The sequence below is a fragment of the Hyperolius riggenbachi genome, chromosome 5 (genome assembly GCF_040937935.1).
Source record: "Hyperolius riggenbachi isolate aHypRig1 chromosome 5, aHypRig1.pri, whole genome shotgun sequence".
Classification (NCBI taxonomy): domain Eukaryota; kingdom Metazoa; phylum Chordata; class Amphibia; order Anura; family Hyperoliidae; genus Hyperolius; species Hyperolius riggenbachi.
The window spans coordinates 286,778,235-286,850,323 of record NC_090650.1 but is presented as its reverse complement, the minus strand read 5'-3'; the positions used below and the strand labels follow the sequence as shown (position 1 = coordinate 286,850,323).

The following is a 72,089-nucleotide window of genomic DNA, read 5'->3' as shown; positions in this document are numbered from 1 at the left end:
CAGGATTAATGAACAGGTATGCAGTGGCAGGATCACTGAACAGGTATGCAGTGGCAGGATCAATGAACAGGTATGCAGTGGCAGGATCAATGAACAGGTATGCAGTGGCAGGATCAATGAACAGGTATGCAGTGGCAGGATCAATGAACAGGTATGCAGCCAGGGACAAGCTAAGGCTAACTAATCTTTCCCTATGAGAGACTGCAGTAGCTCGCCCTACTCTAACTAATGCAGGCACACGAGTGGCCACGGCCGCCGCTGCCTGCCTATATAAGGGGGGGTGGGGCTCCAGGGGCTAGTGTAGCCTAATTGGCTACACTGGGCCTGCTGACTGTGATGTAGAGGGTCAAAGTTGACCCTCAGTGCATTATGGGGCGAACCGCAATGGGGCGAACTTTTCCGCAATAAAGTTCGCGTGCGGTACCCGCACGCGAACCACCTAGGTTCGCGCGAACCAGGTTCGCCGGCGAACCGTTCGGCCCAACTCTACTGTCAACATCTGGAGTAGCTGTGTAACACACATGGTGCTTTAGCAGCCATTATAGAATTGCTTGATGAAAATCGGATTTGCAGAGTGAATCATCATTTTTTAGCTCACATGCCAAACATGCATTTTAGTATCCTTCTCTCATAACTGAGCCTACAGCCTCCATTGCAAGTAAGGTTGCACAATATTTTCCCACAGTCCAAATGCCTAATTTCCAACAGTAACAAAGAGGTATTGTGGAAAAGGTGTTTGATTCTAGGGTTTGGAGTTGGGCAAATCCAGCCTGTGCTCATCATGGTATCAGGGAACCTGTTGACTTTGGGACTGGTAATTCTAGGGTGAATTGACCACTACCCTGGGGGTCAACAGATTTTCAAACAGATTTTCAGCTAGTGATTACCACATTATGGCCCCCCACCAGAGAAAAAGTCAACATATGTTGAACATATAGAGGTCAGTACTACTGGCATACAAGGCAGAGTTGTTGAACAGGCAGAGATTGATACTGTTGGCAGACAAGACAGAGTCATTGACCAGGCAGGTTTCAGATAAGGATAAATCATTAAACAGGATGGAAACAAGGACATGATAGCAACCAATGCCAGGGCAAGCTGGCTCAGAACAAAGGGAAACACCATGGTGTGTCCAGACAGAAAGTTTTTCACTCTTATGTACATACACCAATGTACACACCAACTCCCATATCTGGATGTTCAAGTCTGCATGTTCTACAACATGTTCATGTGTGTGTGTGAACCTGCCCAAGGCCACAGAACTTCATGTAGTGATATGTGCATGTGTTAAAAGTGGATGGGACAAAGATGCCCTCAGACACTTTAGGTAATGTTACATCATGGACTCGCACACAATCCTGCATCAATATACTGTAAATACACTTATAGTGCCCAGCCACTATAGCAAGCAGAACTATCAAGAACACTTTTTGTAATGGAAGTGCTTTCTTCCACTTGTGGTGGCATCATAAGACAGATGTATTTGCCATTGACATCTCCAAAGCAACTGAGAAAAGTACATTTCCCAAAACACATCAGAAATGTATTTCCACTTCTTTTACTCAGGGACTTGGGTCCCATTTTCTACCCCAGTACCTTAAATGAGTTATTCACTGTCCCTGGAGCTGTTGATTTCAAGATGGAAGTCAAAATGTATAGATATATAGGAAGAACCATTACATTATTACATCTACTGCCCTCCCAGCAATGGCTCAAACTTTCTCAAGGAGATTGCTGATCTTCTATCCTGAATAGCATTGGAACACCCTAGATGGATAATCCAGGGAGACTTCAACACATGAGTGAACACCCACTCCTCCTAGCTGGGCTTCTCTCAATCCATTTACATCCCTACACACAAGAAAGGCCATATGCAGTGATGGATATTACAATGTGCACCTGTCACACACAGACAGGTACCGGACAGGCACGGTGACACTGCGTGCCCTCACATAGGTAGGTGGGTGCACTGAACACAACAGATAAGTATATGCAGTGATGGGTATTACAATGTGCACCTGTCACACACACACAGGTACCGGACAGGCACACTGCGTGCGCTCACATAGGTAGGTGGGTGCACTGAAGGAAACAAGTAGATATATGCAGTGATGGGTATTACAATGTGCACCTGTCACAGTAGTAATTATGCCACCAAGGGGCCAAAGGCCTGCTGCGACTGACTGACAGGGCTGTATATAATGCAAGTGGTCCACACAAAAAAAAAAAAAAATTGATCACAAGAACAACATTAGCTCTCAAAAGAGCTGTTGAGGGGTGCTTTTTTATCAATAAGAATCAGCAAGCAGCAAGCTAACAAGCCTACAAGAGCCTAACTAAGCTTTCTCTATGTGAGTCTGCAGCAGCTCTCCCTTCTCTAATTACTGCAGGCACACGAGTGAGTGAAAAGCCTGACGCTGCCGGCCTTTTATAAGGGGGGGGGGGGATCCAGGAGGGAGTGTAGCCTGATTGGCTACAATGTGCCTGCTTACTGTGATGTAGAGGGTCAAAGTTGACCCTCATGATCCACTATGGGGGCGAATCGAACTTCCGGAAAAGTTCACGTTTCTCCACGATCACGAACCCCGGAGGTTCGCTGGCAAACAGTTCAGGCCATCTCTAGTTCTAAGTAGGATTGGGACTGTATACACACATACTTATTATTATTGATTTATAAATCGACAACATATTCCATGGCACTGTACAAAGTGAGAAACAAACATGGGGTAAACATTAACACAGACAATGTATAAACACGTCTGAGTCCCACGCCATTCTCCCATTCAGCCGCGATCAGCCCTGGTAACTGGTTTAGTCAGGTCCAGTTGCATGCACATTAGATCCGGACTGAGCCAGTTACCAGGGCTGATTGTGGCTGAATGGCAGACCACGGGAGGATGGCGTGGGATTCAGATGTGTCTATGGGGCGGGAGGAAGCCCTAGGTAAGTATAAAATCTTTACTTTACCAGGTCCCTGGTTTACTTTAAAAATAAATAAGAATGTTTACCTTTTTCAGTACTGAGGAGCAATTAGCTGTATGAAGAGGAGGAATGGGCTAGAAGTAATGCTCTGTGGCACTGTGACAAAGAAGGAACCTCAATTGTACAAGACTGGCAAGGAGAAGGGGGATACTACATTAAAAAGTCAAAACAAAAAATGTATGGGGGAGGGGAGAAACCAGTGCTCAGCATTATGGATATGGTGAGGGAAACTAAAAGTACAGAACAACATAATTCCCAACTCAAAATCCCCTTTATTCTGCTGCATCATATTGAAAAGGCCCAAAAGAAAGGCTCCCCACTGTGCATCTCAAACCATGGAAGCTGATTCTTGATTCTTCCCAGAAAAAATAAAAGACCACACATTGCACCATAAACTTTTTTTGTATTTTCCAGATACAGTATTGCTGTGTAATCAGAGAATGGTAGGATTTCAAGGTTTGGAAGTTCCACAAGCTGTAATCTTCTTTAACTTGTACCTCTGCTGTGCATGCGGACTTTCAGTACTTGCACCACTAAAGTAGCATGAGTTGTGTAACTCTTGCACTATGTGCTGTGATCATTGTGCAATGTGTGCTATTGTTGGCATAGGTCGGTGGCTTACCTAGGGAGTTTGTCACCTGGCGCAGATTATTTAAAGACACCCCCCCCCCCCAACAACCAATTTTTTTGATAGGAGGGTTGACTGGTTGAGGCACCGAGAGTGTCGCTGCTTGGGAGAGAGAGTTGGCTGCTGGGACCTGTATCACTGGCCTATGCAACAGCACACTGCAATACATTGTTGATTAAGTACTCTGATAAGGATACATAATCAATAGTCTAGGACACTCTGGTATTATAGCAGCAAGTGCACATGGCTACTAATGACAGGCAACTTCTGAAGCACTAAACACATCCTGCCACCTCTCCCTGCTAATGTCGAAGCTGCAGCACAGCAATCTTTCTCTCTACTTACCCTGCTGCTCTGCACATTCGCTCACTGCAGGCTGTGCGTAGAGAGCAAGGAGACACATTGCCCACGGGACAGGAAGGGGGATGGGTGCTACATCTAGAGCAAGAAAGTAATACAGTCCCCTGCATTGCCTGCTGCTATTTTCCTGAATGCTGCCCAAACTATGAAAAAAGGTCCCAGGTGGAAGAACACTCACTGAGCACCACAGCAGCATGCTACATCCAGTGATGTGAGCACCTGCAGCCTTATGGTGAGAACACCACTGGCATAGGTACCAGGGAAAGTGCCTGTGTGCTGTCTGTGCACAGTAGTTTTTCCATAGGTTAGTGAACTGACCACTATGTAACTAAGAATGCAGATGAGAGAAGTCAAAGTAAAATCACAACATCTGACCTTTTTGGCATGTTTCCTAGCCAGAAAGTCAGCCCTACAACTAGGGAACTGGGATTTTTTAGGGAAGGGTCAAGATTCTATAACTCTTGAAAGCAAGTTTTCCTTAAATAGCTTCACCACAAGTGATTTAACCATCCTATCACCTAATGAATTTATTTTACTTCACTCCTGGATCATCTTAAAGTCACTTTAGAATAAATAATGCAACTTTTTGATGTCTTAAAACGAATCTTTTCTGCTATGATGGCAAATCAATGTAAAAGCTAATATTATGTTAGTCATTTAAATGGGAAATAAAAAACAGATGCAGTTAATTATAATGCAGTATAGTAATTAGTAAATTAAGCCATCTATAAAAATAAATATAAATTAATCATACAGATGATGTATAATTCCCTTTGGGGATTTATCCACGAAGACAAGATTAGCATCTGTAATTTACAATATACAATTCATATCAGTCAAAACACCATTATACAGATGCACGAGACAAAGAGAAAACACAATATTTGAAAAGCATAATAGCTAAAAATTGTACCATATATGTGACCCTTTTTAAACCTTTTAAAACCTTTTTTTTTCTTGAATAGATTACAGTATTAATAAAAATGGTAATGTAGGTGTTAAAAGGTCCTTCCATTTAAAGGGAACCTGAAGTAAGAGAAATATGGAGGTTAATATCTTCATTTAATTTTAAACAATTCCAGTTGCCTAGCTGTCCGACTGATCCTCTTTCTTTAAGCAATTTAAAACTTAAAGTACACCTGAACTGAGATGGGATATGGAGGCTGCCATATTTAGTTCTATTTAAACAATACCAGTTTCCTGGCAGTCTCTACTGTAATACTTTTAGCCATAGACCCCGAACAAGCAAGCAGATCAGATGGTTGTGACTAAAGCCTGATATTGTTAGCTGCATGTTTGTATCAGGTGTTACTGATAGCCTAGCAAGCCAGGGCAGTTTCTAGGCTAAAATGCACCCAGGGCCCCTAGGTGTAAAAATTGCCCCCTCCCCCCTCTGTGGAGCCAGGTATAGGTGCCAAAAGTATAGGTTAGCCAGGTCTAGTTGCACTTAGTATAGGTAGTCTGCTATAGGTCCCCCAGTATAGGTAGCCAGGCATAGGTGCCCCAGTATAGGTAGCCAGCTATAGGTCCCCCCAGTATAGGTAGCCAGGCATAGGTTCCCCAGTATAATTGCCCCAGTATAGGTTACCCAGGTAGGTGCCTCCAGTATAGATAGCCAGTATAGATGCCCCCAGTATAGGTTAGATAGGCAGGTGCCCCCAGTATAGGTTAGCTAGGTGGGTGCCTCCAATAAAGGTAGTCAGAATAGTTGCCCGCAACATAGGTTAGATAGGTAGGTGGCGCCCACAGTATAGGTTAGTTAGGTAGGTGCCCGCAGTATAGGATAGATAGGTCTGTGCCCCCAGTATAGGTTAGATAAGTAGGTTCCCACAGTATAGGTTAGATAGGTAGGTGCCCTGAGTACAGGTTAGATAAGTAGGTGTCCCCAGTATAGGTTAGATAGGTAGGTGCCTCCAGTATACACTGGATAGGTAGGTTCCACCAGTATAGGCTAGATAGGTAGGTGCCCCAGTACAGGTTAGATAGGTAGGTGCCCCCAGTATAAGTTGGATAGGTAGGTGCCCTCAGTATAGGCTAGATTGGTAGGAGCCCCTACTACAGGTTAGATAGGTAGGTGTCCCCAGTATAGGTTAGATAGGTAGCTTCCCCCAGTATAGGTTAGATAGGTAGGTGCCCCCAGTATAAGTTGGATAGGTAGGTGCTCTTAGTATAGGCTACATAGGTAGGAGCCCCAGTACAATTAGATGGGTAGCTGCCCCCAGTATAGATTAGATAGGTAGGTAGGGACCCGTAATATAGGTTAGATAGGTAGCTGCCCCCAATATAGGTTAGATAGGTAGGTACCCACAACATAGGTTAGATAGATAGGTAGGTACCCCCATTATGGAGGGGGGAGGGAGTCAGCCGCGGGGGGGTAGCTGGACTTCGCCCTGGGGCCACCCTCTGTGCTCCCCCCTCCACTGCAGAGTGAGTGCAGCAGGAAGCGCTGTATACAGCAACTCACCTCCCCGTGTTCCAATCGCCGATCCCTTGGTGCTGGTCTCCTCCTCTGCATAGGCGCTTATACACACTCTACTTCCTGTTTAGCAGAAAGTAGAGTGTGTATAGGCATCTATGCAGAGGAGACCAGTGGCAAGGGATCAACGATTGAAATGCAGGGAGGTGAGTCGCTGTATGCAGCACTTCCTGCTGTGCTCACTCTGTAGCGGAGGGGGTAGCACAGAGGGTGGCCCAGGAGAGGAAGGGAGGGAGAGGTCGGACCGCCCTCCCCACAGCTATGGCTCCCCATCCATCACGGTGCTTCCCCCCCCAGCTCTCAGGGCAGCTGCAAGGGCTGCACGGCCCTAGAAACGGGCCTGCAGCAAGGTCATGATAAACCAGAACTCCTAGGAGTGTGTAGTAGGGAGCTAAAAAAAAAGACCAAACAGCCCTCTTACTTGCTATATAAAACATAATTTTGCCTTCTTAAAGTGGACCTGAACTCTTGCACATGACTGAAGGAAAACAGAGAAATGCATCCTGTATGTATTTAGAGACTTAAGCCTGTCTAATACTCCCTCATTTGTGTCTAATCACAAGTTGTACTTGGATCTCTCCCCTGTGTCACGACTGCCACAGCAGAGATGGCAGATAAGCTCATGTGAAAGCACAGGCTGTTAACAATATGTCTGTTTCCATGAATCAGGAAGTAGGAACAGTGCAGATTTATTTCAGGATTTGTATCAGCTGTAACAAAGAAATTTTTTCTCTAAACGCTATTATGCTGTTACATATCTTTTAGAGCAAAGAGGAAGTTCTGAGTTCAGGACTGCTTTAAAGAGAGCCCAAGCTGAGCTTGGGTTCAAAAAGAGATATTTACCTCAACAGAGGGAAGCCTCAGGTTTCTATTAAGGCTTCCCTCCATGCTCTGATGTCCACCCTTAGTCAGTGCGGGCCCCCTCTACATTGGGCTGCGCTCCTCTCCTGTTACAGGGAGCTGCATGAGCATGGCCATGCAGTAGTGTGTACAAGCATCACCGGCTTACTGCGCATCGGCGGGTGCTTGTGAGGTAACTGTGCAGCTGCGCTGATGGAAGAGGAAGTGCCTTGTTGCCAATGTTCCCGGGGGCACCCAATCAGCGAGGGGGGACATTAGAGCACTGATGGGAGGGGAGCCTCAATAGGATCCTGAGGCTCTCCTCTCTTTAGGTAAATATCTCATTTTGTACCAGAGCTTCGGCTTGGGTACACTTTAATTAGAAGGAATTTTATTATTCAGGTTAGAGTACACATATGAGGTGTTCCACAATGCATTAATGCTGAATATGCAAACCATCCCTTTGTTATTCATGAAAGCTAAACACACCCCCAGAAACTCTGGAATGCAGTGATCCCCACTATTCCAACTTGCATACAGAACCGGCACCACCGATTATTCCCAGCAAGCGTTTTGCTGCACAATCGGTGTGCATTTTAACGCATGCTTTTTAAAAAAATACGGTAGCCAATGATTTTGATAGGAAACATATTAGTTGTGTGGAAAAGTAGTGCAGGTTGTAACTTTTTTTTTTGCTATAATCGCAGATGTCTCCTAAAAACGCAAAGACCCCATAGATTATTATTGCATGCATTTTCATATATGTTTTCTCAATGCGGCAAAACGCTGCAGATTTTACATGTGTGTTCCCTTCCTTGGAGCAAGAAATTAACTGGTAGACATGCCAGATGCATGTTTGTCATTTTTAGAAGGCAAAATGGCAGTCCCATGATGACACAGAGACAACACATTCTGCAGCTCTGGACAGCTAGGTTAGATGGCAAAGTACATGTAAATTAGTGAAACAATGTTATTTAGGTTTGCAGAATGTGGCAGAAATGAGATCAAGTGAGGAAAGTTTGGTTCAGATTTGCTTTAAAGATGCTTGCATGTGCTTAAGTGCAATGGCTTTCTCGAACAAAAAAAAAGGAAACAAAAAATTGAACTTTTAGGCATTTTGGCCAATGATTCGTCATTGCTGCCTTCATTTTTGTGTATTAAATACTAATTACTTATTTTATTGTTTGAAGAGATGAAACGTTAATAGGAGGAACTAAATAAACAGAACGCCTTTCTGCACAAAGTATATAAGCTGGTAATTAATTTGTGGCCTCCTCTGAGCTAATTAACTCATATAAAGAAATGAAGTTAATGAACCATAATTCTAGTCATACAAGTGTAGATACAAGCAGTTTGACTTAATGAATTAATAGGATATTTGGGCTCTTATAGACTTTTCAATTGAATTCTTAGTCCGTAGGCATCATGATGTTGATATCCCATTTAGATATTTCATAAATGTTCTGGTTGTCCAGTCATGTATGCAAATATGATGTAGTTTAACTAAGTAAGAAGTTAAGTGGGATGTTTAGCAAATTCTGTAATCTTACGATACAGAGCTTAGTGGTAAACTGTATCTTAGCACAGTACATATTCTAATCAAAAAAGAAAACCTCTGAGATTTGAAAAAGATTCACTTTATTTTCAAAAGAAAATGCCGGCAACTTTGTCAAATTAGATGCAGTAGATGTCTGTTCTGTGGGCAATAATCAGTAAACCCCGGTAAAATTGCAGTGCACAGGCAATGCACAGCAATTTTACCATTACTTTTGCAAACCACATAGAATATGTTGCGCAATTAGCACAATTGATATTACCCAAGCAATGTAGTTTGTGCTAATTGCGCAACAAACGCCACAAAGTTTACAGGCTCACTGTGCACTGCCGATCCCTGCACATGGCAACTTTACTGGAGTTTACTAAATATGGCCCAGCAAACCCTTTGACCTTATTATTGTCATCATTATTTCGTAGTAGTAGGTGAATGCAGATTATCACTTCTATCACACAAAAAAAGCTTTGCATTGATACCTTCCTTCAAAATGGAGGTGATGTCAGCCGTGTCAAAAAAAACATTGCTTTTTAATGCCATTTGACCCACTATACAAATTTGATGATTACTCGGTATCAACTTTATTACTGAAATTGTTACTTGACACAGTGATATAGGGCCATCTCTTTACAGTGCTCTTCACAGGTGTGAATCTCAGCCAGGACACTAAAACTATCTGCATGTAGTTTGTATGTCCTGCATGTGTGTGCCTGGTGTTTCTCCTGGGCATTCTGGTTTCCTCCTATATCCTAATAATATAATGATAAAATATTTATTAAAATATTTATTTCCCCCATACACACCTGACTTAAGTCAGCTGAGGCAGCTGATAAAGACCACCTCAGCCGATAATGAGGCATAAGCACGACAGCCAGCGACCCCCAAGCCACGAGCAATCCAGCAGGAGGATCTACTCATCCCCAGCAATGTAGATTCCAGTCTTTGCGCCGCTCCCCCGCCCGCTGTTTGAAGTCACACACACCCCGCTCATCGTCCCTCCATTTCCCACCAGTTAGCAACACAGTACAATGTTAGCTACACAGCTGACACGTGTTTGTGCAGCCTGGCCCAGTGATGTCATCCAAGGGATCAGGACCTGTGTACACACCTTGTAACCGACCTTAAAACCGTAACCAAGAATTAAACTTCATCCCAATCAGTAGCTGATACCCCCTTTCCCATGAGAAATCTTTTCCTTTTCTCAAACGGATCATCAGGGGGCTCTGTATGGCTGATTTTGTGGTGAAACCCCTCCCACAGTGTGATGTCAGCGCCCTACAGCTCTGAGGTCCTGACAACACACTGCAGGAGCCTTGTTGCATTGTGGGAGATAACAGCTGTTTCCATTTGCCAAAAAAGCAATAAGCCTCTCCTTCCAGTGACATCACCTGCCAGCAGTAAAAATGTCACCATTTGATAAATGTCTGAATGTAAATCAGGGAGAGAAAAGATTTTACAACGAGCAAACACTGACTAAATCATTTATACATAATTATTGTAAAAATTAAGAACTTTTTTTATTACATTATTTTCACTGCGGTTCCTCTTTAAGCTAATTGCACATGCTAGAGGACATTAGGCCAGTAAGAATGATCTTGGTTGAAAATCTAACATGTGTACAGGAATCACCCAACCTCGCCCAAAGATACATCATGCTGGATCTTCAGTGACGATGCCTGCTCAACCCCGAGCACATTGTTCTCTTTCTAAACCAGCCCACGGGAAGCTGCTTTGTCATGCTCCATGCATTGGCCCTTCTCCCCCATCATAGCAACTGATGAACTGTTAACCTCTAAGCTTGTGACACATGTCTTTATAACTCTCTGCACCAAACTGTCACCTGAGTGATTGAGTCCTAATCCCTGTAAGTGACAGTGATTGTGAGACTGTACAAGGATTTACACTATGATAGGTACATTATGCTGTTACTATGTTAGTAATGATAAAGTGACTTCTGTTGGGGGACAGTTAGTGGCATGATTACGTATACTGGAAAGCACTTCTAAAGATGTCAGTGCTATATAAATACATAATAATACATAAAAAATTGCTAAATGCAAACATTGCTAAATGCAAACAGTTAATAAAAAAAATGTGTAATTACATTCCTGAATAGGTAAAATAAATGACACTACAAGAATATAATGGGGGTTTACCAGACCAGTTAAATAAATAATTGAATTCCTCAACTCTGTTGGTTTAAATCAACAGACTAAGAAACCATCAGTGGTGTACTAAGAGGGGTGCAGAGGTTTCAACTGTGACACAGAGCCCATGAAATTGCAGGGCCCACATGAGGCCCTTCTCTAGTGACTTATATTGGTGCTGTAATTGTAATAAACACTTCTATATCATGTGATTTGAATAGTGGTAATAATTCATAAACTATTTATTTTCATCTGCTTAATCCTCTCTCAGACAGTGGCTGTATTCTGTGATTATTATACATACAGTGCTGGGTAGGGTAATTTAAAATTCACACTGGGACTCATGACTCTGTAGCTACACAACTGGATCTGAGCATGCAGCAAAGAAACATGAATACATGCCTTTAATGGCATTCTTTACATTTGAAACTAGATTAAGGTTGTTAGAAAAAGAAATAAACAAAAAAAATAAAACAGCACACAAAAATTCCACAGGTAGACAACCAAACAACAGGGGAAGGTTGAGACGTTTAAAATAAGAAAAAAGAAAGGGGCAAGACAAGTGATTTTGGCTCCGAGTCGTGCAGCAACTGCATTGGGCACCACCATAGACTGTAATGTTATTACGGTATATAGCAGCACAGGGGAGGATTTCTCCTGAAATCTCTGTAATTTGGGTGCCAGCAATACGCTACCAGAGGACAAGCTAGGATATTAGTAAGGGAATATTTTGTTATATACTCCTACTTGCCTAGTATGGGGAGAGCCATATCTTGTTTTCTCCCTGCACCCAGAACAATGCCGCTGGGAACATACGGTGACCTGGGGAGTGGGGGGGGGGGGGGGTGAGACAGTATGTGTATGGTGGTCATTTTATCTGACTCCAAAGACAACTTCCAACAGTGACTCCATATGTTGGCCGTAAATATTGTGCTCTGTGTCTCTTCTCTTTGTAGCATGAGCCTCTGCTGCATCAATTTTTGCTTCTAAAAATCTTATTTCAACATTAGCAGTTAGCCACAAAGTTGTTTTCTTAATAGTAATAAGAAGAATAAAAAGGTCCATAGAAGGATCTTGCGAACACAAAATGTAGCCAGTCTCTGAGAAGACGCAGAAGGCCAGAAGACCTTAATACTGAGCAAGGGCTAAGCAAAGAGCAAGGGCATAACTATAGGGGAGCAGCCCCTGTGAATCCAGGGGTGTCCAGAGATGTGGGGGGGGGCCCAACTACTAACCTTCCCCTGATACATGGGGCTATAATTCAGATCAGGTGTTTTGGGGGCTATACTTGTTATGTGTGTGAAGATCATGTTGGTCTCACTTTGTTTTATGACCCTCGTGAGATGGATGGGGACGAGGGGGGGGGGGTGCATAGGGTGGGCATGAAAGTTTTACTGGGAGGCTCTATGAATTTACAGCAGCCAGGGTGGTGGCTGGATAGTGTACTGGTTAAGGCCTCTGCCTTTGACATGGGAGACCAAGGTTCCAATCCTGGCTAGGTCAAGTACCTATTCAGTAAGGAGTTCTTAAAAATTTTTGTCTGAAGAAGAAGGGGCGGCTTTATCCCTTTCGAAACGCGTTACAATAAACAGATCTTTACATTACACGGCTTCCCCGTGTATTGTTGTTTGCACAGATTTGCACCTCACCCCTGCCAACTCCATTATACACTACCAGCTAACAAGCGCCCGCAGAGTGCAGGTAACGCTTGTGCTGGAAGGTGGAAGACAGCTTGCACACCGATCCCTCTACAAAAGGGAATATACTCATACAATTGGCGCCCGCCATGGCCACTGAGCACCTGCATTGTGCAGAACGCTGGTGACTGCAAGGCGAGTGTTGCTATCCACAGCCGTGAGTGGAGAGGAACAAAGGAATCCCGGTTGCCAGGAGCCTGGTCCCTGGCTCAAAGGGACAAAGCCTGCAAGCTGGGACACCCATATGGGCTAACCAGCACTACACTGAGGTGAGATCATTCTACGGTCGGCTGGCCACTTTTCATAATCCACACACTGAGTGCGCTTTCTCCCACTTTGTCTCCATATATCCTAGCCGTCCTGCACAGAAATTGAGAGCTGCACCAACTATACACAGAACAACTCTGATCGCTCCTCCGGAACCTCCGGAAGTTCAATCTACTTTACCACAAGCCAGGACATCACTCTCGCCGTTCCACAGGTGAGGCTGCATATACCTGACTACAAGGGGCACTGGGCGCTTAGTCACCTGTGCCGCATGACTATCCATTCCCTCCTCTTCACCTCTCTGCTTCATTACTCCGCATATTCCACCACCACCTATCCCCAAACCGGGAGGACTACAAGTACCAGCCAGCTTGGAGACCACACTTGGAAGTACCAAGGCGGAGTTATCCTGCGATCAAAAGGAGACAGCAGGCGATCGGCAACACTGTATCCAGAGCCTATGTCCCTGGCCTACAAAGGGACAAAAGCGCTAACGCTGACCAACCCATACGGGTGAGTCAGCAACTTATAGAGGTGAGAATATTCCACGGAGAGGCTTGTCATCTATATTGTTTTGAAATTGAGTGCGCTCTTCTCCTTTTGTCTTGTCCCTACCCCATCCCTGTCTACACAGATATTCTACTAACCACAGTAAATGGTCATCATAGAGCCACACCACGCCACCATCATACAATAGTTGTCTCTACAAATTCACACCACCTATCCAGATCACTCCTCCTGTGCACATAGGAGTAAATATATACCACTCAGTATATAGGATCATCCACCTTAAAACACAATGAAGCAACGACCTTATTATCTTTGATGTGCCCCCCCCCCCCCCCTCGCGGGACACTCATATAGCCGGCGGTCATTGCTTCATTGTGATACGTAGGCCCCTTCACCGTGGCAAGGTAATGATCTTGAAGGAGAATTGGCACATTTTTGTTGTTGTTGCAGCTGCAGTGCAGCCAGAAAAATTAGGCAGGCATGTACACGCACCAGAAAAATTATTATAGCAGAGTCCTGGACCCTGTTTGTGGTGGAGGAGAAGGCAGTCAAGCGGCCTGCGGGCAGAGGTGCTGTGTGGGGAGCGACTTAGTCTTGGCCGGGGCAGGCAGTCACATGGCATGCAGGCAGAGATGCTGTGTGTGGAGACTGACTTAGTCTTGGGGCGGGCAGTAGCCCTACTATTTTGATAAAGGTCAGGTACTGAACACTTTTGTGACTTAGGCGACTTCTCTTCTCAGTGACAATGCCTCCAGCTGCGCTGAAGGTCCTTTCTGACAAGACGCTTGAGGCAGGGCAAAACAGAAGTTGGATGGAAAATTGTGACAGCTCTGGCCACAGGGGGGTGGGGCTCCAGGAGGGAGTGTAGCCTGATTGGCTACAATGTGCCTGCTGACTGTGATGTAGAGGGTCAAAGTTGACCCTAATGATGTAGCATAGGGGCGGACAAACTTCCGAAAAAGTTTACAGTTCTCCGCGATAGCGCACCACAGAAGTTCACCGGTCCTTGTTCTAGTCAAGAGATGGGTGCTTGGCAACCCTGCTGTGGATGCCTGTTTGTGCTTGTGTATATATAAGATGGTGGCAGAAGGGCCTTGAAGGAGAATGGAAGTTCTTCCTCTGAAGCATTGGTTGGAAGTAGAAGCAAGAGATTTTAAGGTCTCAAAAGAATGATTATCTTAAATGTGTATATAAAATGCATTGTAAGGCATCCACCTCCTCTCCATCCAAAGTCCACGTCTTTCAACATTTCAAGCTGCACCGTGTTACACTTTATAGGTCCATGCAATGTGTATGGAAGCTATAGCTTGCCACAATAAAGAAGTTACTGGATCCTGCTTGTGCATGCCTCTTTCACGCTTTCTGTGTATGCTTTGATGCATACTAATTTCTGGTTCGGGAAGGAGCACAGTCCAGAATACAGTGATGCACACACACTACAGGACGTGAGATCTACTTCAACTTTAAGTGCCACAAAGCTGATGCTTCTTGTGTTATAGAATCATTTTTTTATTTTTATTAAAATGAACTTTTTTAATTGAAATATATTAAAATGATGTGACAAAAATGTTAAAAACAATTCAAAAATATATTTTCAAACTGGCTAGCTTTCTCCAACTATTCTTAGTTCTCCTGGACTGCTGTTAATGGTCCACATAAGAAGAGTAATATTAGCTCTTTATTAGTATACCTGAGGGACAAGCAAATAGACTACCACTGACCAAGTGGGCAGAGTGTGTGCTCTTAATACTGTAAATATTCTTGCCCATTAGAGACAAGAGGGCATACTGCAGTGCAGACTCATAGCGCAATATAAAAAATTACTCAGGTTACATATTTTACATTAATTATATGGGTTTCAACATATAATCAATATAATATTGTTGTACAGTATATTGGTATGCAACCCTGCCCTTCCAGAAGAACTGACATTATTGCTCACTACACAGGTGGACAAAATCCCACAGTGATTCACCTTGCAGTAAATATGCTGGCCTCACTGATATATCTAAGAATGTAAATCAGGGTAAGGTAAGATTTTACAATTGACTAAATAATTAATAAATAAATATTGTAAAATATTTACACATGTACTCATTAAGTTACTGTATATTCAGTAAAATTGCTATTTAAATGTTGGAATCTGCAATGGTGTAGTGTAGAATTATATTTTTACTAGCGGACCCGTGGCGTAGCATACGCCGCATAAGAGGGTAGCTGGCAGGAATGGGGTATTGGGCACAGCAGTGGGGAGGGGGGTCGGACCCCCCCTCACCAGGGTCCCCCATCTGCGCTATCCCTCCAGCTAAAGTTCATAAGAGGGTAGCATGCAGGAAGGGGGTATTGGGCACAGTGACGGGGAGGGGGGTCGGATCCCCCCTCCCTCACCTGGGTCCCCCATCTGCGCTCCCCCCCCAGCTTAAGTTCAGCAGCAGCCGCCGCCGCTATTAGTAAGAGGCAGCAGGCGGGGATGACTCACCTTTTCTGTGTTCCAGTGTGCGTTCCACTGTCGTCACTTCCTGCAATGCCGCCCACTGTATAGTAAGTGAACAGCATTGCAGGAAGTGACGACAGTAGAAGGCATGCTGGAACGCGGAAGCGGTGAGTCATCCCCGCCCACCGCCTCTTACTAATAGTGGCGGCTGCTGCTGAACTTAAGCTAGAGTTGGAGCACAGATGGGGGACTCAGGTGAGGGAGGGGGGGGTCCAACCAATACCCCCTTCCTGCCCGCTACCCACTCCAGCTCGGCGGCAAGTGTTGGACCTCCCCTGGGGCAGGGCGCTACTTCTTCTTCTTGCTTGGACCGGCCCCTTCTTCTTGCTTGAACCGGCCCTGGGGACAGGGCGCTTCTTCTTCTTTCTTGCTTGAAGGTTGAGGCACTTAGGCTATTATGTATAGATGTGTTTTTTTTTCTTTTTACAAACAAAAAAAGAAAATACATTGCAGGGATGTTTTATAGATATTTTACCTGGCAAAATTTTTGTCATGGAAAATGTTTAAAACACATTTCTGCATATGGTTAATGCATCAACACATCAGCCTTGCCTGCCATTCAGCAGACAAGCACTGCCACATTGTCAGTAACTATGATTCAGTTAGTGAATTCCAACATGAGCTCACAGGACATGCACTGTGTATGCGTGTGTCCAGTTTTAGGTTTTTAAATATGTGAATGCCTGTTTTTAGCATTTAAAACTGTAATTAGCAAGTCATCCGATTTGTGTTTTTACACTACAAATACACTGTAAACTTGACATAAACAACATTTCTAAAGTTCTCAAGCATTTATGCTTTTAAAATCGTCTTAATTCATAATAATTTGATATAACTCAACTCTGTCTCATATATATATATATATATATATATATATATACATATATATATATATATAATATATATATATATATATATATATATATATATACACACACACACACACATATATATATATATATATATATATATATATATATATATATATATATATATATATGTATTTTTTTTTTTAATTAGTATTCCCACACACACACAAACGGGTCATTTAATATCATTACAGTTCTAAGTAAGAATTGTGGTGACTGCACTGAAATTTTTTAAATGTTTTTTATTTTATTGTTTATAGTTTTTGATAAAAGCTGCACTTCTTAAACACTGGGTGCTTCTAAAGCTGCTTGGTTGAATAAAGAAAGTTCTTGACTTCTGGTGATTTGCCATAAATCCACAAGCCAACGAGTGAATGGAAATTGAGCGCTATATCGGACTATGTGCAAATAGCCATTAATTTGAAATCTCTCTTACTCTCCACCGCGAGAGACTGCACAAGTGTTAACAGCTGTGTTTAAGTGCAAAGAAGCATGTGATGCTGCCATTATTACCGAGAGGATTTTTGCTGAAGAGCTAGTTCAAGCATGTCTATGGCAACAATCATGCAACATATGTTCATCAGCAAGGGAATCATTAACTATTTATCATAAATACACTAATTATCATATCACTATTTATTGCATATACATATGCCCTTTAGCTGTAGGAACACCAAATCCCCTAGTTTCAAATTTATAGCTCTTGATCCTGTTTTTAACATACTCTCAGCAAATATATAAAGCAAAGTATTTAAATAAAAACGCGTAAACTGAACAGAAGATTGCATGGTACACATGTTTACTATTAATAAAGCGATTACTTTTATATATTTAAGTCACTTAATCCATTTCTTGGGAACACAATCAAGATTTTTTATGCCCAAGAAAAAATGCATTTTTAAAAGAAATAGAGATGGTTGTCCCTAAAAACAGTTCTTGCTTAGACCAGGCTTTAATTCTTAATCCCAAAAGTGATAGCAAGAAATGGCAAATATAGTTAAGTATGTCTAAAATAACAATAACCATCAAGTGCTGCCATGATTCATAAATAGAGGCTAGAGTTTGTAAGATTCTTCTAGAAAAAATGATGTTACTGTACCTGTAAACAGAGATTTTCCAACTTGCTATAACATTCTGGAGTGAAAAGGTTAGTTATTGCACTTTATCTGTTCATCACTAGACTTGCACATTGAATGGCAGATTCTAAACAGTTAAATATTGGGCAGGTTTTTCTCGATTATATTTGGGTATATGTTTGTCTATGCTCATCCACTTAAAATAAACCTGCGATCGCAGGATAAAAAGTTTTAAACTCACCTGGGGCTTCCTGAAGCCCATGAGCACGGATGCATCCCTTGTCGTCCTCCCGGGTGCCTCCGATCAACCACAATCTCCCCCAGTAATCCTGCGCGTAGGGGCTGCGCATGCCTAGAAGAGCTGACTAGCGTGACTGAGCCAGATTACCGGGACTAATTGCGGCTGTACAGAGGCACCTGGGAGGATGAAGAGGTATGCATCCATGCTCATGGGGCTGGAGGAAGCCCCAGTTGAGTATAAAATATTTTTATCCCACGATCTCAGGTACACTTTAATGAAGTATCCATTAGGGGAATTACTTTGTCCATTAGGATGAAGGTTTATATTTTTCAGATGTCAAACAGTTTGAAAATATCTTATTGTGACACTGCTTAGGTGTACTTATCTTGGTCTTAATAATGTTTGTTTTTTTGTTTTTTAATGTATCTTCAGCCAACACTGAAAAAGTGAGTACAATGAAAAAGTCAAATATATTTATTGTCCTTCCAGAAACCTCACAGTCTAATGTCCCTACTATAGTCAATGACCAATTTAAGGGGAAATCAGCTCACATATCAGTCTGTTTTGGGTTTATGTTAGGAAAACTGTAAAGCACAAAGAAAACCCTTTCAAACACAAGGAGATCATACAACATCTTAGCACAGTGGTGAAGGACCAAGGGCTTGCAGAGGTCACAATCAGTGGGGTTATTTTTCAATTACTGATTATTGATTGCACAGTACTAATGATTATGACACATTGACCCACACAGTCAGATGTCCCTCCTCCTGTAGCTTCAGGGCAGTTTTCTGCTTCAGTTTTCTGCTTCACATAAATGCTTAAGTGCTTACATGATCAAATAATTCCTAACCCGAACGTCATGGAAGAGGAACATTCTGATACATGTGTGAGCAGGCAAGTGGGTATTGTTTTTATTTATAACTAGCTGATGGCCCGGCATTGCCCGGGTATGTATTTGGCTGGTGTTGGCTCTGCCCATGTTTTCTAACCCACAATTACTCAATTACATAGTTTGTGAGCTTTTTGGTCTTTGACATCAATAATTTGCATTGAAATGAAACAAATCTGATTGGCTGTGTCACTCTCCACCCCTTTTTATGAATTTGAACTCAAGTCACCCAATGACCAACTGTACCAGTTTTGAGGCTTGTGCCATTAACAGTGCAAGAATGGCAGCAATTTAATATTCCCCTTGAAAATCAATAGGTGAATTTTGATTGGCTTTTGTAGGCCCCACCTACTTTTCTGAATATTGATCCCAGTCACCCAGTGACCAACTGTGCAAAGTTTGAGAATCCTTCCATTAACAGTGTAAGAATGGCTGCAATTTACATTTTCCCAGTGAAATTTGAGTTTGTCTCCACCCACTTTTTGATTATGGGGATAAATAGTATCCTAAAAAGTATCCAGGTAATGTACTATGTGTGTGCCAAATTTCAAATCAGTTCAGCCATTTTTGCGTGATTGGGTAACAAACATCCACACTTTCGAATTTATAATATTACACAACACAACATAGGGAAAATACTTGTGGAATAAGAAGCACAGCACTTCAGAGAGTATTTGACAATTCTGGAGGGGAAGTACTTCGGAGGGGGATGATACTTGAAGTCAGCAATCAGAGAAAGAGCAGTAGTAGGGGTGTGGCTATAATAAACATGAAAGGATGAGATGGCACGGTGCTGAGGTAGCTTGTTGTTTTGTTTAATCCATTGGGGCAAAGAGCACTTGCTGGTTTCTGGTGGGTCCACAAAAGCAGGGGACAGGCAGCAGATGCCCCGTCTGTCAGCTATCCACGTACAAGAGGTATACATGATATAAAAGAGTTTTGCAAATTAGAAGAAAGGAACCAAATTAAACTTTCCCCCAAAAAAGTCAAACTATACTACTATATAAATATGAAGTTATCTACTGGAATTAATATGTCTACTTACTGTGCTCTAAGAGCAAGTGCTCTTTTAATTTTTTTACATGCATTGAACCAGATTCAGGCAGTTTGATTGACGGGTCGAATTAATAATTTCCATCATATCCAATCTGCTTCCAATTGATAACAAGAGTGATCTGATCACTACTGAACAAAATTGATCCTGTAATTGATCCCGTAATTGACCCGTAATTGATCGGACATGTCAGAAATCATGAATTCGACCTGTTAATCTGCTAGAAAGTGCATTGTGTGTACCTAGCATTAGAGCAAGGCAGGATGAAGATAAAAGGCATGAGCTTCTCCAGAGCTAGCTCTCTTAAGGTCCGTAAACACCTGACATCTGATGTCACCCATCAGGGATCATGACCTGGTCCTCTTGTGTGCCATTGTCTGGCTGGCCTGTACAGATACATGTCAGCTGTGTAGCTGACAATGCTTTATTTTGCTAGGGGGGGTGGAAGGATGACTGAGCGGCACGTGTGTGATGTCATGCAGTGGGCAGGGGAGTAGCACTTTCAAAGAAGTTGGTCGCCACTTGGCCAAGTTAATCCGCTGGGCAGATCTCTTGCCGAGCAGCTGATGCTAGCCTCTGTACTCACGCTTAACTATCATCTGAGGTGGTCATTTTGCGAACCGCAATAGACATCAATGGGGAGGCGAACTTTGAAAACTAAAAACACTTATGCTGGCCAGAAAAGTGATGGAAAAGATGTTTCAAGGGGTCTAACATCTGAGTTTTTGCATGGATGAGTGGAATAGACACCAACAGTCCTGGGGAAAAATCTGGATTTGACGTAAAGCAGCGTTTTAAGGGCAGAAATCACATTGAGTGCTAAATTGCAGGCCTAAAGTGCTTTAAAACATCTTGCATGTGTATACATCAATCAGGGAGTGTAATTAGAGTACTGCTTCACACTTGACACACCAAACTCACTGTATAACTCAACGCAAACAGCTGTTTGTGTTGTGACGGCCGTGCTGGACTGGTGCGCACCATGGTGAGATTGCTCTTCCTCAGTGATATCAGGTAATGTCTGACTGCCTTATCAACTTTCGATGGTTCTTTCTCTACCATTGTTAAAGCTTACATCTATTTTTTAAATTACATTTTCTGCTTGCTGTTCAGTACCTTCAACGAGAATCTATTATGGAGTGCAAGTCTGCCATTGTGACCATTGTTAATGGCCGAGGAATAAGGGTTCTATTCCGGTCCGGAGTGGGAGCCTGAGAACCGGCTTTCACCACCACACATCCAAGTAAATAAGGACCCATTTGCTGTATAAGTAATGTACCTGCCCTGACCGTGCTTTGCAGACCAGGAATCTGTGGTAAGATGGACCCTTGACCCAGCGCAAGACGAACCAAATTTGCCAAGAATGTATTATGGAGGGCAAGTCTGCCATTCATTCAACTGTGTGAAACTTTCAATGGTACTTTCTCAATACCATGGTGACCATGGGTAATGGCCGGGGAATCCTGGTTCGATTCTGGTGGGAGTGGGAGCCTAAGAAACGGCTACCACCACCACACATCCAAGGAAGGCAGCAGGCACGCTGTGGGCAAAGGAGCAGGAACGGCTACCACCACACATCCAAGGAAGGCAGCAGGCACGCTGTGGGCAAAGGAGCAGGAACGGCTACCACACATCCAAGGAAGGCAGCAGGCATGACATGCATGTCCCAAGGTAGTGACCAAAAATAACAATACAGGAGGACTTTCAAGGCCCTGCTATATATGAGATGAATCAACTTTAAATTCTTTAACCAGAATCTGTTATGGAGGGCAAGTCTGCCATCCATTCAAGTGAAAGGTATGCACTGACTGCCAGGTATAATACAATGTGCAGTCAAAGATGCAGTGAAAGGTATGCAATGACTACAAACAGCTGTTTGTGTAGTGATGGCCATGCTGGACTGGTGCGCACCATGACAAGAGTGCAGGTGATGGCGGCTTTCCAGCCCATATGGTCGCCGGGCTGAGGTAGCTGAATGACAGAACAGTGACTGTCCAGCTGATCAAACTTGGTCTGTCCACTAGAGATGGCCCGAATGGTTCACCAGCAAACGGTTCCCAGTGAACTTCCGGTGGTTCGCGTTCGCGGAGAACCGGGAACTTTTCCGGAAGTTCGGTTCGCCCCCATAATGCACCATTAGGGTCAACTTTGACCCTTTATATCACAGTCAGCAGGCACATTGTAGAAAATCAGGCTACACTCCCTCTTGGAGCCACTACCCCCCTTATAAAAGGCAGGCACCGCAGGCCATTTTACTCACTTGTGGCCATTTTACTCACTTGTGTGCCTGCAGTAAATAGAGAAGGGACAGCTGCTGCTGCTGCAGACTCTCATAGGGGAAGATTAGTAAGGCTCATGTAGGCTTGTTAGCTTGCTCCTTGCTGATTCTTATTGCTAAAATAGCACCCCACAACAGCTCTTTTGAGAGCTAATCTTGTTCTTGTGATCTATTTTTTTTTCTGTGCGTCCCACTGACCCTTGTGTTGCATAGACAGTGTTGATAATTCATACTGTGTGTGTGTGTGCCACTGCCAGGCCCAGCACATTCAGTGACTACCTGTGTGTGTGACAGATGCACATTGTAATACCCAATACTGCATATACCTACCTACCTGTTGTTCACAGTGCATCCACCTACCTACATGAGTTGAGCGCATGCAGTGTCACTGTGCCTGTCCGCTACCTGTCTGTGTGTGACAGGTGCACTGTGAGGAAACGCGGAAAAGCCGCCGCAAGGGCTCAGAGTGAGGCGGCTGTTTCCGCGTCTAACATGGCGGCACAACGCGAAGAAACCGCCACATGCCGCATGGGCAGAGCGGTGGAGTCCGCGTTGGAGGCGGCGGATTGCACGCATGACAAAGCAGCTGACATTGCGACTGGACGCGGAAAAACCGCCGCTCACTTGGAGAGCGGGACGGCGGTCCCCGCGCCTGAATCAGTGGTTGCATTACAAGACATGTCTGATGTGGCTGGGACTGCTAGTCCACACAGGTTCAGAAGGACGCACGCGCACGCTGAGAGGCAGAGCTTATATGACAGCCAGAAAAGGGTCAGCTGACCAGGCGGGTCAGCTGACAATTTCACCACCTGCCATTGGTCCAGCACTTAGGGGAGGCGCTGGAGAGCGCTTTTATATATACTGGGTGCTGGTCATTCTCTGGTTGTCTGCCGTTGCGATCACTACGTGGTAGCACTCAGACCTTGTCTGTATCTGTGTTCTAGCATAGTTTCCAAAGGTGTTGACATCAAGGCGTTCACACCTTAGCATTAGGAACATTGAATTGTATTATTTGTTATGACCTTCTGCCTGCCTGACTATTCCTCTGAACTCTGATCTTGTACCTTGCTATTTCTGATATCCTGTTGCCAAACTCTGCTCGTTCCTGGACTCTGTATTTGCCTCCTGATTCTGTACTGTGCTTATCTGATACTCCATTGCAAAACCCTGTCTGTTTATTGGATTCCGTATCTGCCTCCTGAATCTGTACCTTATCTGTCTGTGTGTTAACGACCTGGCTTGCCGACCTCGAGAACTGGCCTTACTGTTAGAGGCAGTTCCCAGACCTGTTAGTGACACCCTCCCTTTCGGGTGTCACTCACGCTCTGTTCTTCCTACCCTCAGCCTAGCTCCTCCCCCCTGGAGAGTCTAGGCCATAGGAAGGAACATACTTCTGGAGAAGTACTCAAAGTATACTGTTGCATCAAACACTCACTTGTTCTTTCTGGTGTCCAGAGGTTAGTAGATATATCTGATTATCGGTGATACTGCAGATCACCAATAATCGGGTATATTCTGTATTCCTGGTGAGACTGCAGTTCACCGGTAATCAGATCCTCTCTGTGTTACACCGTTCGTTACATGCACATTGTAATACCCATTACTGCATATACCTACCTACCTGTTGTTCACAGTGCACCCACCTACCTACGTGAGTTGAGCGCACGCAGTGTCACTGTACCTGTCTGCTACCTGTCTGTGTGTAACAGGGGCACATTGTAATACCCATGACTGCATATACCTACCTACCTGTTGTTCACAGTGCACCTACCAACCTACCTACGTGAGTTGAGCGCACGCAGTGTCACTGTGCCTGTCCGTTACCTGTCTTTGTGTGACAGGTGCACATTGTAATACCCATCACTACATATACCTAGCTGTTGTGTTCAGTGCACCCACCTACCTTCGTGAGTGCACGCAGTGTGATATACCACACCATGCATACCTGTTAACTGACTGCACCTGTGTGACTGCACATTGTATTAATCAAGTCAGTGCATACCTTTCACTTCATCCCCCCCCCCCCGACATGGACACAACGGACAAAACAGGCAGAGGTAGCGGCAGACCCAGAGGAAGGCCACCCGACAGGTCTGTGCGAGGTCATGTTGATGTGATTTCGTGCGGCCCTGGCCCAAAGTACAGTGATCAGAAGAAGGCACATCCCATCAACTCCCAAGTGTAACGATTGTGGAATTATCTCCGCGGTCAGCGCACAAGGTGGGAAATCCTCCACAAGCGTATAAAATGACAGAACCCAGCTTGGTGCAATGCACTTGTAGAGGGAAATTCCAACCGGCAGATGGAGCTGTGGAGTGCAGAGGAACAACCCCTCTGCACTGCCACAGATGCCAGATGGGAATTGTACGAATTGCAACAATGCAGGGCAAGATAGCCCTTAAGAGAGAGAGTGAGCACAGCGACAGAATGTATGTGTGTCCACCAATCCACCAATCTAGTCGCCCCGAGGCGACGGTGAACACACAACAATGGAAATCAAGTGGGAACGCGAACCCCAAGAGTGGCGATTGCCAACAGTAACACAAGACCGAATAAAGACAGAGCACAAGTGTAGCAAGAAAGACACAGCAAATAACAATGATCAGAACGCCAAGGAAAATAACAAACGCACTCGCTAAGCGCGATCGCCACACAAAAAGCGCAACAGCGACAAAGCACGCTAATGGCGTGGTCTCCACGGGAAAAGCGCAACAGAGACAAAGCACGCCAACCCTAACTAACCAATGTAACACGAAAACGAATAGAGAACGCGAACGTTTGCTAAACGGTTACCTCACCGAGCCTACAGCAAGCGTCCGTTCCAGACAAGACAGACAGAAGGAGTAGCCAGTAGCAACCGCAGCTCTGGCCTACACTCCCAGACAGAGTACAGAAGGAACCACCGCCACTACCGCTAGGGCGGATGTGATCCAGACAGACAGACAGATGGAGCAACCAGTGGCAACCGCTGCTCTGGCTTTCACACCTAAGACAGAGTACAGAAGGAATCACCGCCACTACCGCTAGGGCGAATGCGATCCCAACAGACAGAACGATTTCCTGTCGACTGCCGCTGGTGACAAGACAATCGCAACAGATAGACAGTACAAGGCAAAACAGAAAATACAACCTGACTACGATAGAAGGAATGCTAGTGCACTCCCAAGGAATAACTCTAAGATATCTTAGCAAACAATTAGCAAAGGCTGAGACTCCAGGTAAGTTAGCAGGAACAAACCATCATGACCAGCCAGGAATTCTGGGAAGAAATGTTTTTTATACTGCAAGCCATCAGAGGAAGCAGCTAAGCAATTTGCATGACAAGTGGATGCAAATTCCTCCCCAGAACAGCAACTCTGCAGCTTGCAGAGTGGAGACAGGTCTCTTTTCCAGGGACCTGCAGCACTCAGACCTAACAAATGGTCAAACAGCTGTCTGCCTGTGCAGACAGCAGCGCAGATCATTACACCAAGATTGTCAGGAAGTGGTTGACTATTTAACACAGAACTAGGGATCCTCATCCGGATTCTGGATATCCGGGTAACCCGGATATCTGAACGTTTTTCCGCTATCCGATTCGGATTCGGATTCCAGTTTTTTCAAAAAAATCTGGCTAGCTATCTGCGGATATTTGGGCGCATAACGCGGATATTGCGGATATCTGGATCCAAAATACTGTAACTAAGGAGATGATGTCCTGGAGCTAATAAGATGGCTCCCAGCAGAAGCCCTAGCAACCAATCACAGAAAGGAACACTGACCAGCCCCCCTGTATAATAAGGAGGGCTGTATGATGAGACATATCATCTTAGCTTGCTGAATGCTCACTGAGAGACATGCTCCAGTGCTAGTGGCCTAGCAAGGGCTGTACACAGTTATAAACCTAAAGCTGTTCAGTGATTAACCCCTTCACTACTATCACTACACTATTGTAAATCGTTAATTAGCTTGATTGATGTCATAGTGTGACAGTCAGAGTGTGTGCTCCAGTGCTGCTGGGCCTAGTAGCAAGAGCTGTACACAGCGATAAGCTGTTCAGTGATTAACCCCTTCATTACTATCACTACACTATTGTTACATCATTAATTAGCTTGATTGATGTCATTGTGTGACAGTCAGACTGCTGGCCTAGCAGTAGTGATAAACCAAAAGCTGTTAAGTGGTTAACCCCTTCACTATTTTAAATCATTAATTAGCTTGATGTCATTTGTGTGACAGTCAGAGTGTGTGCTGCAGGCAGCTGCTATGTGTCTGTGTGTGTACTGTGCACAGAACAGACCAGCTGCTGTCTGCTGGCCAGTGATTAGCCTTAGGTATAGGTTAGGGATTAGGGGATAGGATTACTGTGTTATTGTGTAGTTAGTACTGTATTACTGCAGTCAGTGCTAGTAGTTGTTAGAGTAGTGGTTCTACTGTGTTAGCTTTGTACAGAACTGCTGTGCTGTGAGCAGTGCCAGTGTGACAGTTAGTGTGCACTGGTGTCTTCTCCTCTGCTGTCTGACTGTCACTCGGCACTTGGCACGTGGCATTTGGCACGTGTCACGTGGCACTTGCCACGTGTCACGTGGCACTTGCCAAGTGTCATGTGGCACTTGCCACGTGTCACGTGTCACTTGTCACTTGTCATGTGGCACTTGCCACGTGTCACGTGGCACTTGTCACTTGTCACGTGGCACTTGCCTCTTGCCACGTGTCATGTGGAACTTGCCACGTGTCATGTGGCACTTGGCACGTCTCACTTGGCACTTGCCAAGTGCCACGTGACATGTGGCAAGTGCCAAGTGACACGTGGCACATGACATGTGGCAAGTGCCAAGTGACACGTGGCAAGTGCCACATGACACGTGGCAAGTGACAAGTGCCACGTGACACATGCCAAGTGCCACGTGACACTTGCTAAGTGACAATTGCCACGTGCCACATCCGGCATGCTCCTGGCACACATTACACCTGCTGCTGCATTGCCCTGCTCCTGCTGCCTGTGCAGCTCCCACCGCCAGGCAAGGGTGCCACAGGCCACTGATACCACCTATATTTAACCCAAAACACATTTGCTGCATATTTTTTTGGAGGTGTCTTGGCTGAAAACGGTCATGTCCCAGTTGTGCGGTTGGATTTGACACTTCACAGTTAATTGGTGGGGATTTAACTGGTTCACAGCCATTATTGTTACAACCAGATGAAGGCGCTAAGCAAGTTACACCACCTCATATGTCTGAGTTAGGCGGCGACACTATGGACGTAATGTGTGAGTTTTGGTGGTGTCTGAGGCAAGCAAAGCTGGGGAGGATGATTATGATGATTATGATGATACGGATCCCACATGGGTTCCTAATAGACAAGATGACCAAGGGTACAGTTCAGAGGGGGAGTCAGAGAGGAGTAGGAGGAGACAAGTTCCTGAAAGAAGCAGGGGGAGCTCGTCATCAGAAACCGCTGGTGGCAGTGTCCAGCGCCATGTATCACCACTTATGGACAGCCAGCCAACATGCCCTTCAACGTCAGCTGCTGATGCCACCATAGTGCTATCACCCCAGGGGGGCTCAGCGGTTCGGAAATGTTTTAATGTGTCTGCCTCAGATCAGAGCAATGCCATCTGTTCTCTCTGCCTCCAAAAATTGAGCCGTGGAAAGGCCAACACTCACGTCGGGGCAACTGCCTTACGAAGGCACATGGAGAAAAGGCACAAACTGCAATGGGAAGAGCACCTGAGCAAAAGCAGCACACAAAAGAAAAGCCACAGTCCTTCTTCTCTTCCTCCTTCAGGTGCAGCATCTTCAGCCGCTTTCTCCCTTGCACCTTCACAGCCACCCTCCTCCACTCCGCCTCTGCCCTTGAGCGGTTCCTACTCCTCTGCCCACAGCAGCCAGGTGTCCATGAAGGAAATCTTTGAGTGGAAGAAGCCAATTTCTGTCAGTCACCCCCTTGCCTGACGTCTGACAGCTGGTGTGGCGGAACTGTTAGCTCACCAGCTGTTACCGTACAAGCTGGTGGACTCTGAGGCCTTCCGTAAATTTGTGGCCATTGGGACACCACAGTGGAAGATACCAGGCTGCAATTATTTTTCTAAAAAGGTGATACCCAAACTGTACCGTGAAGTTGAGAGGCAAGTGGTGTCATCTCCGGCACACAGCGTTGGGTCAAGGGTCCACCTGACCACGGATGCCTGGTCGGCCATGCACAGTCAGGGCTGCTACATAACTTACACAGCCCATTGGGTCAACCTAGTGACCGATGGCAAGAAGGGAGTACGTGGCTGGGCAGCCAACCAACTTGTGACACCTCCACGGCTTGCAGGCAGGCCTCTTGCCACCTCCCCTCCTCCTGCTACATCCTCTTCGCTGTCGTCCTCCTCCTCCTCCTTGGCTGAGTGGCACTTCTACTCTACTGGTGTTGCAATCTCCTCTCCAGCTACACAGCCCCATCTCCCCAGGGCCTATGCTGCATGCCAGGTATGACAGTGTCACGCCATATTAGACATGTCTTGCCTCAAAGCGGAGAGTCACACTGGACCAGCTCTCCTGGCTGCTCTTAACAAACAGGTGGATCAGTGGCTGACCCCGTACCAGCTGGAGATCGGCAACGTGGTGTGTGACAATGGCAGCAATCTCATTTCCGCTTTGAGTTTGGGAAAGCTGAAACATGTACCCTGCATGGCACATGTGCTGAATCTAGTCATTCAAGATTTGTGTCAAAGTATTCAGGCTTAGAGGACATACTGAAGCAGACCAGGAAGTTTTGTGTGAAAAAAGAAAAAGGAGGAGGCGCTCTGAGTCCTTTGCGCAACTGTGATGTATACCAATAGGACAGGTCTCACCTGTTTGTGATGCGGCTGGCACAGCGTACACAGCCCGGATACGCCTTGTCCCTCTTAGCCAAGCCGGGGACTGAGCTCTGACGCGGGGCGGAAGTGACGCCACTCGCTCCAGGAAATGGTAGATCTGTTGCCGGGTTACGCTAGAATGCTCTGTACGGAGCTACTAGCCCAGCGCAACATAAAACAACTGTACAAAAAGCCTCTCAATGGAGATAGAGAGTAGGCATGTAGGTTATAAAGCTATAAAAGTTTATTAAAACAACAAGTTTCGCGGAACAACAGTCTCCGCTTTATCAAGTTAACAAAAAATCTCATGGGTATAAATACCCTCCCCCCCCCCTTACAAAGAATCCAGATTTACCAATCTGCATTGCATTGGGTGGGGTACAAGGAATCATAGTGCTTCTAGTAAAGGGAAAAGTTACCATATAACACCTAATATAGGGAAAACATTATATATATATGCACACAAGCACACAAAAATGTGTGAAGAATGGATAAATGGTAGCCTGGATGTAATAGAGGACTCCACATGCATGCAGTGCCCACTGATCTCACAAAAAAGTGTATGAATAATAGCAAGTGAAAACATTTTCGCATATATATCATTGGACAATGGGTTGGAGATGGCTCATCTCCTCCAGACATTTATTTAGTCCCCCCGGTTCAAGTGTACCCAGTTTCAAGATCCAAAAGGATTCTCGCTTACACAAGGTGTGATGTCTCTCATATTTATTGGGATGGAATATCTGTTCAATTATAGTTGCCCTAAGTAGTTCAAAATTCTTATCATGGGTAAGGTAGAAATGTTTGGGGACCACATGTTTAAGCTCCCTTTTATTTATATTAGACCTGTGTTTGTTCAATCTGGTCTGGAATTTCTGTGTGGTGCGTCCCACATAAAAAAGTTTACAGGGGCAGCTGAGCAAATAGACCACGTATTTGCTCTGGCACGTAACGTGACTTTTTATGGAGTATATAGTAGGTGAACTGGTTTGGAATGTATATACGCCTCCCTTTAGGGTCTTACAAGAAAGACATCTTTTAGACCCACATGGGAAACACCCCAGTTTCCCACTGGTAGCTCTCTGACTCAGAGATGCCATTTAACATCCCGCTGTAGACAATCTGCTGGGTGCAATATGCCCCCTTCTCGGGGGTAGAGACTGCTTTAAAATGGGATCACTAAGTAGGACAGGCCAGTATTTAAAGAAAATATCTCTACATTCCTCAGCCTGTCCAGAAAAATTTAAAACAATAGGTGTCTGCTTGGCAAAAGGTTTCTCTTTCTTAGAAAGAACTCCATTGGGCAATAGACATTCCTGTTGGGACAAGAGAGCAGCTCGATCTCGTGCTGCTTCAACTAGGGGGACAGGATAGTGTTTCTCTATGAATCTAGACATAAGTATTTGCGATTGTCTTGTATAGTCTACTGTGCTAGTGCAATTACGACGTAATCTCTTAAATTGGCCGAATGGGACATTGCGTAACCAGGGCCTGTAGTGGGCACTGTAGTAATCTAGGTAGCCATTCCTATCTGTTGGCTTGAAATAATTAGTAGTTTTAATGGAAGCATTGAGGGGATCTACCTCTATATCTAGATCTAAAGGGCCTGATTCACAAAGCGGTGCAAACTTTTTCGCGGACTTTTGCGCGCGCAAAGTGCTGCGATTCGCGCGATCGCGGACTTTTGCACGCGCAATTTGCCAATAACGCGCGCAAAAGTCCGCGATCGCGCAAATAGCGGCACTTTGCGCGCGCAAAAGTCCGCGAAAACCTTGCACCGCTTTGTGAATCAGACCCAAAAAGTGTGTCTTAAATAGAGCTGTCTCCATAGTGAATGCCAGACCCAGTTTGTTCCCATTTAGGTAGCTCACATACCCCTGCAACTCCTCCACGGGCCCCTTCCACACGCATAATATGTCGTCAATAAAGCGGCGATGAAGGACGAGGTTCACCCGATAGGGGTTGATGAAGGACGAGGTTCGCCCGATAGGGTCTATCAATTGGGAGCCTGTGAGACAGAGGATCCAGTTGGCCCCCAAATGGATAGAATAGAGGGAATAGATCTGGCTAATACTGAGAGCCACTCTATTCAGGCATCCAGCCCGGAGGTACTTGAGACACCGACAGCAGGGAATGGTGAGTCCTACCCTCTGAAGGTAAATCCCTCCCGGAAGGTTTTTTTAGGGGTGGGCAACACTTCCATCCCACGACGAGCCTCGAGAAACACCCTGCCCTGCCAGTGTACCCCCAAATAACAGAATTTTTCAAAAAATAGGGTCTGTCCAGCCTGTTGAGGGACCCCTGTATAAAAAAACTCAGGGGGAATGAGCTGTACTGGGTGGCCACGCTACTAGACCCTTGGTATAGGCACAAAGTACCGGACATGTTACCAACTTACCAGAAGGCATAAAGGATGTACCACATGCAGAACAAGCTGGCAACTATGCTCTACAATGCGTTTAAGGGTGATGTCACAGCACAACGCAATAAAGGTACCACTGCCAGTAATCCTTCTCCCATGTCCACGCAGGCAAGGACAGGACGCTCCAGCGATTTCATGGTAATGTTGGACATGCGGACATTGTTTAGTCCTACGCCTCGCCTTAGCGCTTCCAGATCCACCCTCCACCAACGCCTCGACCGGCAGGTAGCCGACTACCTGGCCTTAAAGGGGTTCTTTCGCGAAAAAAGTAGGCAGTTAAAAAAATGTGACAGATGACAGGTTTTGGGCCAGTCCATCTTTTTAAGGGGGATTCTCAGGGCTTTCTTTGTTTTCAACAGCATTTCCTGAACAGCAGTTTAACTGCCAAAATAGCAAGATACCAGCCGGCCTCCCTAATCACTTGCACACTATTATGTCAGTTAGATTTTGCAACTGTTGTTCAGGAAATGCTGTTGAAAACAAAGAAAGCCCCGAGAATCCCTCTTAAAAAGATGGACTGGCCCAAAACCTGTCATCTGTCACATTTTTTAACTGCCTACTTTTTTCGCGAAAGAACCCCTTTAAGTGTGGATGTAGACACTGTGAGCAGCGATGAACCCTTGGACTACTGGGTGCACAGGCTTGACCTGTGGCCAGAGCTGTCCCAATTTGACATCCAACTTCTGTCTTGCCCTGCCTCAAGCATTTTGTCAGAAAGGACCTTCAGCGCAGCTGGAGGCATTGTCACTGAGAAGAAAAGTCACAAAAGTGTTCAGTACCTCACCTTTATCAAAATGAATGAGGCATGGATCCCAGAAGGCTACTGCCCGCCCCAAGACTAAGTCAGTCCCCACACACAGTATCTCTGCCTGCATGCCTTGTGACTGGCTACCTGCCCCAAGAATAAGTCGCTCCCCACACAACATCTCTGCCTGCAGGCCACTTGACTGCCTTCTCCACCACCACCAACAGTATCCAGGATTCCAGGCGGATTCCTGAATTTTTAAAGCCGCTGCTAGCAGCGGCCGCTATGCTAATTTTTCTGGTACGTGTACATGCCTGCCTAATTTTTCTGGCTGCACAACAAAACAAAAGGCATATGTAACATCCTCTATGATGGCGGCTGCGGGTACGCAGGATACCTCTGCAGCCGCCTTTGTTCTCGGTACTGAGGCCTCATCCGTTCCGCTGGCGTCTAGCATGCCAGGGACGGGACAGTCAGTTGCTCATAGGGTCACTGTCTCACGCGGGCGCGCACAGAGATAGGACCTTTATGCTGGAAGAAGGCGCGTCAGGAGAGACTCACGGCGCCCGGATCGGCTGATTGGCAGGGGCATGGCTGTGGGCTCTCCTCGCTGCTTCATAAGCGTTCTCCGCTCACTTGCAAACTGTCTGCTGTTGCGAATACGTCAGTGTTAGCGCTCAGACCTTAGACTAGTTCCGGTGTGTTTTGATCTGGGAGGAAACCAGGGATTTCACACAAGACTAGGATTATTGCCTTATTGTATTATTGATATTCTGTGTACGACTCTGGTTTATCTCTGACTCTGATTCTGCTCTACGTTTCTGTACTTCTGCCCATCTGATCTAAGTTGCAGAACCTCTGCCTGAATCATTACTATTCTCTTGCCTTCTGATTTGTACTGTACCAGCCTGTCTGTTGCTGAACCTTGCCTGTCTGACCCTTCTACTCTTCAGTGAGCCCTTGCCACTGGAGAGGTGCTCTGATAGTACCCACCAGCCCCTCTGGTGAGGTCTAGCTACTATCTAGTTACTATTGTTGGTAGTACCCACCAGCTCCTCTGGTGGGGTCTAGCTACTATTTAGTTACTGTTGCTGATAGCGCTCACCAGCCCCTCTGGTGTGGGCTCCTAGCTACCCAGCTTCTATCTTGGCTAGTACCCTCCAGCTCCTCTGGTGGGGCCTAGCACAGATTGGTTGCAGATAGTACCCACCAGCTCCACTGGTGAGGTTTAGTCAAAATATCTGCCATTTCCTCTGGTAGTTCTCTCCAGCCCCTCTGGTGAGATCTGCCCTTTACTGTTGCACCAAACACTATTGTCACTACATCTCTGCTTTCTATACTTGCATTATTGGTGATACTGCAGATCACCACATAATCAGGTATAGAGTCTGCATTATTGGTGATTCTGCAGATCACACAATAATCAGACATCTGTGTTGCTACACCAATACGTTATGCAATCGTTACAGAACAGCAGACCATAACAAGTATGGAGGCACTGTGCAATCGGGTTGAACTCTTGACCACAACCCTTAACGATCTTATCAAGACGGTTAATGTACAGCAGACTCAGATTAACCAGCTGATTTAATCTGTTAACCGTCTGAAAGAACCTATTGCACAAGTGTCATCCCCTCTTGCCATTGAGCCCAGGATGCCCCCTCCCGAAAAGTTCTCGGGGCATCGCTCTGACTTCCGAAATTTTAAACATCGGTGTTTATCTTACTTTGAGCTAAGGCCAGTCTCTTCAGGTACAGAAACTCAGAGAGTCAATTTGATTAAAACATTATTATCTGGCGATTTGCAGTCCTGGGCCTATAGCCTCCCACAGGGTCATGAGGCTTTGACCTCAGTTGAAGAATTTTTTAAAGCTATGGCTATTATATATGATGATCCCGATTTAGCTATAACATCAGAGAGGAGACTAAAAACCCTCAGGCAGGGGCGCAATACAGTACGCCTTACTAGATTGCTTTTTATCAGGGTTATCTGATGCAGTAGCAAATTTGATGTTGGGTCACAGTGAACCCAAATCTTTAGATGAGGCCATATCATTGGCCATCAAGATTGATCGGCGAGTTTGTTACCAGAAGCAGGCCCGGGGTAAGATGCCAGGGAGATTTGCTTCTGGTACCTTTGTGCCTCCTGTCTCCTCCTCTCCTCCTCGGGATGAGCCAATGCAGATTGGACAGACCAAGCTCACCGAGGTTGAGAAAAATGAGAGACATAATGAAAAACTCTGTCTTTATTGTGCCGAGAAAGGGCATATAGTATCCAACTGTCCCAAGAAAGCGGAAAACTTGATCGCCTAGGAGTAGCTAGAGGTACTACCATAGGCTATCCAGTCGTACCTCTAAACAATAAACGCTTGCTTCTGCCGTGTTCTATCACCTGGGAGGGACGGACTCATTCCACCCAGGCCTTCATAGACTCGGGTTCCGCTGTTAATGTTATGGCTTATGATTTTGCTCTTAAATTCGGTTTTCCGCTTATTTCTGTGGGACAGCAGGTACAGATCACCGCAATGGACGATTCCCCATTGCAGGAGAAACAGTCCCTTACCCAGACTCCGGTAGTGTTATGTCAACTGGGGGTCTTGCATAAGGAACAGATACAATTTCTGGTACTCAAAATGTCCACCTCCACTGTTATTCTGGGTATGCCGTGGCTTAAAAAACACTCCCCTCAGATTGACTGGAGTTCCAGGCAGTTAGTAAGTTGGTCCTCCCACTGTCGTCATCATTGTTTGGAGAAAGTTACCATAGGCGCTACCGAGATCCAAGTGCAGGGGTCATCTGAGTAGTCCTCTGACCCCCGTGAGATAGAAAGCTGGAAAGATTGAACCTCTATATTGAACCCATTCCAGCAAGAGGTTCCTGAGGGGAAACCAGATGGGGTTTTATTTGTGCCACTACAGTTTAGATTCAAAATTCTCCATATGTTTCATACTAATAAAAATGCTGGTCACCCTGGTGTGGCCCGCACTCTGGAGTTACTGGACAGATGTGTATGGTGGCCCTCTATGGTGTCTGATTGTAAAGACTTTGTCGGTAGTTGCTCTGTGTGTGCTAGGAGTAAGTCGTCCAGACGGGCTCCTGTGGGTACACTACAGTCCCTTCCAGTGCCAGAGCAACCATGGACCCACTTGTCCATGGACTTTGTGGGTGAATTGCCTAGGTCTGATGGGAAAACAGTCATATGGGTGGTAGTCGATAGGTTTAGCAAGATGGCCCAACTTTCGCACCGAACCGAACTTTCGCAGCAGGTTCGCGAACCTGGTTCACAAACCGAAATTTGGAGGTTCGGGCCATCTTTACTGTCCACAATGAAGCAACGACCTTCTTATCGTAGGTGCCCCCCCCGAGACACTCATATAGCCGGCATTCATTGCTTCATTGTGATATGCAAGCCCCTTCACCGCAGCAAGGTAATGATCACGAAGGGGAATTAGCACATGTACAGCCAGAAAAATTAGGCAGGCATGTACAAGCACCAGAAAAATTATTATAGCGGCAATCCACCTGGAGTCCTGGACCCTGTTGGTGGTGGCGGAGAGGGCAGTCAAGCGGCCTGCAGGCAGAGATGCTGTGTGGGGAGCGACTTAGTCTTGGGGCAGGCAGTCACACGGCGTGCAGGCAGAGATGCTGTATGTGGGGACTGACGTAGTCTTGGGGCAGGCAGTCACACGGCATGCAGGCAGAGATGCTGTGCGTGGGGACTGATTTAGTCTTGGGGCGGGCAGTAGCCCTCCGGGATCCATGCCTCATTCATTTTGATAAAGGTGATGTACTGAACACTTTTGTGACTTAGGCGACTTTTCTTCTCAGTGACAATGCCTCCAGCTGCGCTGAAGGCTCTTTCTGACAGGACGCTTGAGGCAGGGCAAGACAGAAGTTGGATGTCAAATTGGGACAGCTCTGGCCACAGGTCAAGCCTGCACACCCAGTAGTCCAAGGGTTCATCGCTGTTCACAGTGTCTACATCCACACTTAAGGGCAGTTAGTCGGCTACCTGCCAGTCTAGGCATTGATGGAGGGTGGATCCGGAAGGGCTAAGGTAAGGCGTTGGACTAAAGAATGTCTGCATGTCCGACATCACCATGAGATCGCTGGAGCATTCTGTCCTTGCCTGTGTGGACATGGGAGAAGGATTACTAGCAGTGGTACCTTATTGCGTTGTGCTGTGACATCACCCTTAAACACATTGTGAAGCATAGTTGCCAGCTTGCTCTGCAAGTGCTGCATCCTTTCTGCCTTCATGTGATTTGGAAACATCTCCACCACTTTGTGCCTATACCGAGGGTTGGTGGTTCAAACCCACCCAGGGAGGGCCTTGCCTTTTGTGTTCAACAGTTGTCCGAAGAGAACCCCAGATAGCCATTTAGCAGCAACTAAGTGCACAGTCTCTGTGGCGCAATTGGTTAGTGCATTTGGCTATTAACAGAAAGGTTGGTGGTTCAAACCCACCCAGGGATGCCCTTGCCTTTTGTGTTCAACAGCTGTCCGAAGAGAACCCCAGATAGCCATGTAGATTCATCTCTCTCTCTCTCTCTCTCTCTCTCTCTCTGGAGGAGGAGGAGGGGGTGTTTTTCACCTTCCAAAACGTTTCTAAGCATTTTAAAGGGCATTTCCATTTTTTCTATCCAGATATCCGAATAGGTCGGATATCCGCGGATAATGCATCTGGATATCCGCGTTCACTATACTGATGTCCGATCCGGATATCTGGATATCCAGATCCGGATCAATTTGGATTTCAAAAAGTACTATCCGATCACCCCTGCCAGTAGAGTTGAACTGACATTTAGCCAAGGAGGAGGAGGATGATGACAGTGAAGAGGATGTAGCAGGAGGAGAGAAGGTGGCAGGAGGCCTGCCTGCAAGCCGTGGAGGGGTCATAAGTTGGTCCGCTGCACAGCCACATACTCCCTGCTTGTCAGCAGTGACCAGGTTGACCCAATGGGCTGTGTAAGTAATGTACCTGCCTTGACTGTGCTTGGCAGTCCAGGCATCCATGGTCAGGTGGACCCTTGACCCAACTCTGTGTGCCAGAGATGACACCACTTGCATCTCAACTTCACGGTACAGTTTGGGTATCGCCTTTTTAGAGAAATAATTGCGGCCTGTCATCTTCCACTGCGGTGTCCCAATGGCCACAAATTTACAGAAGGCCTCAGAGTCCACCAGCTGGTATGGTAACAGCTGGTGAGCTAACAGTTCCGCCAAGCCAGCTGTCAGACACCGGGCAAGGGGGTGACTGGCAGAAATTGGCTTCTTCCGCTCAAAGATTTCCTTCACAGACACCTGGCTGCTGTGGACAGAGGAGCAGGAACTGCTCAAGGTCAGAGGAGGAGTGGAGGAGGGTGGCTGTGAAGGTGCAAGGGAGAAAGCGGCTAAAGATGCTGCACCTGAAGGAGGAAGAGGAGAAGGAGGGTGGCTTTTCATTTGTGCTGCTTTTGCTCAGGTGCTCTTCCCATTGCAGTTTGTGCCTTTTCTGCATGTGCCTTTGTAAGGCAGTTGTCCCTACGTGAGTGTTGGCCTTTACACGGCTCAATTTTTGGAGGCAGAGAGAACAGATGGCATTGCTCTGATCTGAGGCAGACACATTAAAACATTTCCAAACCGCTGAGCCCCCTGGGGTTGAAGGGCATGTTGGCTGGGTGTCCATAGGTGGCGATACATGGCGCTGGACACTGCCACCAGCTGTTTCTGATGACGAGATCCCCCTGCTTCTTTCAGGAACTCGTCTCCTCCTACTCCTTTCTGACTCCCCCTCTGAACTGTCCCCCTGTTCATCTCCTCTATTGGGAACCCACGTGGCATCTGTATCATCATAATCATCCTGCCCAGCTTCGCTTGCCTCATAAACCTCATAACTGCACCAACAGCAGGTACTTCATCATCCTCCTCCTCACACATTACGTCCATAGTGTCGCCTAACTCAGACATACTGTATGCTTAGCGCCTTCATCTTGTTGTAGCAGTAGTGGCTGTGCATCAGTGATTTCCCCACCAAATATCTCCTGCGAAGTGTCAAATGAAGTGGATGTGGTGCTTGTAGTAGTGCTGGTTGCTGCGGAAGATGAGGTGTTCTGTGTTAAATAGTCAACAATCTCCTGACAATCTTGGGAGTTGATGGGACGTGCCTTCTTCTGAGCACTGTACTTTAGTGCAGGGCCGCATGAAATCACATCAGCACGACCTCGCACAGACCTGCCGGGTGGCCTTCCGCTGGTTCTGCCTCTACCTCTGCCTCTACCTGTTTTGTCCGTTTTTTCCATATCGGGGGGGTGAAGTGAAAGGTATGCACTGACTCGACTAATACAATATGCACGGAGGTATGCACGGAGTGGTATATCACACTGTGTGCGCTCACATAGGTAGGTGGGTGCACTGAACACAACAGGTAGGTATATGTAGTGATGGGTATTACAAATGTGCACCTGTCACACACATGTACCGTGAACAAGTACAGTGTCTGGTGGTATTGAATATCACACTGCGTGTGCTCACGTAGGTAGGTGGGTGCACTGAACACAACAGGTAGGTATATGTAGTGATGGGTATTACAAATGTGCACCTGTCACGCACACACACAGGTACCGCCGTGAACAGGTGCAAAGACTGGTGGTATTAACAATGCGTGCACTGACGTAGGTAGGTAGGTAGGCGCACTGAACAGTGAACAGGTGCAGTGATTGGGATGGGATTAAAAATCTGCAGTTGCCTGTCACTCACACACACACAGGTAGTCACTGAATGTGCTTGGCCTGGCAGTGACACATTAAGAATTACACCAAAGGCCAGCTGCGACTGACTGTACAGGGCTGTATATAATGCAAGTGGGCCACACAAAAAAAAAAAAGATCGCAAGAACCAGATTAGCTCTCAAAAGAGCTGTTGATGGATGCTTTTTTAGCAATAAGAATCAGCAAGGAGCACGCTAACAAGCCTACAAGACCCTACATTTTCCCTATGAGAGTCTGCAGCAGCTCTCCCTTCCCTAATTACTGCAGGCACACGAGTGAGTCCAATGCCTGATGCTGCCTGCTTTTTATGAGGGGGGGAGTGGCTCCAGGAGGGAGTGTAGCCTGATTGGCTACAATGTGCCTGCTGACTGTGATGTAGAAGGTCAAAGTTGACCCTAATGATGAACTATGGGGGCGATTCGAACTTCCGGAAAAGTTTGCGGTTCTCCGCGATCGTGAACCACGGAAGTTCGCCGGCGAACCGTTTGGGCCATCTCTATTTCTGACCATTGTTATGTGTGTACAGTGGTCACTGATCAATATTGCTCAGGCATTTGACATCATTAAGGATTTACCCTGTTGGATTCCTAATGACCATTGATGCCCGAGCATGACCTATTTTTAACTCCCACTGACCAATTGAAGCTGCTTCGTCATCTGCCGATTGTCATCCCTGCACCCCCCTCCATAGCAAGAGAACATATCGCTAGCCTCAAAGCTAGAGATGTGTCTGTAGAGCATCATTCTCTGAATTTTCACCCAAGAGATCATTTCCCGATCCCCGTTGGGTGACAGTTATTAGATGTGTCTACTTAGCTTTAGGGTTAACTAAATGACTATGGCTAGTTGACATTAATAATGTTTCTGGCTATATAAGCAGCACAAACCAAATTTTATGCAATTCTATGCAAAGCATGCACGCAGCACTGGAGGTCCCCTTGGTATTTATTCATAATTTTCCCCTGTGAGCCTGCATAACCACGCCCACCTCTAGCACAGTTAAGCATATAAATGAGTGCATTGCACATGTTCAGAGGAGAGTTCATTTGGTAGCTAGAAAGGTAAGGTGTTTTTACTTTCCTTTTTTCCCATTTAGTTGACTCTTGGGTTTTTGGATTAGTTCCCACTAGACTGCTTATAAAAACTGGCATTTTGCGTGGTAGAGTAGGACTCACCAGATTGGGGACACTTTGGCACAGTTGGTGAGCTTAAGCGCGTTAAAGCGTAACCAAGAGCCCCTGTCACTTTTTTCCTGTTGTGTGCGGCAGCCCCTCTGTGTATATATGTATGTATATATATATCTATATATATCTATATATATATATATGTATGTGTGTGCATGTATATATATATATATATATATATATATATATATATATATATATATATATATATATATATATATCACACAATATGTAGGTTTATACAGACACATATAGCTCTGTGTGTGAGTGTGTGCTGTATTGTAACTCTGTCAAATAAAATGGTAGGTGATGAACTAATGGACCTCTTATGAGATCTGCACTTAACAGTCAAGTAGCACTCATCTAGGAGGAGGACCAGCAGGACACAGCATCAAAAACAAACCTAGGGATCAAAGAAAATAATCCATACCAGAAGGCCAGAAATTACAGGTTTGGCTCCCTGACTTGTCAAGGCGTGCTATTATTGTACATGTTTATTCCCTTTTTTTCACTATGGAGGAGTCCATCGCTAATTGTCAGACTCCTAAATTCTAACAAAGTACCAACCACTGATTTATGTCAACCCATGCTGCTCCATCTATACTCACTCATGCAGTTGCTTGTGTACACTCTTGTGTGTGTATATTGTATATGATTGACTCAAAACACCAGCAAAGCCCTGTTTGGTTTTGACTTAATCGCTTGGCAGTAAGTAATTTTTTTTTTGTGCTGCAGCCTTTGGTAGGCTTCAAATTTGTAATAGCTACCTACAGTCTTCAAAGAATAGAGCCTTCAGATATCTTCAAATTAAAAATTCTTTTACCAATAAGCTAATATTTTCTTGTCAGCAAATTCACTTGTGCCCACTGTGCTACTGTGTTGGAAAAAAGTATAATAGCACGTCTAATTAACCATTGGGTATTAATGTGCATAGCCAGTGGTTAAATTGTGAATAAAAAGGGGTGTTTTATGTGCTAAGGTAAAAACAATCTTTTTTTTTTCCTCAGAACACAAAGCACTCAACACAATTTAGTCAAGGGGAGCTTGCAAACTGTTACAATGTTTTTTTCATCTTTTTTTTCTAAAAGAAAGTTTTTGTTAAAACATTCATCACATCATTAAAAAGAAACATTATTGCAGCAGGCAGACATATTTATACAAGTATACATTTACGATTTCTACTGGGAATGTCTTAAAAACAAACAAGCTGTCGGTCTGAGAGCAGAGAGATATCAGAAATAAATAGCGGCTTTAAGTCAAGGAGCACTTGAGAAGTTCAAGTGGTGGCGCATTGACTAATACTGCTATCTTCGTAATCCTGATGTGAGATACTTCAGAGGCCTGTGATTATATATGTTTGTGGAACTGAAATGAAATCATACAAATGTATTTTATAACACAGAGAAGCAGTGCAGAGAAGCAGTGTGGAAAAAGTCAAGGCGTACATTAACTATTAAAATGAACATGCAAAGATGGTGGGTTTTTTTGGAACTCCACCTGCTGATTTAATATGCAAATATTCTAAGGTTAAAAATCATTTTTTTTCTGGTGTACTTATACCTAACAGTTAGTATTAAAGTAACTTAAAGTGGAGTTCTTATTTATATACAGTATCAGATGCATGAATTATTTAATTAACCCCCTTTTTTTCAGATACAAGCATGTTAATTAAACCGTGAGCAGTATAAACGGCTATATTGTAACAATGGTAATAGTAAACAAGATGAAGCATCTGCTTAATGGTGAATACACACGGTTTGTTCCCGCATCGAATGCGCTGCTCGATTCCCGACGATTCTATTATTTCCGAACATTTCCGAGCGCATTTCGATGATTTTTAGGTAGAGTGCCATGTAAAGTATGGCAAATCGACCTAACGATTAGGGATGCTCATTCGGATTCCGCGGAAATGCAATTTCTGAAATTCCGATCGGAAATTACATTTCCGCATCGGAATGCGGAAATCTGTAATGCAAGCGGATTTCCGCCGGAAATCACGGAAATTTCCGCCGGAAATCGCGGAAATTCCACCCGACTTTAATATCGATTTTTTCAAAAACTATAAGGTCTTTTTGAAAACTTTTTTTTTTGCATCTTGTTCACAAGATTCGTTTTAATAAACCCTGAAAATTTTGTGTTTCTAGGACTTAAGGGGGCTTTGCTATTAACCGCTAAATTCGGCAGATTTTTACTGTAATGTAAAATGCAGAAAATCTGCATCTGCCTATTTCCTGCATTTTACATTACAATAAAAATCCACCAACTTTAGCGGTTAATAGCAAAGCCCCCGTAAGTCCTAGAAACACCAAATTTTCAGGGTTTATTAAACAGAATCTTCTGAACAAGATGCAAAAAGTTTTCAAAAAGACCTTATAGTTTTTGAGAAAATCGATGTTAAAGTCGGGCGAAATTTCCGCGATTTCCGGCGGAAATTCCGCATTGGAATGCAGAAATTGGTAGCAGAAAGCGGAATTGGTAATCGGTACATGACGGAATGTGGATTTACCGCGGAATCGGAAATTGGCATTTTGACCATTCCTACTAACGATCCATCGAAACGCGAATCAGACATGTCGGAAATAAACTAATCGATGGGAATCGAGCAGCACATCGACGGGAATCGACTGCGGGAACGAACCGTGTGTATCCAGCATAACTAATGAGCTTTGTGTACAGTTGTGATTTGACTGTCAACACTAATTATGATCTCTCCATTGAAATGCTGATAACATTAGCAAACACTTACTGTAGAGTGTGAAAGTAGTCTAATTTGTGATAGACAGTGATAAGTTTCTATTTTAGGACAGCAGCAAACTCAGTAATACAAGTGCACCATGTAGTTCTTAAACTGAAATGTTGTCGTATTCTTGCTTAATAAAGGATTTCAGCTGAACCTAAAGGTTTATACATACAACAGATCAAAATCTTCAATAAAGAATGATCAGCGATGATCAATCCCCAATTTCTCCCAACTTAAAGTGACTCCGAGCTCAACAAAAAAATAAAAGTTGTACTCACCAGGGGCTTTCTCCAGCCCAGTGCTGGTCGGGAGGTCCCACGCCGGCGTCCTGGCTCCTCTACTTTTCCCCGCTCCGGAATGGCTGACATGCCGCAGCCTGTGCGACACTCTCCCTAGTGTCGGGCTGCTTCTTCCGCATATGACGCGGATTACGTCACACGCCGGCCGCCTCGCGTCATCACGGCGGCCAGCGTGAAAGTACTGCGCATGCGCGCTTTAATCGCGCATGCGCAGTACTTTCACGCCGGCCGCCATGATGACGCGAGGTGGCCGGCGTGTGACGTAATCCGCGTCATATGCGGAAGAAGCAGCCCGACACTCGGGAGAGTGTCGCCCGGGCTGCGGCCTGTCAGCCATTCCGGAGCGGGGAGAAGGAGAGGAGCCAGGACGCCGGCGTGGGACCTCCCGACCAGCACTGGGCTGGAAAAAGCCCCGGGTGAGTACAACTTTTATTTTTTAGATGAGCTCGGAGTCCCTTTAACATGACTGGTCATCAAGCACACAGGAAGGAGCAACACCAACAGTATCGTTAGTGAAGAAGGAAGTGACCTGCATCAGAAGGAGGAATAATACAAAGTGCATTAACAAATGTAAAGATAAAACTAAGTTGTTTATATTGTGCACAGACGTGTGGAGGGAGTGACCACGCTGTAAACAATGAACACACTGCTGCATGAACTGGTCAAAAAGTTGTGACCACTTCCATGCATGCGCTTTGCATGTTACGAGCGTTAGACATTGGTCAAAAATTTGTACAACACTAATGATTCTCAGCTGAAAAAAATTGACAAGACGGATTATTCCCGACTGGAGACATGAGGCATTTGTTGGTATTGTTACACGTCGTTGAGTGTATTTTTGTATATGATTGTTGGGCGATATGTTGTTGATGGTTCGTTATTACAAATTCTTATCTAATGTGTGCTTCAGTAGGGGTCTCCTTTATTGTATGTTTCATCTCATAATGCATTAAAATGTTTGTAATGCAAATTGGCCGGTTTAGCCTTTTTTTTATGGAGCCCTATATGATGAAAGGAGAGACCAAAGTTTATAATAACTCTCAAGTCTCAGCCTCTAATAAAGCTAAAACTTCCAAAATAAAATCTGTATCTCCAATTATCCCCTGGAATGCTCAGTCCAAGAAAAACACAAAAATATGTGCATCCCAAAAAGTTCAAAGTGTGAGTCCTGTGCCTCTCTTTCCCAGGTGAGGACATTGACTACTTTCAGTTATTGGCAATTAAATCAGCCTTAGACGATTGGTGTTCAGTTGGCGGTTTAGATGGACTGGCAGGAGTGGTGTATTTGCATGGAGGATTGGTACCACCCTTACTTTCCTAGAACCAGGAGTGAGTTGCACAGTGCCAGTGTCAAGTTATTCCCCTATTCTAAATAAATAATGACATCCTTTGTGTTACATATGAGATTACATCTAAATAATTTTAGAACCAAAAGATTTAAGCACTTTTTGGAGAGCATGTCACAGAGGACCAAGGATCACTGTACGCATCAGGGCTGCAGCTCCGCTTGCTGTGCACTGATTCACAAATGGATGGGATAGAATAGATATAATTTGTTAATACACCAAACACAATGGCTTCAACTCACTTTCCACATGCAGTAAAGCAGAGAACAACTCATTTTTCAGAACATTTTGTGAAATGTAAATTCACTAAGGCTGTTACTGCATAGAAAACTGGAATTACTAACCAGTGAGGTAAATTACCGACTTTGTTACGTAATATGAAGTAATTAGTAGTAAATCTGCATTTTACCTCCAGCCTGGAGCTGACGGTAACTAACAAACAGTCATTTGTCAGTCGAATACAGCAAAAATGCTATCTGTGTCACAAAATGTATTAATTTTACCAAATTAATATTTCAAAATTAAATATCACACAATTCCCTAAAATACTGAATGCAATACTGCATGTGGTAAAAATATTAGTGAATTGTCATGCAGTTTTTAGTAAATTTCCGAACTACTGCATGTGTGAAAATCATACTTGTTTCCTGGTGATGGTCACAGTTAGTGTTGGGCGAACAGTGTTCGCCACTGTTCGGGTTCTGCAGAACATCACCCTGTTCGGGTGATGTTCGAGTTCGGCCGAACACCTGACGGTGCTCGGCCAAACCGTTCGGCCATATGGCCGAACTAAGAGCGCATGGCCGAACGTTCCCCGAACGTTCGGCTAGCGCTGTGATTGGCCGAACGGGTCACGTGGTTCGGACCCGAACGCGCTCTGATTGGCCGAACTGTCACGTGGTTCGGGTAAATAAATACCCGAACCACGTCATATCTCCGCCATTTGTCTGTGGGTTTAGCTTTGGGTAGGCAGGCAGGGTAGTTCGCGCTCCAGCCACGCTAGCCAGGGTCCCCCCCAGTCATTGTGTGTCGCTGCTGGGAATAGTAGTACACCGCTCGCTCAGCATTCTGTTTACTGCCACTCTGTGTACCTCGCTCAGCCACACTATATAGCATTCTGTTTACTGCCACTCTGTGTCTGCTGGGAATAGTAGTACACCGCTTGCACAGCCACACTATATAGCATTCTGTTTACTGCCACTCTGTGTACCTCGCTCAGCCACACTATATAGCATTCTGTTTACTGCCACTCTGTGTCTGCTGGGAATAGTGGTACACCGCTCGCTCAGCCACACTATATAGCATTCTGTTCACTGTTCTGTGTCTGCTTGGAATAGTGGTACACCGCTCGTTCAGCCACACTATATAGCATTCTGTGTACTGTTCTGTGTCTGCTGGGAACAGTAGTACACCGCTCGTTCAGCCACACTATATAGCATTCTGTGTACTGTTCTGTGTCTGCTGGGAACAGTAGTACACCGCTCGCTCAGCCACACTATATAGCATTCTGTTCACTGTTCTGTGTCTGCTGGGAATAGTGGTACACCGCTCGCTCAGCCACACTATATAGCATTCTGTTCACTGTTCTGTGTCTGCTGGGAATAGTGGTACACCGCTCGCTCAGCCACACTATATAGCATTCTGTTTACTGTTCTGTGTCTGCTGGGAATAGTGGTACACCGCTCGCTCATCCACACTATATAGCATTCTGTTCACTGTTCTGTGTCTGCTGGGAATAGTGGTACACCGCTCGCTCAGCCACACTATATAGCATTCTGTTCACTGTTCTGTGTCTGCTGGGAATAGTGGTACACCGCTCGCTCAGCCACACTATATAGCATTCTGTTTACTGCCACTCTGTGTACCTCGCTCAGCCACACTATATAGCATTCTGTTTACTGCCACTCTGTGTCTGCTGGGAATAGTGGTACACCGCTCGCTCAGCCACACTATATAGCATTCTGTTCACTGTTCTGTGTCTGCTTGGAATAGTGGTACACCGCTCGCTCAGCCACACTATATAGCATTCTGTTTACTGTTCTGTGTCTGCTGGGAATAGTGGTACACCGCTCGCTCAGCCACACTATATAGCATTCTGTTCACTGTTCTGTGTCTGCTGGGAATAGTGGTACACCGCTCGCTCAGCCACACTATATAGCATTCTGTTTACTGTTCTGTGTCTGCTGGGAACAGTAGTACACCGCTCGCTCAGCCAGAGTATATAGCATTGTGTTTACTGCCACTCTGTGTACACCGCTCAGCCAGACTATATACCATTGTTTACTGACACTCTGTGTACACCACTCAGCCACACTATATACCATTGTTTACTGACACTCTGTGTACACCGCTCAGCCAGACTATATACCATTGTTTACTGCCACTCTGATTCTGCTGGGAACAGTAGTACACCGCTCGCTCAGCCAGACTATATACCATTGTTTACTGACACTCTGTGTACACCGCTCAGCCAGACTATATACCATTGTTTACTGACACTCTGTGTACACCACTCAGCCACACTATATACCATTGTTTACTGACACTCTGTGTACACCGCTCAGCCAGACTATATACCATTGTTTACTGCCACTCTGATTCTGCTGGGAACAGTAGTACACCGCTCGCTCAGCCAGACTATATACCATTGTTTACTGACACTATATAGCAGACTATATAGCATTGTGTGTACACCGCTCAGCCAGACTATATACCATTGTTTACTGACACTCTGTGTACACCGCTCAGCCAGACTATATACCATTGTTTACTGCCACTCTGATTCTGCTGGGAACAGTAGTACACCGCTCGCTCAGCCAGACTATATACCATTGTTTACTGACACTCTGTGTACACCGCTCAGCCAGACTATATACCATTGTTTACTGACACTATATAGCAGACTATATAGCATTGTGTGTACACCGCTCAGCCAGACTATATACCATTGTTTACTGACACTCTGTGTACACCGCTCAGCCAGACTATATACCATTGTTTACTGCCACTCTGATTCTGCTGGGAACAGTAGTACACCGCTCGCTCAGCCAGACTATATACCATTGTTTACTGACACTCTATGTACACCGCTCAGCCAGACTATATACCATTGTTTACTGCCACTCTGATTCTGCTGGGAACAGTAGTACACCGCTCGCTCAGCCAGACTATATACCATTGTTTACTGACACTCTATGTACACCGCTCAGCCAGACTATATACCATTGTTTACTGCCACTCTGATTCTGCTGGGAACAGTAGTACACCGCTCGCTCAGCCAGACTATATAGCATTGTGTTTACTGCCACTCTGTGTACACCGCTCAGCCACACTATATAGCATTGCGTACTCTGCCAGTCAGTGTGTATATTGCTGGGATCAGTAATACTCCACTCACCGTCAACCACTATATGAGCTCAACATGAGTTCCCCAGAGACCTCCGCTGTGAGCAGCACTCCCAACAACAGCAACAGCCAACGCCCCACGCAAGCTATAACATCCACCCCAGCAGCCAGTGGTCAGCAGCAGCCCTCCCCGGAGGAGAACGTTGTGTCCATCAGTCCGTCGCCAGAGCGATTAATGAGGGCTGCCATTGAGGAGATGATGGGGCCTGATGTGGAGGAGGAGGTCTGGCTCAGGCCAGCATCCCAAGTTAATGTTGAGGACGATGAGGGGTCTGTGTCTGGGGATGTTGGGGTGGCAGAGGTGGTGGGTGGGTCAGACTCAGGAGAAGAGTTGTATGATGAGGATGATGATCGGGACCATCTGTATGTGCCTCAGAGTCCGACCCCGGAAAACATGTTGTATCGTGTGTTTAGGTACTAAAATCTGCGTTCCCTCCCAGTAGTGTTGGGCGAACAGTGTTTGCCACTGTTCGGGTTCTGCAGAACATCACCCTGTTCGGGGTGACTATATAGCAGACTATATAGCATTGTGTTTAATGCCACTCTGTGTACACGGCTCAGCCACACTATATAGCATTGTGTTTACTTCCACTCTGTGTCTGCTGGGAACAGTAGTACACCGCTCACCCGCCACTGTATAGCATTGTGCTCTGTGTCACTGCTGACAATAGTGGTACACCGCTCACCCACCACTGTATAGCATTTCTGTACTGCCACTGTACTGCTGCCAGTCAGCGTGTACTTTAAGGATAAGTGAAATGAGGAAGAAATCCGGTGAAAGAGGGAGGGGCAAGGGAAGAGGTGTTTCCCCTGACGGTTCACGTACAGGCCACAGGGGAGCACCCAAGAAAACCCACTCAATACTGCCCATGTTGTCCAGGACAACAACCCTCACAGATCCAAAAGAACAGGACCAGATAATTACTTGGATGACCTCTCAAGCGTCCAGCAGTGGGTTAAGCAGCACCAGCACATCACGCACGAGGTCCGAGTCCTCAGCCAGTTAAAGTCTGGGCTTTCTTTGAAGACTGCACTGAGGATGTTACCATGGCGATTTGCAAGGTGTGCAAGACCCGCCTGAGCAGGGGGAAAAGTATTAACAACCTCTCCACCACCAGCATGAGCCGCCACATTCTATCCAAACATCCCACTCTGTGGGCAAACGCGGCAGGACAGGGTACCACCAGCAACACTGCCTCCCTTGGGTTCACCAGACTCACCACCAGACCCGCCTCAGCAGCAGCAGTAGCCCAGCCATTGCGTGGTTCACAACATTCACAAACATCAGACGATGCTGACACTGTCACTTTCCGGACTAGTGCTCTTGAGGTCTCCCAGTGTTCATCAAACACAACAACCAACAGCCCTTCGGTGTGCAGCGCTACGGTTGAGTTGTCTGTTTCTGAGATGTTTGAGCACAAGAGGAAATTGCCAGCAAATGACCCCCGGGCCGTGGCAGTAACAGCCAGCCAGCATAGCCAAGCTTCTGGCCTGCGAAATGCTGCCATATCGAGTGGTGGAGACAAACAGCTTCAAGGGCATGATGTCAGTGGCCATCCCACGTTACGTGGTTCCCAGCCGCTACCACTTTGCGCGCTCTGCAGTGCCTGAGTTGCATGAGCACGTGGTCAGCTAAATAACCCGAAGCTTGAAGAATGCCGTTGCCTGCAAGGTTCACCTCACCACTGACACCTGGACGAGTGCGTTCGGCCAGGGTCGATACATCTCCCTTACCGCGCACTGGGTGAACCTTGTGGAGCCTGGCAGCGATTCCTCACCTGCTACGGCGCGGGTGTTGCCCACGCCGCAAACAGCTGGATAACAACAGCAGCACCTACCTCTCTGACTCCTTCTCCTCCAACGCATCTCAAAGCTGTACCTCATCCGGAAATGCTAACCCAGCACCAGCAGCAGTAGGATCGTGGAAGCAGTGCAGCACAGCTGTTGGCATGCGTCAGCAAGCGTTGCTGAAGCTGATCTGCCTTGGGGATAAGCAGCACACAGGGGAGGAAATTTGGAGGGGAATAAAGGAACAGACGGATTTGTGGCTGGCACCGCTGGACCTGAAACCGGGCATGAAGCTAGACACCTGGCACGAACTGGCAATGTACGCAATAGAGGTGCTGGCTTGCCCGGCAGCCAGCGTTATGTCGGAACGCTGTTTCAGTGCTGCCGGAGGCATCATCACAGATCGGCGTATCCGCCTCTCCACAGAAAATGCAGACCGTCTGACTCAAATTAAAATGAATCAATCCTGGATTGGAAACGACTACGCAACACTCCTGGACCCCAACCAAGTAACATGACCGATGAACATCTGGGATGGTTTAGCGTTTCCGGTCCCTGTTTATTGAACCTCTCATCTGTATTACATTTATGACTGCATGGCGGCAAAAAGCATTGCTGCTATATCCGCACGCTTTTTGTCCTCATGCAAGGCCTGGGTTGTTGTGTCTCACAAAGCGTGGCCTTCTCCTCCTGCGCCTCCTCCTGTTCCATCACGTGTGCTGCTGCTGCTGCTGGGTTACCGTTGCCGCGTGGTCCCTGTTTATTGAACCTCTTATCTTTATTACATTTATGACTACATGGCGGTACAAAGCATGCTATCCGCACGCTTTTTGTCCTCATGCAAGGCCTGGGTTGTTGTGTCTCACAAAGCGTGGCCTTCTCCTCCTGCGCCTCCTCCTGTTCCATCACGTGTGCTGCTGCTGCTGCTGCTGCTGGGTTAGCGTTGCCGCGTGGTCCCTGTTTATTGAACCTCTTATCTTTATTACATTTATGACTACATGGCGGTACAAAGCATGCTATCCGCACGCTTTTTGTCCTCATGCAAGGCCTGGGTTGTTGTGTCTCACAAAGCGTGGCCTTCTCCTCCTGCGCCTCCTCCTGTTCCATCACGTGTGCTGCTGCTGCTGCTGCTGCTGCTGGGTTACCGTTGCCGCGTGGTCCCTGTTTATTGAACCTCTTATCTTTATTACATTTATGACTACATGGCGGTACAAAGCATGCTATCCGCACGCTTTTTGTCCTCATGCAAGGCCTGGGTTGTTGTGTCTCACAAAGCGTGGCCTTCTCCTCCTGCGCCTCCTCCTGTTCCATCACGTGTGCTGCTGCTGCTGCTGGGTTACCGTTGCCGCGTGGTCACTGTTTATTGAACCTCTTATCTTTATTACATTTATGACTACATGGCGGTACAAAGCATGCTATCCGCACGCTTTTTGTCCTCATGCAAGGCCTGGGTTGTTGTGTCTCACAAAGCGTGGCCTTCTCCTCCTGCGCCTCCTCCTGTTCCATCACGTGTGCTGCTGCTGCTGCTGCTGCTGGGTTAGCGTTGCCGCGTGGTCCCTGTTTATTGAACCTCTTATCTTTATTACATTTATGACTACATGGCGGTACAAAGCATGCTATCCGCACGCTTTTTGTCCTCATGCAAGGCCTGGGTTGTTGTGTCTCACAAAGCGTGGCCTTCTCCTCCTGCGCCTCCTCCTGTTCCATCACGTGTGCTGCTGCTGGGTTAGCGTTGCCGCGTGGTCCCTGTTTATTGAACCACTTATCTTTATTACATTTATGACTGCATGGTGGTACAAAGCATGCTATCCGCACGCTTCTTGTCCTCATGCAAGGCCTGGGTTGTTGTGTCTCAAAGCGTGGCCTTCTCCTCCTGCGCCACCCTCCTCCTGTTCCATCACGTGTGCTGCTGCTGGGTTAGCATTACCGGTCCCTTTTCCTGGAACCTCTTATATGTATTACATTTATGACTGCATGCCGACAAAAAGCATGTTACCTGTGCAAAGAAAACAGACATTTCCCGCATTTAAAAGACAGTTTTCCCTTTGAAACTTTAAAATCGATTTTCTCAAAAACTATAAGCTCTTTTTGCTAAATTTTTTTTTCCTCTTGTACCCACTCCCAAGGTGCACATACCCTGTAAATTTGGGGTATGTAGCATATAAGGAGGCTTTACAAAGCACAAAAGTTCGGGTCCCCATTGACTTCCATTATGTTCGGAGTTCGGGTCGAACACCCGAACATCGCGGCCATGTTCGGCCTGTTCGGCCCGAACCCGAACATCTAGATGTTCGCCCAACACTAGTCACAGTCATTATCAGCTAATAGCTAGTAAAGCTTTATTTCAAAGATGAAAATTCGTATTTTATATACTATATTTTTTGGACTATAAGACTCACTTTTTCTCCCCTAAAAGTGTGCGGGGGGAGGGGGGGAGTCACTGCGTCTTATAGTCCAAATGCAGGGAGTTCCTACCTTGTGAATGCCTGCCAATAAGAACCTCCAACCCGCCGCAATGTCAGGGACTCCCTGTACTGTACCAGTCCCATGGATACTGCGTTCTTATTCAATTGTGCTTCAAACTTTTTGATCTTCTGTGTATTCATTTACTTCATCAGACATAAAGATAAAAAAACAAAAGAAAAAAACAAAACATAGCATGACTCCGTAAAGCAATTTTCACACCACAAACACATGTAACTTAATATTTTGTGTGATCCCACCACACCAATGAGAATCACAGCTCCTCATTCTTTATAATGACTGCCTCATCATAGACAGCATATACGTTTTATGACAAGTGATTCAACACCTTCACTTCACTATCCTCCACCAAAATTGGAAACTTTAAAAGTAGTGCACTCACATGTTCCACTTTAAAACAAGCATGTAAAATCCATATGCTGACAGCAGTCCACATCGTTAGGCTCCGCCCTTGGACTTTCATGTGGTAGTCTGATTACATGTAGACACAATATGTGTTTGTACACTATATAGCACACTATTCATTGCTTATTTACTCCTTGTACACAAGAGGTACAAGGGGGCATGAGGTACTGTACAAAGGGGCATAATCCACAAGATGCCCCACCACCATGGATGGATGCACCAGGTTTAGTATATATTTTTTCCCTTGGTTTTTGTCCTCTAAACCTAGGTGTGTCTTATTCTCAGGAGCAAATAATAAGTTGGTGAGCGCTTCAGGCAGTGCTTGCTCTATATGTTACAGTCTACACAGTGGGTGTCCCCCCATTTTTGTAAGGACTCACCAGATGTTGCTGCTGTTAGGGCCCGTGTACGCTTCTAGGGTATTGGCCACCCCACAGCCTCTCTGGCAATCCACTTCCATCACCTCCATGGCTGTGTGCAATAAAAGAAACTCCTCATCGCGAAAAAGCGTAATATTTATTCCTAAAAAATATGTATTAAAAAGCCGTAATACAAATATTAAAGTGGACCCAAACTAAAAATACAAGATTTCAGAAATAAAATCTATTTTCTAAATTATAATAATAAATAGCAGCCTTTTTTCAGCTGCATGATGACAAATATAAAATATTTTACATTTAATGGAGGAACCCCTCCCTTCCTTTCATTTTGCCGGGACAGAAACCGGCAAACTGGTGAGTAGCATGTGTCTGGCAAAGGAGGAATTGCTAATGGCTGCCACCTGTATAATCCTAGTTATAAAAGAGAAGGGTGAAAAACATGCACTGAAATGCTCATAGACTGGAAGGAGTGTTTATTTATCTGTGTATGTGTCAGAGTGGTGCAACTAAATATTTTGAATTAAAAAAAATGTTTGGTTTGGGTCCGCTTTAAGGCATACCAGCATCTCCAGTCCTATTACATATACAGTAACGCGCTCAACACCCATGGTCAGGAGCATCTTTAAGTCAAAAAAATATGGTACGTATGTGTGAAAATAAGTATGTATACAATATGACATTGATACGTATTAATGTTTAGCTTCTGTAATGCCTGGTTTGAATGACTTTTAGCAACTTAAAGAGAATCTGTACTCTAAAATTCTTACAATAAAAAGCATACCATTCTATTCATTATGATCTCCTGGGCCCCTCTGTGCTGTTTATTCCACTCCCTGCTGCAATCCTGGCTTGTAATTAACAGTTTTAGGCAGTGTTTACAAACAAAAGACATAGCAAGTAATACGCTGAGAGTAGGTCAGTGTGTGACTCATACAGAGCTTGCAGGGGGCCTGGAGAGGGTGTGTATAGCTTCAATCCAATCACAAGCAGAGCTGCACATTCCAGCCTGAGTGCCTGGGCCCGACATTGATACTTTTTATTACATTGGTTGCATCGCTTACACATTCTAATGAAGGAATATACGCCTATCTGTGATTTTGGCACCTCAATTTGGGAGAGCTATAGTAATTAATCCATTATATCCCATTTGTTGTGTCCACAAGTGTACAGGTCACATGTGCCAATACTCAAACGCTCATTGGTGATTGGGATTGTGAGACTGTTAACTGCCTGTCATTTTTAGCTACTTGTATTAATGAAAAAATAACTAAATTATCTGAGAAGAGAGAGATCTACTTATATTTAGCTGCAACTATGCTTTGGCTGTAATATCTCTGCACTTTTGACCTTTGAATTCTCAGGGGGCTATAACTGTACTGTATTGGCCCAAGCAAGAGCCTATTGTGTAAGATTTTTTTTTTTTTTTATAAATGTATAAAATTGAAGGTACATGTTACTGCAGTAGTAAATTGAGAGGATTTTCAATTTATGTAAATGTATTAGTCAAAATAGTAGGTAGACTTCTACAAAAGAGGAACATATGATATTTGAAGAAAATACATAAATGAGCAATATTTAACCACTTAACATCTCAGTCGTTTTCAGCTTATGCATCCGAGCAATGTTCACCTCCCATTCATTAGCCTATAACTTTATCACTACTTATCACAATGAACTGATCTATATCTTGTTTTTTCCGCCACCAATTAGGCTTTCTTTGGGGGGTACATTTTGCTAAGAGCCACTTTACTGTAAATGCATTTTAACAGGAAGAATAAGAAAAAAAATGAAAAAATTCATTATTTGTCAGTTTTCGGCCATTATAGTTTTAAAATAATACATGCCTCCATAATTAAAACCCACGTATTGTTATTGCCCATTTGTCACGGTTATTTCACCATTTAAATTATGTCCCTATCACAATGTATCGCGACAATATTTTATTTGGAAATAAAAGAGCATTTTTTTCCGTTTTGCATACATCACTATTTACAAGCTTATAAAAAAAAAAATAGAGAGAAATATTTCATCTTTACATAGATATTTTAAAAGTTTAGACCCTTAGGTAAATATTTATGTGCTTTTTTTCTATATAGTAATGTTTTTTTGTTTTTTTTTATTAAACATTTTATGTGGGCATTTTTGGGAGGGTGGGATATAAAAGTGTTTTATTTGGGGAAATTTTGGTGTATTGTAATGTTTTTGGGCATTTACTTGTAGATTTACTTTTTGGCCACAAGATGGCAATCTCGATTTTTTTTACATGACGTCACTCTAAGTGTACAATGTACGCTTAGAGGGACACCGCTTCAGAAAGAGCGAAGCTTCCGAGAGAAGCTGTCACTTTTTCAGCGGGGGAGAGGAATCAATGATCGGGCTCCATAGTCCGATACATTGATTCCGTGGCTACCGACTCCGTGGCCGGGAGTGCGCGTGCACGCGCGCGATCGGCCGCGGGAGCGCGCGGGAGTGCGCCTGTCCTCCTTGACTTTTTTATACGTCAAGGAGGACAAAGTGGTTAAAAATAACAAGTGTAGTACTTTTTATAACAATACATTTAATTTAAAATCATTTTTAAAACCAAAACATAAAAATGCATAATACAAATATATAAGAAATGTATTTCTATAGTCTGTCTAAGCTGCTGGGATATAAGACACACTCATCACATACACACTCATCACAAAGCCCAGTGCTCTGCTCTTAACCTTAAACACAATGCAACTGATAACTTTCAGACTGTAGTCTTAATTCCTTGGGAATATTACTTATGCTTGCTTTTTAGTAATGGAAAAGTTAAATTGAAGAAAGAAACATGGAAATCTTAAGCAGCTAAAAAAGGCTTAAAACATGATTAAACCATATGTCTTCTACAATCATCTCTTAAGTACTATAAATCTTTGCAGATGTACAGCACCTCCTTTTTCATTCTGAACCACAAATGAATCCCATTGCAACAGTCATATTTGAATATTTCTCTGGAACAATCAAACTGAGAACAAATTCTATTTTTAGTACCATGGTTTTCAAGAGCCACAGACTGATTTATGCCAGCTAGATTTCTGTAAACATACATATAAACGTGTATATTCTTTTTTTGATTAAAAGACTTTGGTACATTAAGAAATGTTCTTTTTATGAATTTTTTAACCTTACATATTCTATGCTGCTTCTACAAATTGTTTACCTTTTAAGTGAATTTATTTGAGTAGGGTTAATACTTCCATGTAATTGCTCCCTAAACAACAGACAAAATTACTTTTATGACTTCTTATACTTATATTGCCTGCATAACAACTCTATCTAGTTGTCTGTTTGCAAGATGGAGAAATAAAACATTAAAGTACATCTGTCACCAAATTTCACTTTTGAAAGCAATTCAATAGTATAACAAAGCATTATATCCACTAACAACATATGCAATCAGGGAGAAGAAAAAAACTTATTTCACCAGTTATAGCAAACAGTAAATTATGCAACTTTCCATTACGTTAAAGTGGGCAAACTTAGGTAAGTTATGCTGGTTGCACAGGCAACCACTTGTTACGCCATTTGAAAGAGATGTTGTGAGGATCCGCGTGGCTGTCTGCGCAGGCAGGCAGCCTTTTGACCACTGTTCAGGTCTGCATTCTGCAGGTCTCTGGAAGAGAGACCTTTTGTCAGTTGTGCATCTTGCTGCTGAGGAATTTGCATATGTTTGTCATGCGGATTGCCTAGCCACATCCTTTGTGGGCTTGCTCTATAAAGAGCTATGTTTCCCACAGTAAGTTGCTGGTCATAAGGATTCTTCCTGTGAAACACTCTGGAGAGTGTCAGCCTTGCTCATTGTTTGAAAGATTAGCTTAAGAGTAATTCTTGGGACTGCACTCGGCAGGTTCTCTTGTGCAGTTAGGATTGCATATCTGTTTTGTTTGTCTGTTGCGATTGTCCTGTCCCTGCGGTGGTCGACAGGAGGTCATTCTGATCTTTGTTCTTGGAGTATAGCTGGAGCAGCGGTTGCTACCAGCTATCTCCTCTATCCGTCTTGCCTGGATCACACTCGCCTAGCGCTAGTGCTGTGGATCCATCTAATATCCATCTCTCTGTCTCCCTGGATCGCACTGGCCTCTTTTCGCTAGTGCTGTGAATCCTATCTCTCGCTTGTCCCTGTTTTCGTGTGTCTGTCTTGCCTGCTATGAACGCTTGCTGAAGGCTCGGTGAGGTAACCGTTAAGCAAGTGCTTGCGTCTTCTGTTTCATGTTTGTCTGTCGGTGGTTAGTTAGGCGTGCTTGTCTCTATTGTGCTTATCACGTGGAGACCGCGCATGAACGCGTGCACTGTTGCGAATGAGTGCGGTGTTCGCGTTCAGTTAGCGTTTGTTATTTTCCTTATCTCCTCATTGTATGATTTGCTGTGCCTTTGCTACTCTCGTGCTCCGCCTTGCTGTAGCCTTGTGTCACGTCTGGCGATCGCACCTCTCGCGATCGCGTTCATACTTCGTATCTGCTGTGGTGTGTGCACCATCGCGGGTTGGCGACTAGTTTGGTGCACGCACATACAATCTGTCTCTGTGCTCGTTCTCAATCCCCTCTCTTGCAATTGCGTTTCTTCCCTTCATACAATTCCTGTCTGGCGTGTGTGGTAGGGCAGAGGAGCTGTTCCTCTGCACTCCACAGCTCCACCTGCCGACAGGAATTTCCCTCTACAGGTGCATTGCACCTTCTGCTGGGTTCCCGCAAATTATACGCTTGTGGAGGATTTCCGCAGTGTCAGCGCACATCCTGTGCGCTGATCACGGAGAGAAGTCCACAACCGTTACAGATGTATTTTGCTTACACTAGCTCTTAGTAACAGATTACTGGTTAGTAGTATTGCTTGAATATGTCTGTGTTCAGCTGAAAAATTAAAATATTTTCTGGTTTCAGCAAGTTCCAAATCTGAACACCACTGAAGTCAGTAGTGGTCAGTTCTGTAGGGATGGCCCGGACAATTTGACGGCAGAGAGTTCCCGGCAAACTTGGACTGTTTGCCGCTTCCGTTTTAATGCATATTTTTTACAAAAAAATGTATGTTCACATCTTACATTAAAGTCAATGGCCGCTGACTTTAGTGGTTAATAGAAATGCCCCCTTACTTGCTAGAAACACCAGATTCACACAGTATGTGAAGGAGGGCAACGGGTACAAGAGGAAAAAAATAAAAAAGCCTTATAGTTTTTGAGAAAATCGATTTCAAAGTGCTTGTTCTAAGTGTGGGAAGGCTTGGCTGACCCCTCTCCCTGGAGCCCCCCCCCCCCCCCCATACCATGGACCCTGGTATAGCTCAGGGTGCGAAGCCACACGTGGCCGGAGCACCACATTCTGGCTATCCCAGCCTGCATGGGGTACAAAGGGTTAAAAGAGGCTTGAGAAGGGGAACCCCACACCATTTTTTTTATATTTTCCACACTCTGAACATATATTTATATATAAAAAATACATTTATATACATGTTAATACATTATATTATTTTACTGCAGTAACTTTGCTACTTTTTTCCTCTAAATGTAAACCTCAATTGAAAAAAAAAATTATCTTGTTCCCACTGCCCTCCTTAACATACCCTGCAAATGTGGTGTTTCTAGCACCTACGGGGCTTTGCTATTAACTGCTGAAGTCGGCAGTCCATTTCCCACACTCAGAACAAGAACTTTAAAATCAATTTTCTTAAAAACTATAATGTCTTTTTGTTTTTTTTTTCATCTTGTACCCACTTTCCTCCTTCACATACCCTGCAAATTTGATGTTTCTAGAATGTAAGGGGGCTTCGCCATTAACCATTAAATTAAGCGGCTGTTCGTCTGCCATTTTAGTCTTTGGAGCTCACTGCGAAAGACCGGTTCGCGAACATTTGCAGTAAATTGAGCTTCACAAAATTTCATTACACCACTACAGTTCTGACCTTTGTAGGGAAACTACAGCAGATGCCCACCACATGTGTAAGGAAAATGCTCCTATAAATAACAAAAAATGTGTGTTGAGGGGTTATGCTTGCAAAATATGAATACTTTTATTAATAATAATAATAATAACCCTGCATACTTTCTCTTCAGCAACACCAATAAAGCTAGCTAGAACTCAAGATTGTATGTAATAGCTTCTATGGCTAAGATCTCTTCTCTTCTTTTGCCTGTGGGTGGGACCACAGCCACATACCAGAAAATTAATTTTTTTACGGGACACCTGCCACCAGGGGTGCTCGCCAGTGATCTCGAATTCGGAATTTACCCGTGATCACAGGTAGTTTTTTATGAAACCAGAAGTCAAATTCGAACCGATTCATTTGATTAAATCCAAAAAGAACCGGCTCATTCATGAGGCGGTTACTATAACTTAGAATGTGTCCTGTATAGCAGTGCAGCTCCCACTGTCTCTCCCCACCTGGCTGCACCTGTCACCCTCACCTAGGCTGGCACTGCACCGGGTGCCAGCCTAGGTGAGGGTGACAGGTGAGGAGGCGGAGAGGACAGCGGGAGGCGGCACTGTGCGTCAGCAGGACACATTCTAAGGTATAATATAGGTAATTGCCGTGGGAGTAAATCGGCGGCTGTATCGATCGAAAACCAATCGAACATGGTGGAAATAATCAATTGATCCTGCAGATCAAGCGAGAAATCCCAACGTGTGTACCCAGCATTAGTCACAGCGTGACAACAGAAGGGATCACAACAGAGGATGGGGACTGGTAAGAAGCCTCCTAGGTATAGTTATCTAAAGGGGGGAGGGGACACACAATGAACATCAGTCAGACAGTACAGTAATTTCAATGGTGTCCACTTACAGCCTGCAGCCTTTATCTCCCCTGCTGTCAGACCCTCTGGCATCCATCACACATGCTGGAAGTGAGGCAATCTCTGTGCACAGCAGAAAAACTTTTTCAGGGAAGGATTTCTCAAGTGGCGCAGTGCCTGGCTGCACACTAGGATTCTCATGCATAAATCAACCCCAGCGGCATGCGAGACCTCAGACCCTCACATCTACTCCACAATCCTGAGTCCTGGCTGGGCTAGGGCTGACGTCACGCAGCATGTTAGGAAGTCGCCACTGACACTGCCCAAAGCGAGGCTTGGGAGAGAGACTGTATGCAGGAAGCTGCAGGCTCGTTGTCTCACAGTGACACACAGGCTCGGGCACTCAGAGCGGGGCGGCTGCGGACTTGCAGAGTGGGCGAGCGGCTCTTATGGCAGGTGACAGTTAACCTGTCACCTGCTCTTTGAAATGTGGCAAATTCTGTCGCCCTAGTCCCAGGCCTCGGGGGCCTGCCCCTAAATCCGGCCCTGGGGGTACTTTGTACCACTATACTCATTTCTCCTGGGAGGGGGGTGGGCATCTTTAAGAAGGGGACTTCCAGATGCTACCATGAACCCCCCAGGGAGTCATCACCCCATCTCTGGTCCTCCTGGGGCACCGGAGGTGGGGAAGAGCCCCTTGTTCATGGATTGGACAAGGGCTCGGGGGGAGAGGGGAAGGATTGGCCACCTCTCTCCCCTGGAGCCCCCCCATACCATGGACCATGTGGGCTGGTATAGCTCAGGGTGCGAAGCCCCAGTTGGCCGGGGCGCCACATTCTGGCTATCCCAGCCTGCATGGGGGACAAGGGGTTACAGAGGCTCAGGAGGGGGGACCCCACGTCTTTTTTTTTTAGATTTCCCACACTCAGACAGAACATTCCCCGAAATGTTTTTTTTTAAATATTGTTTCCCACTATGTTTTTAACATACCCTGCAAATTTGGTGTTGCTAGGATGTAAGGGGCCTTTGCTATTAACTGCTGGGAAATATTTCCCACACTCTTTGACCGGCGGCATTTAAATGTATCGATTTTTTTCTTTGAACTTTTAAAAATCGATTTTCTCAAAAAGTAGGTCTTTTTGAAAAAAATGTTTTCCCTTGCTCCCACTTTTCTTCTTAACATAACCTGCAATTTTAGTGATTCTGGCATTTAAGGGGGCTTTGCAATTAACCCTTAAAGTCGTCAGGTTTTGAATCACGAATTTGTGATCACGGCGGAATTTTCCCCTGACCCGGATTCGAATCCACCCGAATCGAATTTGAGTCCATTCGAACCGGCCGAATCCGAATTTGACCCAGACCCAAATTTGAAAGTACTCGAATCCAATTTGGGTACATTTGAGCATCTCTGCCTGCCACTACCAACATGGTTTCCAGAGATCACTACTGAACCACAGCTGTTTAAGTGTTGTAGGGCAGCCTGTTGCCTTTTGGTTATGCCGTATACTAGACCTCTGTTTTGCAGGGAAGAGGTTTAAAGCATGTATGTAGAGAATTTCAGTTAATCGGCTAAGCTGGTACCCTGTCCAGGCTGATGGCTTCTAATGTTGTATCAGAGATGGAAGGGTCAATAAACCTGAAAAATAGAAAAGAGGATTTTCCAATGAATTTTTATCAACTTATGGCATGTGCACAACGTGCTATGAATAAAGGATGCTTCCGGTGGAGGCATTTCAAAAGGTGAGCTCCCGTACTGGAAAAAAGAAGACACAGAAAACACTAGGAGCACCAATATAGTGTAATATTTAAAGCACTTAGATATTTGTTATAAAGAGTGCTACTTACAAAGGTGGGTTGCTAGATGCCAACCACAATATAGGACATGTGGAGAATTCCGTCATCATGCTAGTTCAACCAGGAATCTTCTTTAATGCAAACCTGAACTGAAAATGAAAAGTCAAAATAAGCATACGCAGGTGATAATTACCTCCTGTGTTGTCTACTCCTCAATCCCTTTCTCCTCTCCCACTGTTTGTCCACTGCGATCAATGGAATTATCCGTCCTCTATTTTAAAAATGGCTATGACCCTTTAACAGCTTCAAGGTCAGTAGTGTTAAACTTTAATAACGCCCACTTGAGCCATAGGGAAACATGGACATTACCTTTCACAGCAGTTGTCCTTACAGCTATAACTGACAGCAACTGATATATAACTGACAGAAACTGATATAATTCAGTTCTGACAAAGTCTTGTCAGAACTGGAAGGGATTGCTAAAAGAAAATGGGTGATCTTCTGAGAGGAACTGATGGTGAGATAAGTATGTAATATTGATTTGCATAAACATTGTATGTTTATTTTAAATAATTTTACTAGTTTCAGGTTCCCTTTGTTTAAGGGGTTTTGGTCTCTTTTCATAAAAGGTAAAAAGAAAAATAAACCTGATGGATATAAATACCAGTGGGGGGGATCTCTAGATATAGGAGAAGATTGAAATGGGTGGAAGGAGGCGTTCCTGGGATGTAAATCATAATATGAAAACAATCTTACCTCAGAACAAGGCGTAAGGAATATAAATGTATTCAACAAAAAGACGATGCATCTTGTGGGTCCTACCCACTTCCTCAGGTCAATAACATAGCATCTGTTCAGATGATTTTCTGGTCTTGGACTTAAAAAGGTGCTCCAAGTCCACTATATTATTAATCTAAGGAAGCTGATAGGGTGAGCGAAATGCAAAAATTTTTTGTGCAATAAATATTTATATCCCTTTCACCTTTTTTTTAAGTTCCTAATTCATGTATGTCCCCGGGGCACCTCCTCCCTCCCATCCTAATGTACTATGAATAGTTTTTCTTATGGAGACAGGATTGCTTTAAATTAATGTTGACGGGTCCAGTTTGGCATATGCATGAAACAATTAAGGTGGCCATTCAATTCTTTATAGAATCTAGAGAGAATCGAGTGTGTGTTACAGAACTCTCAATTGATGAAATGTGGCTGATTTTATGTCGAATCGACCAGCTTAGTCGATTGAGCAGGATGCAAGATATCGGTCAATCATACAGGATTCGGCTACTGTTCACCTGTCATTCTATTGACTCTGAGTCGATTTTTGCATTCAGAGGATGGAGACACAACATCGTTCAGATCAAATGTGAAATTTTTCCCAAACTCTCAGTGTGCAACTGCTGTGGGAAAACAACTGTTTAAAATGTAATAGTTCTACTTTTCCTCTGCAGGGGTCCCCAACCACCGGGCTGCGGCCCACTGGTGGTCCGTGGGCAGTTTTCTGATGGGCCATGGTGGATCTGGCGTTTCTACCTAGGGAAGGGAGCAGGGCAACGGTTTCCATGGTAGCGGCGATGCATATCGCTGCTACAGGAAGCCGCTGTCCCGCTTCCTTCCCTTCTTCACAGCAGCCGCGGGACGCAATGCTCTAATTGAAGATGCTGCAAAGAGAAGAACGGCTATGGGGAGTATAAGAAAGGAAGCTGCGGCCCGCTCATAAGGTAACAGGAGCGGCGGCCGCGGGGGGAGGGGGGCACCTATCCTAGCTACACTGGGGTAGCTATACTGGGGTAACTCTACTTGCTACACTGGGCTAACTGTACTGGCTATACTGGGCTAACTGTACTGGCTACACTGGGCTAACTGTACTGGCTATACTGGGCTAACTGTACTGGCTACACTTTGGCTAACTGTACTGGCTACACTGGGCTAACTGTACTGGCTACACTGGGCTAACTGTACTGGCTATACTGGGCTAACTGTACTGGTTATACTGGGCTAACTGTACTAACTATAGTGGGGTAACTGTACTAGCTATACTGGGCTAACTGTGCTAGCTATACTGGGCTAACTGTGCTAGCTATACTGGGCTAACTGTGCTTGCTATACTGGGCTAACTGTGCTTGCTATATTGGGCTAACTGTGCTTGCTATACTGGGCTAACTGTGCTTGCTATACTGGGCTAACTATACTTGCTATACTGGGCTAACTGTACTTTCTATACTGGGCTAACTGTACTTGCTATACTGTGGTAACTACTAGCTATACTGGGCTAACTGTAGTAGCTATACTGGGGTAACTATACTAGCTATACTGGGGTAACTATACTAGCTGTACTGGGGTAACTGTACTTGATATACTGGGCTAACTGCACTTGCTATACTGGGCTAACTGCACTAGCTATACTGGGCTAACTGTACTAGCTATACTTGGTTAACTGTATTTGCTATACTGGGGTAACTGTACTAGCTATACTGGGGTAACTATACTAGCTATACTGGAGTAACTATACTAGCTATATTTGGGTAACTATACTACCTAACTAACTATACTGGGGCAACTATAGGCCTTATACAGGGGAAACTGTATTAGCTACCTCTACAGGGGGAAACTATACTTAGATACCTACTTACCTATATACTACACTCAAAATCAGGGAAGGGGGGGGCTGCCGCCGCCACTAACCACTCCCCCCCCCCCGGCCCCAGAGAAAAGTTTGGTCGGGATAGCGGGCCCCGGGCTGAAAAAGCTTGGGGACCCCTGCTCTATGGTCCTTCTCTGTAGTGAAGATCATGAGTTATCAATACTGTTGCTGTTTATTTCTGGGCAAAAGTAACATTCCTTCCAAACAATATCAGCAAATTTTGCTGGAATATACATTGGGCTGATGTGTATTGCTCTTCCTCTCCAGCAGCCAATTTGCACTCCAGGATTAGCAGGTAACATTTATGCAACACCAATTCTGACAAAGTAATTTTTGTATTAGGGTAGTTCTGCTCCAAGTGCAGTGTATTACGACAGGCAGGGACGAAGTAAGTGCCAATTTTTGCAAAGTTTGCTTTTACTATGTCAATGCTGCTTTCATTAAAAAGTGCTATAAATTGTATTTGTCTAAGAGGAGGGAGTAACATACATAAATAAAATACAAGAAATGGGGTTTCATGAATACTGTACAAGGGATGGTCAAAAAATCAAATTTCCGCAAATGCCAATTACGGATACTGCAGCATACCGACAGACACTAAATTTGATCTTCCATAAATACCCATGTTACAAAGGTTTAGAAAGTGCAAACTGATGAGGTGTGTAAAAAAAACAATTTTACAAGTTTTGGGGTGCGCAACTTGGTAAAAGATTCATATTTCTGCCACATGTTGATATGAATGCACTCAGTGTGGCATGAGAGTTTAGGAAGTATACAGACTGGTACAACTGGTTTAGGGCTAGGCAAGCAGGATAGCAGTCCTTGCCTGAAACTACTCAGCATTTGGAGGTTTAAGTAATCACAGGTAGCAGTAGGTGGGCTGGGACAGTGTCTCTAAGGTGTGTGTTTTTCTGCTGTTTTTGAGACCCAATATTATTTTTGTCATTTTTCAGTTATCAAGTAAACGCTGCTCTGTTTTTGTTTCCCCGTATATATAAGACTGGCAACATGTTTTATCTGGAGTGAAAAAATGGTAAAAATGGTAATATTTGTTTTTAAGGGCACTCTTTTGATTTTAATTTGGTTTTTACTTGAAACCTGAATCCCTGATGAAAAAATATATCTTATGTAAACATTAAAATCATATAAATATATGAAATAAAAACCTGTTTTTATGAGTAGTCCTACACTTCCTTTCACATCATTTAAAACATTATTTCATAAAATGATGATATTTAAAAGAACAAGCTAAAGGCATAGTGAGTGTTTGGTATCATGTGTTTGAATGGATATTCTGTGTTAGATCTGTGGTAGTGTCACATTTAAATTGTTACACAGTAAATCTGGGAGGCAGGTGGCTAAAAGGATATCACAAGAGAAAGTAAAAACCGAGCAGGTGTCTATGTATATAAATAGGAAACCTGTAGTAAAACATAAAAGCAATGGTAATAGATAAAACAGTCTGAAACAGTAAAAAGGTGTCATGTTTTAGCCTATTAATCCATATGATAAAGTTTAGCTTTCAGTCATATCTGAGAAACAGTCACAGAGAAGAATGTTTCTGTGTAGCAGGTGAAGTGTGATTAGGTCATTCCTGCCATGTCTCAAAATTTACACAAGTTACTCTGTTGAGCCAAGATATTGTTCTGAACAGTAGCTACACATATGAATGCATGACAATTATGAGAAGGCCTTTTAGAGCCTTTAATTGAATTTCCCTTACCGGTATATTATTTCTCCTATTGCCATGAAATGTGTGGAGCTGTGTGATGGTAAAAACAAATTCATAAAAACAAGTAGAAATTATATACAGGTCCCCCACTTACAAACACCCTGCTTACGAACGACCTGCCGATATGAACAGCCTGAAGATGAGACATTTGTTTCTGTGGGAATAAGTAAAAAAAAAAACATTTTAAAAGACCCTGTAGTTTTTGAAAAAAAAGATTTTTAAAAAATGCAAAAAAAAAAGTTTTTTAAGCTGGCTAAATGACCGTTTACTGTGATACACTGAAAGTACAGGGGGCAGAGGTGACAGGTGGGTGGGGGGTGGGGAGGGGGCAGTGAGGGCACAGATGGGCACACTGAAGCCACAGGGGGACAGAAGTAACACAGAAGGAACACTGGAGGCACAGGGGAGTGTAGAGGAGGTACAGGGGACAGAGGTGGCTCAGTTTGACGTATTTAGAGATTCAGATTTATAACAAATGTACAGTCCATGGACTTGATTCACTAGACAAATACCATGCCTTATCAAAGTTAGCACACCTTATCAAAGTTAACACTCCTTATTAGAGTAGCATAGCGGACGCTATGAACCCGCAGGGGCTCAGGGCAGGACGAGTGGAGCTCTCATCATTACCAATTAGCAGGCATAAGTTTGCTATTCTACTCTGATAAGGTGTGTTAACTTTGATAAGGCGTGATAACTTTGATAAGGCATGGTATTTGTGAATCAAGCCCCATATCTCATTGGTTAACTGGGAAGTGGGGACTACCTGAATTTTGTGATTTAAACAAAACTGTGTAAATAATCAAGTGGTTCACATTCGGGTCAAATGGGAATTATTCCTGTACATTGGTCATTCAGTCTTGGAAGAGTTGGAAGTTAATCTGCAGTGGGCCAGGGTGCTATGGGACAACCCACCAGAGGTGGTAAAATTGGTCACTGATTTGTCAATCATATTTGAAAGTTTTTACTGCTTTTTGTAGCTGGGAATCATCTCACATTTTGCAGGGCCATTTTCATCATTCAATTGCCAATCCGTATAAAAGCATATGGCTGCTATATGCGGAATCGCCCAACATATAGGTGTAAGAAACAGATGAAATTTCCTATAAACATTTTAAAACTCCCAGAAACATGTTGGATAAAACATTAAAGGGTTACTTAAGCCTAGATGAAAAAAATCGGTTTTATTCACCTTGGGCTTCTACCAGCCCCTTGCAGCCATCCCGTGCCCTTGCAGTCACTTACGGATCCTCCTGTCCATCACTGCCAGCTAGTTTTGTTTTCGGTCGACATGCTCACTGCGCCTGCACAGGCCTGGCCATGCGTCTCCTTCTTCGTGTTCCCGTCTGCAATAACGTCCTGTGCAGGCGAGGGGTGCTTTTGAAGGCGAGAACGCAAAGAAGACTCCGTGTGGCCAGGCCTGTGGGCAAAACAAAACTAGCTGGCGGCTGGGGACCGGAGGATCCATGAGTGACTGTGAGGGCACAGGACACTGCACGGGGCTGCTAGAAGCCCCAGGTGAGTAAAACTGATTTTTTTTTCATCTAGGCTTAAGTATCCCTTTAAACAATAATTATGAATACATCACACAACCAATAGCACTATATTCTCTTTATCTTATAACATTTTCCTTTGTCAATGACAAGAAAAATGTATTTTTTATTAGTTGCATTCACAAGACAGGTAAGTTAGTTTTCCCATAACCACAGGGATTCTGAGAAGACAATCTATATTTGGGTTTGTGAACAGGGTTGTTATTTGTTTGCATTTATAGAAACAAATCTCAACATGGCATCATGCAAAACAGATGCTACATGAGAGCCTGTGGCAGCTCCTCACTGCTGCTACTTTTTCAGATATCCTACTGCTAATGCAGCTGCTCAATGGGAAGATGTTGCATTCATATCATTTGTCATTGAACCAGAGTCTTAAAGCCAGCTGGCAACTTGATGCTGCTTCTTGTGGGCATCCAAAGCGGAAATAAGGACACTTACTTTTAACTATCATAGTAAAGTCTATTTATATTTTTCAGATATGAATAAAATGCATTCATTATGTTAAAGATTGCATCTCATTGTATTAATTTAAAAGTATATCTTACAAAAGCACTTAATGTACTTGTCCATTTGTCAGAATATAAAAGCCCTTGATATTGTATAGAAGTAATGAAAATCACAGATGGAAGAATGAAGAGCTCGCTATAGAATGTTAAATGAGAGCAGCACTTTTCCATTCAAAGTCAAGTGCCCATTTCACATTCTAAATTAAAATGATTTATTGTCTTGTCAAAAATGGAAGCAATTGAGATGGACAGCAATCCTTTATTTACGGAATGTTACTGGCAAATATGTGGCGGTAAACTTCACCTTCCACTCTCATGTTAATATTACCATATATACCTGTGTGTGTGTGTGTGTGTGCGTGCGTGCGTGTGTGCGCGCGTGCGCGTGTGTGTGTGTGTGTGTGTGTGTTTTTTCTGCACTAGAGTGTTTAATGCTATTAAAAGTCTCCCTCCCATTTCAAAATGTAATCAATTAAAATTGTCCAAAACTAACAGGAAGCTCAAATTGCAAAGCTGCAGTCATTCAGCTTCTGTTAAAAACACTGAGGTGTGACTGTGTTTTATTTGCAGATAAAAGAAATGTAATCAAGCTGAAACTACATTTGTCAATCATTTATAAAACTATGAAGCAAAACTAAAATCACTGAAGTTTTCTCTACCAAAAAATGACACTGAAGCGGAGAACAAAAAAAATATGAAATAGTAAAGTGTATGTGTAGAACAGATAATTAATAGAAGATTATTAGCAAAGAAAAAAGTCTCATATTTTTATTTTCAGTTCGTTTGCTTTCATATAACAGAGCAGAGCTAATGACCCTTTGAGCCCCCCTGCAGTAAAACCTTGTCTGAAGCTGTGCCTCGCTGTTTATTTGATGTATAAGTGCTTCAAAAAATAGGACTGTCTCTGACCCATGTTGGGTCAGAGAGCTCAGAGCTATTTTGCATAGATTACAACTGAAGTTTCTTAAGCTTTCCTGTACTGGAAACAATACGTTCTTTGCTACTAATGCTCTATTTCTTACCTGTACTACACATGCAATTCATTATATCATAAGTTTATTTTCACTTCAGATTCCCTTTAAGAGCCACTTCAATAGTGGACGGAATGAAGTCATAATTAAAAGGCACCATCATGGTGAAAATTTGGTTCTCAATAGTCGTGATAGCTGTCAGATGTCAAGCTGCTAGTAATCTTTCTTGAAAAGAGAATCAATGAAGATATTTCCAAAGATTTTCAGTTCAGAAAGGAGTTACACAAGATTGTGGTTTGTTTTTTTCAAAGTCTCTAGGGGGTAGCTCAATAGTGTACTGGTTCAAAATGCTACCTTTCCTGTAGGCTTTGAGCCTTTGACCAGGGTTTGCATACTGGCCAGTATGTAAAACAGTAAGAGGTCTTTGGAAAATGTGCCTTTATGCTCTTGGACACCCATGCAGAGTGCCTTAACTGGCTGTAACGCTGAAGAGCTTTGAGTCTAAGTACTGTATATGCACAAAAGTTATTTAACTTGGTTCCCAACACCATTACTCCTGGTGTTGAAATTGAGTATCAAGTTTATACTTTGTGGAAAGTGAACTCTTGCAACAAGATGAGGAGCAGCTTCTAGGTTGTCTGTACTCCACAGAGAGGGTACAGATTTTAGGCAAAAAAGTGCAATAAGTTTCAGTTTCAAACAATTTTTGAAATTCATAGCATACTGCAAATAGAAATGTAAAGCTACTTTATAATATTGTGAACTTGCAAAACATGTTGTGGATATATGCTTATTGGTATTTTCTGTGGCAGCAAATGTTAGGAGTGATATAGCTACCTCTGCATCGGGGAGCGGTGCGGCCGCCGCTCCCGCGTCTGACGTCACCGCGAATCTCGCCGCGTCCTCACAGACATCTCCTTCCAGCAGAACAGGTCTCTCCAGGTTGCATCAGAGCAGAGTAGCGCACGCGCACACCAAGAGACAGGACTTTTGTGCGCTGAGGAGGCGGGTCAGCTGACAGCAGTGTTCTAACTCTCGCTGCTGATTGGCCGGGTTTCGCTGGGTGGGTAGTTTGGAATTGCCTGTCTGTATTTAAACCCTGTGTTGTCAGTGGCTCGTTGTCTGCTGTTGCTGAAACTTTGCAGTGAAAGCTCTCAGACCTTAGTCAGATCCGTGTGTGTGTTTGATCTGGCAGGATCCCGGGGATTCACACTTAGCATAGGAGAATATTATTATTATTATTATTATTGTATATTGATCTATTGTGTATGACCTCTTGCCTGAACCTCTGATTACTCTCTGCCTTCCGATTCTGTACCTTTGCCAATCTGATCTGTTGCCGACCTCGGCCCGACCTCTGACTCTGATTTAGCCTTCTGATTCTGTACCTTTGCCAATCTAATCTGTTGCCGACTTCGGCCTGTTTACTCACTACGATTTTGCCTGACGTTTCTGTACCGCTGCCTGACCGACCTGTTACCGACTCTGCCTGTACGACCACTCTTTATTTAGTGATAGTCTCTGCCGCCAAGGGCTATCATTTAGGAGTACTCCTGTATAATACTGTGCATCTAATCACGTGTGATCACACATTAAATAAAATACTGACTTTTGTTCTAAAAGAGCTGGTTCTGATTATCAGATATATCACTGATCATTACATAACAGCAGACCAGAAATGACCATGGAGGCTTTAAATGCGCAGGTGCAGGCGTTAACTGTAGCTGTCGAGCAGTTAACCACTACTGTCGCATCTCAGCAGGCTCAGTTGAATCTCCTGTCTCAGGCTGTAAGCAGCCCACAGAGATCTGCATCATCATCGCCTCCCTCACTTGTTCGTGAACCTAAGATGGCACTTCCTGAAAGATTTTCAGGTCATAAGTCAGACTTTAGAAATTTTAAAAACAGGTGTATGTTTTATTTTGAAATGAGGCCCATATCGTCGGGCACTGAATTGCAATGGGTAACCCTGATTAAAACCCTTTTACACGGGGATTCACAGACTTGGGCCTGTAATCTGCCTGATGGTCACAAAGCCTTAGTGTCTGTCCAGGTTTTCTTTAAAGCCATGGCGGTCATATATGATGACCCCGACATTGCCTCCACGGCAGAGAGAAATTTGAAAAGACTCCGCCAGGGGCACGGTACTGTGGAGGATTATGCCTCAGAGTTTAGAAAGTGGGCAGTCTCCTCCCGATGGAAACTTTTCACTTTACTAGAACTGTTGGCCATGAAGGAGTACATCAAAGAGAACCTTGAGAAAGGTTTCATCCGTCCCTCCAAATCATCAGCTGGGGCAGGGTTCTTCTTTGTTTCAAAGAAAGATGGTGGACTTCGTCCATGCATCGACTATAGAGCTTTGAACAAGATAACCATTCCTAACCGCTATCCCCTACCATTGATGGAAGATTTGTTTTCACAAGTCTCTGGGGCGCAAGTGTTCTCTAAACTGGACCTGAGAGGGGCATACAACTTGATACGTATCAGACAGGGGGATGAGTGGAAGACGGCCTTCAACACACCCGATGGGCATTACGAATATCTGGTGATGCCCAGGGTTGTGTAATGCTCCTGCGGTGTTTCAGGAGTTCGTCAATAGAATTTTTAGAGATGTATTGGGACGTTTTGTTGTCGTATACTTAGACGACATTCTGATCTTTTCCAAAAGTCTCAGAGAACACAGGGAACACGTTAAGTTTGTATTAGAGAAACTCAGACAGAATTGCCTTTACGCAAAACTCGAAAAATGTTTGTTTGACGTCTCAGAAGTGGCATTCTTGGGGTACATCATCTCCACCAATGGTCTGTCAATGAACCCCAAGAAAGTCTCCGCTGTGTTGGAATGGCGCAAACCATGGGTTTGAAGGCCCTTCAAAGGTTTTTAGGATTTGCAAACTACTACAGAAAATGTATTAAGGGGTTCTCGTCGGTGGTCACTCCCCTTACCAATTTGACTAAAAAAGGGGCCGATACCTATAATTGGTCTGAAGAAGCCTGTGATGCATTTTCGCA

General features: G+C 44.6%; 1 non-coding gene across 1 annotated transcript; it reads left to right on the top strand.

The window, feature by feature from the left end:
* The first annotated feature begins 36,751 nt into the window (after positions 1 to 36,751).
* TRNAN-AUU (transfer RNA asparagine (anticodon AUU)) lies at positions 36,752 to 36,825 on the top strand. The gene has a single exon. It is a non-coding gene; the product is annotated as a tRNA-Asn (tRNA).
* The last annotated feature ends 35,264 nt before the right edge of the window (positions 36,826 to 72,089 follow it).